The sequence below is a fragment of the Lactuca serriola genome, chromosome 4, assembly GCF_051521515.1.
Source record: "Lactuca serriola cultivar US96UC23 chromosome 4, Lser_US96UC23_V15, whole genome shotgun sequence".
NCBI classification, from domain to species: domain Eukaryota; kingdom Viridiplantae; phylum Streptophyta; class Magnoliopsida; order Asterales; family Asteraceae; genus Lactuca; species Lactuca serriola.
In genome coordinates this window covers 341,126,855-341,198,943 of record NC_136411.1, presented here as the reverse complement: position 1 = coordinate 341,198,943, position 72,089 = coordinate 341,126,855, and the positions used below count along the sequence as shown (strand labels likewise).

Genomic DNA, 72,089 nt, shown 5'->3' with positions numbered 1-72,089 from the left:
CGTTTTCGACGTTCTTTATATCCACACGAATGTGGGAACGTACTCTACAACTTTCATTTAGACTTCATCGGCAAATTTTGACTCGATTTTAAATTTTATATTATTAACAGGCCGGGACAGGATTGGTCCGTTAAATCCTCATAACTTCTTCATCCGACGTCCGTTTTCGCCCATCTTTTTCTCGTTACGCTACTCTTAACGAGATCTTCGATTCTCGTTCAGATCGTGTCGGATAAAACCGCTTGATCTAATATTCGAATTTCGGGTTGTACACTGCTAGTCCGAAACTTCGAAAAATCATAACTTCTTCATACGAAGTCAGATTTGGGCGTTCTTTTATCGATGTTCTTAGTTTAACATATTCTACGACTTTCATTTAGATCGCTAAGGCTAAATCTCGATCTATCGTAAATTCACTATTTACGCTTTCCGGTGCCATGCCGGTTCCGTCGCGAAACTTCGACGGGTCATAACTTCTTCGTTATAATTCGGATTTCGGCGTTCTTTATATGTACGGAAACCTCGTGACATATTCTACAACTTGGTTAAGATTATTTATTCTAAATAATCTTTCGTCGAAAAGTCATTTTCGACCCCTATTGCCTCTAATTTGACTAGCCCGGATTTGCGGGCGTTACATAATTCCCCACTCTCTCACTCTCGATGCCCTTTATAGCTGTCTTGAGGTACCCCCGAAGCCCCTGTATCATCCCGACACCCGAAGCAAGTCCCGAAGCTCCGAAGATCTCGAGAAGAAAAGAGTTTCCGAGTCGAAGCTCTGCCCACGAGAAGCCCGGTATATATATGTATATGATCTGTTTATTTGGAATGAGCATTGAATGTATATCTTATCAAGTTTATAAGTTGAATCTGAATGAATATGCATGTTGCTATCAACAAAAATGTTGGGTAGAACTGGGTAGATAGTTGACGTGTGATAAACTGATGAGAGGCCTCGATGTTATTGTGATCCAGTCATCTAGCGGAGTTTAGATGATGACCATAGACTTTTCTAGACAGTCTAATGGAACGCTGGCAGGCTCGCCACCTGTAGGTGTTAATGAACTTGGGTGTTCATTTGTTGTACTCCAACCCCCACATGGTTTCCTTATTTGACATATATTGCTAAAAAAACCCCGAAGCATGTGATGTCGCCCCGATGAAAATCCTTAGACTAGGTCCCTTGTGATAGTTGTTTTAGGGACGTAAAGTGAGGATAACGGGAATGGGTAATTGGGTTATTGTTGGTTGATGAAATTAATATAAACATTTATTGTGGGTAGACCTGGCAATGGAGCGGGTTTTGACCCTGATCCGATCCAAACCCGTAAGAATTATATGGGTTTGGAGCGTAGTTTTTGATTCGTTTACCCGTTAATGATCCATACCCGTTAACCCTTTTATTAAATGGGTCGGGTATGGATCATCACCGATCTGCTCCATTTATAACCCACCCCATATAAATTTTAGAATTATACATTTATATTTTGTATTTCTTAAAGTTTAATTTTAATTCCAATCAAAAGTTCAAAGGGCAAAGGCCAAAGAAAAAATTGCTTTTACATAGGAATCGATAAGTCGGTTTCTAAACTTATAGACTTCTATCAAGAATCATAATTTCATTCAATTTATAATCATCAAAAAATCGTCATATCCATTTCTAATTCAATTAATCATTTTTTTAACATGAAAAAAGTTGGCAATTGCTATTCGCTATCACTACAACTGACAATCATAAATCAATTCAAAGTTGTTGCAATAGTGATTTTTAATTCTGGTTGAAATTCCTCGAGTATGTCATGTCCTTTTCTAAATCAAATTTTTTTAAAAAATGTTATTTTAAGTATTAAGATATAGTATACATTTTTTTATTTAAGACATTTTATTTTAGGAATTAGTTAAAATGTGTTTGATTATTTAAAAAACCTTTGGGTTACGGGACGGGTTTGGATATTCGTTGATTCGGTGGATAAGGGTATGGGTCTGATTATTTAAAACCCTGCGGGTTACGGAGCGGGTTTGGATCGGATTTTAAATTTGTTAAAAGGGTTTGGATCTAGGCCGATTCGCTCCAAACTCGCTCCATTGCCAGGCCTAATTGTGGGTTGAAAACCATATATGCTCATCAGGCTCCCAAGCCTGACCCACTCAGTTTTCTTTGTATTACATGTAGTGGCGCAAGAGCATAATTGGATGACTTATCAAGATATTTTGATTATAGGCCTGTAGTGTATACAACTGTTGTGAGGCTTATAATGTGTCGTTTATGCTTTTGGTCTGTATCAAAACATGCATCCCGAGTTTTGTTATATAATGAAAATACATTTCTTTAAGAAATGCTTTGGTAAATCTTATTTTATCATATTTCGTTTTGGGAACAAATTCTGCAACTCTTTTAATCAAAGGATTACTTTGAAATTATTTTAAAAACATAAATTTAACCGGTCTTTTCTGGCCGTGAATTTGGGGATGTCACAAATAGCCATAAACCCTAATTAGTCAAGTTCAACCAATTGCATCATATTCAATAGCAAACAATCCTAGGGTCTGATATCACTGATGGGTTTAGAGCATAACAAACAATCCATATGTGTGCATGCAACCCTAAATTTTAGGATCTATGTTTTCACTATTGGACATACAAGTATTGAACACAAAATAACCCTAGGAGGTACCTACTATAATTGAAATTCATAATAAGAGATAGTAGACTAACCTTTGATTGTTGTGTTGTAATAACAATGAAAATCTAAGTCTTCTTCAACCTTGAGAGCAAGCGTCACATGTGTCTCGCCTCTAATGGTTCACAAACACACTTAGCAAGAGGATGTATAAGAGAGGGGGAGGAGGAAGCTTCAAGATTTCGGCTCTTCTTAAGGTTAGAATGGTGGTCGAAATCTCAAAGGGGTATACCCTATATATAGTTGTTGGTAGCTTAAGGCTAAAGTTAGGGTTTTAAGGAGGAAACCCTAATTCCTCAGCTTAAGGCCTAAGCAGCCCAAGAACCTCATCCAAGAGGCCCTTAGAAGAAATTTCTAGGGTATTCCTAGATGATTTTGTCTAACCTATCTAGGAGGGTTCTAGAGCCCAAATCCACAACTATTAATATATTGCTAAATAGCCCCTATGCTTTTATCTAATTCTTTTAATCCCAAAATTAATTACAAATGAATTTCTGATTAAATATTAATTAAATAATATGATTCCTAATTAATATATTATTTCCACAATACATTAATAAATCATTTATTTCAATTTATTAATCAAATAATAAATTCTTCCTCTTTCTTAATAAATCATCCTGTCTAGTAGCTAGTATGAAGGCAACCCAAAATGACCGTGCTACTATCAATTCAAGTACATACCAATTATAGTTATGGACTTAGACACCTAATTCAACAATTCTTTGAAAACATTCTTTCCAAAATCATTTAGCTCTTTCATTTCAAAATGTTTCATATATCAAAACATTAGTATTTCATTATCATAAAAATCATTTTCCATGTACCCCAAAGTGGGAAAATAGCAACACATACTCACCTCAATCACAAGAAGGTTAGCTACTCCCTTTCAAGCTTCTTTCCTCCTAGTAAACATTCTCTAAACGCTTCCTACATCACCCTAGTTCATGTTAATATAGTGACCAAAATACCCTCATGAATTCTATTTTTAGAATTTTTGACTCAAATCATCCCTTATTTTAAAATATGAATATAAGTGAAAACTGTGCATGATTTCAAATCCATATGCAAAAGTTATGAAGTTATTGAGAATTTCTTAAAACTGTCAAAATCAACCATGACGATTTTTACCCAGATATAGGATGATTTTTACCCAAACCCTAATTTACTTTAAGAATATAATTACGACATTGGGGTTAAATCCATTGCACAAATTCGAACTACGTGAAAATGAGAAGAAATTGTACCTTGAATCACTTGATTTCTTCATAACTTGCACCAAATGAACCAATAAGGCTTGAGATCAACCCCTAGGGTTTCTATTGAGCTTGAATCGCCATCTAACCTTATCTCTTCTACTTCCATCGTTCTCATTTGGATGAAATGAAGATGATGCATTCTTATTTTCAGATTTGTCGTTTTTGGTCCTTCAAGTTTCCCTGTTTTGGTTAAAACCCACCAAACTTCAATATTTATGATTTTAACTTAAGTTTTGACATAGTAAGTCCTTCCTCGTCCATTTTATAACTTTTTAGTCCCTTCCATTAAATGATTCAACTTTTTGGTCAACTTACTTTGCCAACTTGACACTTTTAGCCCTTTAACTTTTGAAATTTAATTGTTTTCACTTCTAATTTTCTAAACTTCATATCAAATAATGATGTGCTTATTCTTTGAGAATTTGAATATATAAATAGTATTTCATTTATTTACTTTATTAATTTAAGGATCTAGTCTTAAATTTTTAGCATGTTACATTCATTCTTTGGGCTCTCCTATTTATAGGGAAGGGTTTTGAACCATTGTGGGATAATTACTTGGTCACTAAGTAATTGTCCGTAAGTTTGATAATTATCATAAAGATATGACTTTCAAATCTTTACAATTAAACCCCTTAGTCTATAAGTTTCTAATTAATTATTCTAACCCTTTAATTTATTAACAAACTAGACCATAATAAAACTCTCGTATCATTTTTTGCTAATATACATCCTTGTATGTAGCCTAAAATGACATTATTATTAATAATAATATTGTTGTTATGATTGTGGACACTATCTTCCAACAATTATTTCCTACATGAAAATTCTTTAACTTCTCTTATTAAACTTCCTTTTAACCAATTAGCTTTTTTATGATATATGCAATAGCTCTAACCTCACGAGGTTTATTCTTTATATTATTTGGGATAACCTCATGAGGTTTATTCTTTATATGATTTGGGATACTATCACTTAACATATCATCGTAATATCTTTGTTGTTGATGTTGATTAAACTTTGGGGCCCAAGCTTGATGCTCTTTTCCTTTTATGGAAACATAGGATGCACCATGGATTTCTTTATGGACGGATACATATGCTACTTCATAGGTTTCTTGTTCCCTTTGAGCCTCAAAAGATTATTAATCAAAACCATATTGTTGATTTTTGTTCCACATAACTTTTTCTGAATTCCTCCACATTCTTCACCTTAATGTGTCTTACAAAGGCAATATGTGAACCAAATTTGTCTTTTTTCTTTGCCAGATATAAATCCACGATGTGACCACAATCTTCGAATATATTTCCAAAGGTCTTGTTCTCTAATGCCAGTTAGGATGTTCGAGACGAAGAAAGTTGTTGCCACTCTTTTAATCAATACATGATTATCCATTTTCTGTCAATCCATAAATTTTCGCTTTTTTTTTCCGGGGTTTTTAACTTCTTCTATATGTAGTTCGTTCTGTTGTGAAGTTCGATGATGTTTTCTCCCCCCATAATTAACTTTCATACCAATATCGATTATTAAGGTGGGACAACCACATCAACATTTATCTATTCTCTCACTTCCATTTTCTCAACCCTCAACACATAAAATCAATCTTTCCGAATCCTCTTAAAGCATACATTTTTTTAAATATTAATTTTTTTAATAAAATGATAATTAAAATGGTAAAACAATAATTTAAAAAGTAATCGAGCCAAGTCGATTCGAACACTGTCAAACTCAAAACTCGACTTGACTAAAAAACTCAACTCAAGCTCGAGCTCGAGCTCGATAATGTAACTAAGACTTTCGATCTCGACTTGATTGTCTATTAGGAATATTAAATTACATTAAATTACAATAGAAATATGATTAAACTTGTGCGCTTTACTCGGTTCAGCTCTATAATATGTAAATATGAATAAAACAAAGGGTATATATATATATATATATATATATATATATATATATATATATATATATATAATCGATTAAGCTCAATATTTTCACGAGCTTAGTCTTCTAATACTCAAGTTCGGCTCGATAACGTACTCGAGTATATTGAGCTCGAGCTTGACTCAAACTAAACTAAGTTAATTTCAAATATTTTTTGAGTCGACCTCAAGCATTTTACAAGTTGTTTCGACTTAGTTACACCCCTAATTGAAATATTAAAACAATAATTAATATAATAAAATAATAAGTAAAATCATAATATATAAGGTAGTCTTTGTTTTTTGTCTGCAGATCTGCGTGGCCTCTTCTGTCTGCGCCGCGCAGACATTAGCCTTTGCAGACTATTTTTTTTTGAAGACCGCAGACCTAAAAATGTCTGCGCCCTCTTCTTGGCGCAGATGTGGACCAGAGTCTTCTAACATCTTCAGACATCTTCTAGCCTAAAAAACATATATATCTTTATTTTTTTAAGTTTTTTTTTTAATTTATATTTTTTCCAACTTTATTATTGATAAACAATTAAAAAAAATACAAAACTTTAAAAAAAAACGTTCGACGATACACACATGGTATTTTTGACAAATTTATAAATAAAGATTTATAACAATAATAGTCGTTGAAGTTGTTTATATAAATATGAAAAAAAAAATCATAATATATTCTTATATTTTTTTGCCAAAATTTGTAAAATATTATTTAATACAATATCGTCAATTTATCGAGAAAATATTTATGGTACGTTTTTAATAGATTTAATTAAAAAAAATCGAAGTTTATTTTCATCCATTTATGTATCAAATTTTTTGATCACTAATTATGATGTTTAGTTATAACTTTGCAACTAAAGTTGTTGGTTTTTATCAAATATATACGTTAATTTATATTATTTTTATTTTTATTTTTTATATAATAATACATAAAAGTTGATCTAGATTTGTTAATTATTTATAAAATGTCATAAAAATATTAAAAAATCACTTTGAAGTTTAAAAAGATCAGTTTATTTAGATTTCAAATTATTTTAGTAGTCCGTAGATGTTAAAAAACAAACAGTCTTTTTTTTTCAGACTGCAGATGTTTGGTCCATCTCTTCTACTGCAGAGGTCTACAGATGTGGTCCGCAGACCGCAGACATTTTGTCTCAGAAAAAACAAACAACACCTAAGTAACCAAACATACTGTAAATAAAAGTAGACACGATTTGAAAATGATCGACATACTAGAATGGCGGTGCCTACTACCATACCATGTGAATCGATAGAAACATGTGAAATGTATGTCGAACTCAATAACAAAACTTACGTAAGGGACTGCCAACCAACGAGCTATCATTCGTGTACTCCGTGCACCCTCAAGTAAAAGCTACATTAATGATTGACTTTCTTTTATGATTTTAAACTTAAGCTATAAGTATTGAATATAGCTTTTAAAATTATGATCTAAGAAAAAAAAAGTAGGTTCCAAACTTCAAATTATTTTATTCGCCTTAAAAATGTCAGAATAAATTAATGAAGAATATACTGTTCATAGATCTAAAAAAAGAGAATGTTCGAAATTTGGTGAATCTTCCCATACTCATATGCACATATCATGTCCCCAATGAATTTAAAAATGTAAAATAGATAAAATATAGTGATAGTAAATCTTGTACAAAATCTAACATTCTAACATACCGAACAGAGATTTATTATTGCAAGAAGAAATCTTATGTAGGTAGTGACGTGGATGCTTTAAATCCTACTTGTATTGTATATAAATATGCTTAATTATACAATAAAAATGTAACGAAAAACATTGATCAGGATAAAGATTTAAATGTACCTCAGCAAAGTGATTTTGACTTCGTGTTGGTGGTGTTTTGTTTCAAACGAACATATCAAATCAATATGCACATGTTAAACTTTGTTATTTTTATTTGGAAAAAACATCATAAATGGTCTATGTGGTTTTCCAAAATCTGAAGTTTAGTCCATGTGGTTTAAAAACGTCATAGATGGTCCCTGTGCTTTCAAAACTTTTGACAATTGGTCCTTATTGCTAACTCTGTTAAATTTATTCGTTAACTAAAGGACATTTTCGTCTTTTCACGATCACAGGGACCATTTATGAAGTTTTTCTCTTATTTACAAAAGGGTCTCTCTCTCTCTCTCTCTCTCTCTCTCTCTCTCTCTCTCTCTCTTTGACGCCTGCTTCCCCCTCCTTTGTTTCCCTTTTCTCACACAGTGTACAAAAAGTTGAAGCTTTCATGGTGCCATGATTCATCGGCTACCGACTGCACCCATCGTGGTAAATCAAACGCCCCACCGTACCCAGCCCACCATGCTCAACAACTGCTAGATCGATGTTGATTTCTCCTTCTCCGGCAAATCTGAGTCGTCAACCCTTTTCCATTCAGTTGACTTCCAATCGTCAGCCCCTTTCAAATCTGTTCATCGTCGGTGTGGGTCCGACGGTGCTTGGGCTTTCTTTAATAGGCAACTCCGATAAGGGTTAGATCGACAAAATCGGACCTTGAAACCCCGACAAGGGTTAGATCGATGAGGTTTCACATCAACGGTGAGATGGATAATTGGAAAAGGACGACTGGCGGTGGTTGATTCCATTAAACATACCAGAGAGAGACAACCAAGGAACTAAAAATAATATCAAACAAGAAATCGGACCCCCCCCTTCGATTCATAGAATCCGATCGACAAACACAGTCACCCAACGTCGCATCCTCTTTCTCCTTCTAATCTCGATCACAGTTCTCTTTTTTCTCCTTTCTGAATAGACTAGCCTATTCTTTTATCTTTTATTTTTTACATTTGCAGTTATTAGGGATGATGATAATGGAGGAATGTGGGCGGTCTTTGGTGATTGAAGGTGACGTTGGGTAGTGATGTTTGTGTGGGTGGTGTAGGGGGATGAAGAGGAGAGAAGAACTTGATGAAGGTAAGTAAATGGAGACTGGAATTAGAAAGTTGTGAAGGTTTGTTTGAAGGTCAATTGCTATGGGTTTATGGAGTAGGATTATAGGGTAAGGTGGCTGGAAGTTTTGAGGAAATAAGGGTGGTGGTTTTGGTGGTCATGGTGGTGAAATGGTGAAGGTGGGTGTTGGTGAAGTGGTGGCTGGAATAGAGATTGTGGATCTGGGATCGGTGTTCGGTGATGGTGAATGGAGGAATAAGGTGATTCATGATGGTAGAAGGTGACGATGGTTGTATGGATCTTGGGAGGTTGATGGTGGTCATGGAGCGAGAGAGAGAGAGAGAGAGAGGCCTTTAATATTAGATGATGATAATAATAATAATAATAATAATAATAATAATAATAATAACAATAATAATAATAATATTAAATAAGAGAAAAATTTCATAAATGGTCCCTATGATCGTGAAAAGACGAAAATGCCCTTTAGTTAACGGACAAATTTAACGGAGTTACCAATAAGGACCAATCGTCAAAAGTTTTGAAAGTACATGGATCATCTATGACGTTTTTAAACCACAGAGACTAAACTTCAGATTTTGGGAAACCACATGGACCATTTATGATGTTTTTTCTTTTATTTGTTTTAATTTATACTTGCTGTGAGACTCATATATTACATAGATTAATTAGAAAAAGAGTTACATATAAATATCTAAAAAATTTAGAGCTTTAGATTTATAAGAAAATAAAAAAAATTAATGAATTATTAAAATTGAAATGTTTTTTATCTTTTAAATATAAATAAATAATTTAAATAAATAAACAAAATAAACTAATGAACTTTAATTTGGGTATTTTGAAATTAGAAAATAAGTTCATTAATAAAATTGATATCCATTTATTACCATATTTATTGTAATTATTATCTTAATTATTATGTGGAATTTAATAAAATAGAAAAACTCATAAAATGACAAATGAAAAAAAATTAATTTAAAATAACCATAAAATGACATTTGATAAATTGAATAAGAGTGTGACATGTGGTAAAAAAATCTTTATTTATGAGATTACAATAGGTGTGAGACCGTGTACTGCACACGTTGATTAAAAAAAATTATATATAATATATAGACATTAAATATTTTTTAAAGAAAACATTAAATATCAAAATGTAAACATTAAATATTTTTTAAAATAAAATTTCAAAATATATACAAACAAAATGATGAATAAATAAATAACTCAATTTATACTAATAAAACAAACTATAGAAAAATAATTATATTTTAGCCATATAACCCCCTTTTTTAGTTTGTCAATAAAATGCAACAAAATTTGATTATTTTTCCTATATAGGTCATTTTGTCTTAAAATGACAATGAACTTTGAAAGAAACATACCAATTTTAAATTATATATATTGAAGGAAACATATTAAAATTTAAAAATATAAGAAAATAAATTAATGACACATTAATTACTTTCTAAAACGTAAAAGTTAGAATAATTAATTAAGAAAACCAAAATTATCATAAAATGACAAGTAAAAATTAATTTATAAGAATTAACCACAAAATTACATGTGTCAAAATGAATAAGAATATGACATGTTATTATTAGAAAAAACAATCTATGATTCGTTCTTAATATTTAGAACTATACACAAATTACATATTTCGTGTATAATTCAATGTTCTTTTAAAGATAAATATATAAAAACATAACCATTTATCTACGAACATTCATAAAATTTGTTACATTTTATTTATATATTAAAAATTTTTATATTTTCAGTTATTTTTCAGATATACCAAAATAACCGTTCTTTCCTAAGAAGTTATCGAATGTTTATGACATGATGAAATTTATTTTGTTCGTTTTTAGTTTGATAATAAAAAAAATAATCAAAATCACTTACTTTTGCTTGAACGGGATCGTTGAGTAAATAATCTATTTATCATATTTTACCTTAAGCAAAAGGAATGATACTTATTTTCTTTTCCCATTTTAACCTATAAACAAAAATAATAAATCTCATGTCATAAAACAACCAATAATATCTTTAGAAAACTAAATAATTAAGTTAATATGAAAGATAACTTTAAGATAAAAGTGTAAAGATTTATCCATATATAAACAAAATATAAAGATTTTTGTGAAAGATGGTAGATAAAGTTATGTTTTTATACGGTTTACCTTAAAAGTGTAAGCATTTATCTATATATAAACAAAATATAATTTTTTTTATTAAAATAAATAGTTATGTTTTACCTTTCAATAAAATAAATAGTTATGTTTTTATACGGTTTACCTTTGTTACTTTTAAGCAATTAAACTTTTTTATTTCTATACCCAATAGGAGCATTGATCAAAACAAATTCAGAACTCATACCATTAAATTCACTGAAAATGTACAAAAATTAATAATACAAACACAACTCCTATATATATTTATTTATATATAAAGAAATATATATAGAAATGCATAAATAACATTAGCACTACTTATAAACCGAATATCCTCTCCTTTTACTTTTCTTCACTGGATTAAAGCTTCCACTCATCAATCTGCACAGTGTAAAGCAATATTCACATCATTATTATTCAATTATATATATAAAAAAATATATATATCAAACTACTTAAAGGTACACATCAATACCAATATCTACTCACAAAGTTACAATGCTTTGATAATCATGCAGGGTAATCGAACGGTAGAGATGACACAGAGTTAGAATCCAGTAAATCGCGATGTACAAAACCATAATTACGCAAAACCTGATTATTAGCAAAATTCAAAACCTTCTGCATAGCATCCCAACAACTCTGCCCGGAATACATTTGATTATGCTGCCCGCTACACGGCTGACAGCCCGTAAAATGAGTAATAAACGGCCGCCGCCAACTGAACTTCCCATATCCGGCGTCTTTCAGATACTTCTCCCACAGCGCAGAATAGCCCTCACTCACCTTTTCAGCGTGTCGTCTTCTTAACCTACGCGCCCCTCTCTCAACGCCGTTATATTTCGCCGTTATGTTCTCTAAAGTTTCAACTATTTCCAACCAATACCCCTCGAAGTAGTATTCCCCTTCAACGTATATTTTATCCCCCCATTTTTCTTTTTCTTTTAATAATAAATAAACCAAACCCGTTTGATCGTCGGATTCTGGAAAGGATTTGTCTTTACAAGTTTCTCTCAAGATTTCGCCCCATTTTTCGTAATCCGGAGTCTGAGGACCCATACCCGACCACACATCCATGAAATCAAGAGCCCATTGACTGTTTCGGATCAGGAAAACTCCGGCGTTTAAGCTCGTCCAGCTTTTCTTCCGGTAGATCAGCTCCGGCCAGCCGTGGACGACAAAGTTGTGGTCTTTGTAGCGGTGTAAGGGTAACTTAAAGTCCATGTCGGTGAACGCCGCGTCGGAGTCGACCCACCATATCCACTCGGATTCCGGGTGGGCTAACATGGCGGCGCGAACCGCCGGAATTTTGGCCCAGAATGTGTGCATTTGGGGGTGGAGGAGGACGTTGTTGTAGAAGATGTCGTAGCCGTGGATCCGACAGTAGTCTACTTTGTTCTTGAAGAATCTTAATAGTAAATGATCGCCGATCGGGTTGCTACACGGCCGGGATTGTGAGCCGGAGACGACGAGGACACGTTCGTCGGAGTTTGGTCCGAACGACGGGTGTAGTTTCAACCATTCTCGTCTCTTTTCGTCCCAATTTTTTATGGGTTTGTCGATGGTGTAACTTAGAGATGGGTCGTCGTAAAAATTCTGCTCAGGTGGGTCGTAATGGAGGTTTAATCCATTACTGGTTCTTTCGCAATCGACATTATCGACGACGGAGACGGAAGATTTGGGTTCGAGAGTTTGTGTTTCGAAATTTGTAGTGGGTTGATGATTTGAGAAAGTAGAGAATGTCCAGACGAGTAACAGAGCGGCGACAGCGCCGGAGAAGAAGAGAAAAGCGTCGGAAGCGATTGACAACGATGTCCGTCGTCCACCACCGTAGTTTCTCGTCATCGGAGATGGAAATTGTGACTGATAAATCTCCGGGGACTTCATTTTGAATACGAAATCAGTCGACTTTTGCTTTTTTTAACTCAATTCTGAAAAAGGTAAACTGTAATCTGAAACAAATTCGTTGAAGTTATCAACAAGTTTGAGAAGACCGGTGAGGAAAAAAGGGTTTTTTTCGTCGGTGTAGGGAGGGTACTAGTCAGTTAATTAGAGGGGAAGGGTGAAGGTGGTGTAAAGTTTCTGAAGGTGGCTTTAATGGCGGTGGAATGTGGGTCCCATTGTTTTCACCTATGAAGGGTTACTCAAATCGACACGTTTATACTTGTCATGTGACATTGCTTGTTTGGCTGTTTGGTATTTTACCTTTAATCTAAAATTTAACTTTTCCAATCGTACTCATGTTTTTCTTGCAAAGGAAAGTACTTGATACATTTTCGAAAGATTATCCTATATAGATTTTTTCTTTTAACGTCGAGCCAATATATTAGCACAAAAAATAAGAGTGCACAAAAAAATGAAGAGAAGTTAAGCGAAAAACACAAGTTACAAGAAAAGTATGAAATAGAAGACATATACCTAGCATACCAGTCAAGATTACAAAAAGTGGACCTTATTAAAATCTTTTAGTTTAATGGTTGAGTTATGGAATCTGGTTTTATTTTTAATTTCATTATAGTAACGCGAGACTAAGGCCTAAACCCTAGGAGATTGGGAATTCCAATAAAAGTGGAGTGGACAGTGGAGTAGTGGAATAAAAACAGAAGTATAACATTTAATTAATAGCATTACAAGAATCTTAATTCAAAACTTCTGAGAATCGTTAAACAACTTATGCGGTGGTAGTGATTATGAACAAAGAAATTGTAGATGAATCAGGTTGATCTTGGAGGATAATCTCACTTTGGGGTTTGCTTTGCTTTCAAAAAATCAATGTTGACAAAGACAGGAATTTTCAAGCGGTTATAGGTAAACGAGTAAACGTGGGTACGACTGAATGTTTGGTAAATGTATATGGTCCTCAAGCCATTTCTTCGAAACTGAAACTTTGGAAGATCTATTAGACCAGAGAGAATGGGTACGGTCTAGGCCGCACTCTACCCGTCACATCATCACGCACACCGCCCCTCGGTGCGGTTAGGTTACGGTCTAGGCCGCAGTCGCACTGCGGCCTTCCACGGGTGCACTCTTTTTCTCTATCTTCTCTTTTACTTGCTCTCTCTCCTCTCTCAACCAACCAACCATCTTTCTTTCTTTTTCCTTTCTTTTCTCTCTCCTAATCGTTTTCTCACTCCCACCTTGTGGTTTCAAATTGATAAAATGGGAAAAAATATGAGTTGGTATCAACGTGGCATAGGAGAGAGTGCAGTTTCAGTGACACTATTCCCTCCAGCCTTAGAACTCAACAACTCGACACACGTTGTGTGGATGTTCCTTATGTGCTTCAGTGAGATTAGATGTCTTGAAGAGAGGATGGATTCACAATTGTGTGAAAGAGGTTATGTGAAGTTCAACGATTTTATTAGATTTGTTTGTTGAGAGAATAAGTTGGTGGTTGTCATACCACACATCATATTTTTGTATTGTCATTTCATTTTTTTCCTTCACCTATAAAACTGGTGGGTGTTATATCACACCTTACCACATCAACTACAATACATATTTTTATGCACAAAGTACCGCCTTTGAGGGTTATACTGCACAGTGAAACCATAATGCGCGACAAGCTTACTACAGAGGAACAAAGGGGTCGGTGCCGTGTTTACCGCACACCGCAGTACCATGTCACATACCGCGGTGTGCGGTATCATGTGCACCGAGGGGCATAATTTAGATGGTAGGAAATCACTTGTATTTATAGGGATTGTGCAAAACTTGGTAAATTATATAGGATTCTTGTGTGTAATAATTTATTGACCTATGGCCTCTTGCTTTAGGTATTGCTCTCCATAGAGAATATTTTGATCATTTCCTGAGCATCTTTCAAAGTTTTGTTGCTGACTTCGATCCTCCACCGTTTAGATTGTATAATTCCTAGCTTTCCAATGATACTTTTGTTACGGTGGTCAAAAACTCATGGTTATTATTAACACCTTGTTCTCGAGTTTTTTTAAAAAATGAAATGGGAGAAAATGAAAAGAAATGTGTGTTCTCGAGTTTTTTTTAAGGAGAGGAAGGGAGGCAAATGAGAGGAAAGAAGTGTTATTGAGTTTTTTTTTAAGAAGTGAAAGGAAGGAATGGAAAGGATTAGTGTTCTCGAGTTTCATTTAAGAATGGAAAAGGAAGAAAATGGAGGGATTAGGAGGGGAAGAAATGACTTATTTTTTAAGATTTATTTCCTCACACTTTTGGGATGATTAGGAGGAAAATGAAGAAAAAGGAAAGAGACAGGGAAGGGAAGGGAAAGGAAGGGAAGTGGCGGGAAAAGAAAGGAAAGGTTACTAACCTTTCTTTTCCTTCCCCTTCTTCTCCTTTCCGTTCCTTCCTAAAAAAACTTGATAATAGGGTGTCTCCTAGGGAAAGTCGATTTCATTCTCGTTGCAAAAACTCAGGGAAGTTAAAAGGCACTTGATAAAGTAAAACCCTCATATCCTAAGAATTAGCCTATTGCCGTGTATGAAAACAAATACCTATTGAGATAGAAACAACTAGATGAATTGATCTGGGACAAAAGGCTAGGATCAAATGGGCAATAGAAGGAAATAAAAATACGAGTTTTTTTTCATGAAATCATCAATGGTAACAAAAAGAGATCCATAATTAACTGTTTGACAATTTAAAGGAAAATGGGTTCGAGATCCCACCATTATCAAACATGGGGTGAAATATTTAGTTTCTTCTAAGTTTTATGAACCAAAACGTCCAAATTTCCATAACAGGTTTTTATTTTTGAGTATAGTATACTGATAATACTCGTTCCCAGTAGTATATAAAAACTCATTTGCCTAACATTGTAAAGTATAAGAATCTCTTTTATTCAATCATTGTCAAGACATACTACTAACTATTCAAATCAGTATATAATTATATTATACGAAAAACTAGAACGCGACGTTTGATGTGCGTGTATAGTCAAGTCTTGCACTGCTCGTGATTTGAAAAAGTATCTAAAATCATTTGTAATCAACTGATTAAACACGAAGCTGTCACAACCAGCCTTTTTGGCTAGGGAATTTCACCCTCAAGTAAGCAATGACTATTGTGAGACTTATGCTAACACACCTAAGTGTTCAATATGAGTTCCTAAGGGGCCATATAGTGTTGGAATGCAAATCTCACCAAGTGTAGTGAATCTCTCCCAAATCTCTCCAAGTATAGTGAATCTCTCCCAAATCTCTCCAAGTATGTGAAATCTCTCCCAAATCTCTCTAAGTATGTGAAATCTCTCCAAGAATAGTGAATCTTTCCCAAATCTCTCTAAGTATGCAAAATCTCTCCAAAAATAGTGAATCTCTCCCAAATCTCTCTAAGTATGCGAAATCTCTCCAAGTATAGTGAATCTCTCCCAAATCTCTCCAAGAATAGTGAATCTCTCCTAAATCTCTCTAAGTATGCGAAATCTCTCCAAGTATAGTGAATCTCTCCCAAATCTCTCCACGTATCTCAAATCTTTCTCAAATCTCCCTAAGTACCTTCCTTAGTCGAAAACAGCTCAAAACCTGAAGAGAAAACCCCAAAAGGACCCTCTTGGTTCGGACTCCTCTTGGTCCCGAACCTCTTAGTCCGGAACGTTTCCTAAGGAAGCCAAGAGGAAGCTCATCTCAGAAGCCTCTCATCCGGACCCTTAGTTGCTTCAGAACTAGCTTCTGACTCCGGAGATGTGGGTGGTTCGGACCTCCAAGTTGATCTGGACGGTTTCGCTTCTGACTTCGGATCCGAGAATGACTCCGGACCTTGCCTGTTGGCTCCGGAATCTCCTTGCCAACCACTTCGGACCCTCGCAGGATGTACCCTTCCCTCCGGAATTTGATGTAGAGCTTCAGAAATTACACTATGACTCCGGATTTCACCTTATGACTCCGGATTTTCATTATTTTCGGAGTTTTTCCATCATTTTAAGGTATTTTGAGGTCGGGAATCCCACCAAACTCGTGTTTTTCTTAACTAAGACCCCTAAAACCACTATTTTTATGCTAAAATGAATTATTTTTTTATGAGAATTAATCTCAGATCGTTTAGATCTTTCACAGGTATAATAATGAAGAACAAACAATTCAAACACAATATGATTATGAGCACATAATAGAATCAATGTAAGGCTTATGATTCAAATATAGTCACGCCTCAGCAGAGCTCGATGAAGAACTTCCACTGTAGAGGCGAGCTAGGGTTTACAATACTTATGAGATAAAACAATAAAAGCGTTAATGACTAAGGATGCATGCACGCACCTTAAATACTAAAACCCTAGATTAAAATAATGCACGGTTGGACAGGCCCAAACCGGCAACCAAAACTGGGCTAAGGACCGAGCCCATGACGCAACACAATAAGCCCAACAATCTCGCCCTTTGCGTCAAATGAGGCGAGAGATCATTTCTTTTGAGTAGGCTTTACTGTCTTCACAACCTTGAACAACCGAGGGATGATTGCAAGAAGAGTCTGCCGAAATTGAATGTACCATCTCAGTATGTCAGTAAACATCTTCTTGTCAGCCACTGAGTTCTGATTACAACTCGAAATGATCTCTAAAATATGCTCCAAGCAAGCAGTTGAGAACATGTGCTTATCAACAAGAGCGAACAGACATTTTTGACCTTTTCCCCTGAGAAACATCACAGTGTGATATTTTGTATCAATTTTGCCCTTGACCATCGAGTTTATATCGCCAGCTCTTCCCATTGGTTAGATCGTGGTTCACTTGTGAATAGCTGAGGCGATTTCTTGATCCATCTTTGCTACTTCGTGAACGTAGCAAACAAGCATTCGCTTGATATGGTCAATGATCGGCTGATACTCCTGAGGATTCGACAGTAAGATGTTGTTGAGGAGTATCCAGTCGTGAGGGTTGAGGTTCGGCAGATCAGCTAGGGAGAAATTGTGAACCAAGCCTTCAGAACCTCGAGTCACTTTAAATTTAACGTTGATGAACTTCCCTGCTGTATAAGGCTTCAGTACCTTGACAGTTGTAATCTTCTGTGAACTCCAAGTCAAGTACTGTGGCTGAGCGAACTCCAAATAGAACTCTAATAGAACCCGATCCACCTTCGGGTCCGGAGAAGGGATGGAGACAGTTGAATTGAAGCAATGAAAGATGAATGCCTTTCGAGTGATTGGCATGTCAAACTGCGCACCCTTCGAGTTTTCAAGACCGAGCGACAAGACAGGTTCAAGCCAATGAGTACCCGGTTCGTCTATAGCGCTTCTTTGAAGCGAATCAATAGTCCACTCTGGAAAATAGACTTCTTCTTCTCCAAGAGCTCCTTTTCTTTTCTTTTCTTCTCCATCTCAGCCGTTTCCTTCTTGAACTTTTCTTCAAGCTTTTTATCAGAAAGTTTTGTTTTTTGCAAAGGCTTAGAGGGATTTTCTTCAAAAACATCATCTTCATCATCAATATCATCTTCACCAATCTTCTTTTTCTTCTTGTCATTTTTGCTGACCGAAGCTTCATTAACCTTCGGTTCAGCTGTTGACTTAGGTTCAGGAGGAGGTTGAGTTTTTGCCTTTTCTACCCCTTGTTTCGGCTGGACATCAGTCACCGAAACACCCTCAATCCGACTAAGGATATCTAAAGCTGGTCTAAGTTTGTTAGCTAAATGGCGTCTGATGGAGATAGTCAGAATGGGATCATGTGTGTCAAGAAGGTGAAGTAGAATGGAATGAACATCACCTACAAAGCTTCGAATGACCTCCCTTTCAGACTTGAAGTCGTTATGCTCATTTGTTGCAGTGCGAAGCTTGAGGTTTTGCATTTTCAGTTGAGATGTACGCTTGTCTAACTCATCCATTATGCGATTTTCTACAACCAACTCTGCTTCCAGTTGAGTCAGAAGATCATTAACATTGGCGTGAAGGGTGACATTGGCAGCTTCAATGGCCTGACGAGCGGCTTCAAGATTAGACCTCTCAGCTTGAAGAGAACGCTGAAGGTTATCAACCGAAGCATTCACTGTCTGAGAGTTCTTTTGAGCTGCAGCCTACAAAGAATCAATGAAAAGTTGAGCCTCAGAAATTAGTTTATCGACTTTTGCGGTCGCTTCTTTGCATTCCTTTGTTGAAGCCTCAACAGCAAGCGAGGCCTTCTGACATTGAGAAGTAGATGCTTTGATAGCCTTGGCAGCAACAGAAAGAGAAGCATCATGCTCTTTAACGACCGAAGAGAACAGAGCTTTAAGAGCGACTTCAGAATAAGCACTGGTGGAGGAAGAAGAAAGCAGCTGATCAAGCTTGTCAGTAACAGCCTTGAGATGGCGCTTGGTTACTGGAGCATCTTCGTCGTCATCACTCTGAACACGGTAAGGACTGAAATAAGTAGAGTCAAACTCCAAGTCCTCACCGCCTAGAACTGTGTTGGTTTTAGTGGATTAGGTAGGAGATAGTGGTTTGGTGGTAACTGGAGGTTCGGTAGTGACTGGGGGTTCGGTTGTGACAGGAGGTTCGGTTGAGAATGGAGGTTTGGTTGCTGAAGAACGAGCCCCCGTATCAGATACGTTGGTTCGTACTCCAGTAGTGGTTGTAGAAGTGGCTTCAGTAAAGATTGGAGAAGAAATGAGAATAATAGTGGATGGTTGAGATGAAGTGATGGGAAAAATAGGAGGTAGAGAAACAGGAACATAAACTGGTGTAGGAGAAGGGGCTTTGGACCAAAAATGTACCTCAGGTGTAGGGGAGCGAGGCGGTGTATCACCACGAGCCGAAGCCTCCTCGTCAGAGCTTTCGCTCTCTGAGTCCATGTGAGTAGAAGGTTTGGTACTAAGAGGAACATACTCAGAATCTGAATCACTGGAAGATTGAAGAATGAGTCTCCGGGCTGGGTTCTTCAACTTCTTTAGCTTGGGTTGGGAAGGAGCAGCTTTGTCTGACTTTCGCTTCTTGGGAGTTTGTCCCTTGGTTGGTTTAGTGACTCGCACCTCCTTTTGAGTTTCTGGTTTCTTGCCCCTCTTTGGAGGCTTGTCTGCTTCTTCGATTGAGTGAATCATAGCAGGATTGAGTTCCCTCGGGCCCGAAGAAGGAAGCTTCTTGTATTCTTGAATAACGTTGCTTGCGTCAGACACACATGCATACATAGCTGCTGGGATAGAGCCAATGAAGGAATACTTGGTAGGACCTGTGACGATGATCTTTATGGTGTGAAAGGTTGCGATAGATGAAAGAAGAGAGTCCGCCATGATTGGAACATGGAGACGATCCATCGCCCACTTGGTAATAATGGACCAGTACCTGCCACATGAAATCTCTGAATGTCAGGATGAAGAATACAAACTTTGAACCAGTTGTTGCCAAATGACTGCCCCATTGTCCAAGGTAACCCCATGATACAACCCATAAAGCACAGTCATAAATGACTTGCTTGCTCCATCTAAGTCGGCGCTACGCTCAGAGAGACCTTTCAACAAAAGAGTGAAGAGGCTGTTCCATTGTGGAGGAAGGCAAGACTTCTTGAATTTGGTAATGGTGGCTAGGGTTTCAGTGTACGCCATTTGATAGATCATGGAGAACAGTTGACCAGTAGTAATCGAATCAGGGTTTACCAGAGTGGGTTCATGAGCAAGACCAATTAGGGCACATAAGCGATTCTTGGAGATAGAGGTCTTCTTGTTGTGGATTTCAAATTGAATCCTCTCAGCAACCTTGTCATAGTAAGCGGTTGAATAGATGTGTGAGAGGCAGGACATGGGAACAACTTCGACCTTTGTAAGAGCGTCGACAAGAGGTGAGTACTTGAGACACTCGACGACATACAACATGTAGGATTCATAGATGAAGGGGGTAAGATCAATGATGAGGTTTTGTTGAGGCTTGATAGTGAGGAGGTTGGAGTGAACAGATGTATCTTGAACTGAAGAGGATTCTGCCATTGATGAAGCTTTGAGAAGAAGAAGATGAACAGTGAGAGAAACCACCCTTTTTCTTTGAGAGAATCTGTGAGTGATAAAAGAGTAAAGTGGAGCGTGCCAAATCCTTTTATACGTACAAGTAGGAGAGAGAAATATTCGGCTGAAATCTTGGATTTGTTAGAAACCATGCCCGATGTGACGGAGTGAACAGTTGGCAACCCCGATGATGACGCAGGAGAGAGAAACGACGTTTCACTATTACGCGCCTTTCCATAAAAAGTGCCTTTTTCAAATCGTCAAAATGATTGGATAACTGCTGACTCAGCCAAGAACTTTATCCCAAACGTCACCCACATTTTACATGAATCGTCATCGCCTTTATCTTTATCGATCATTAGAGTACTTTAAGAAACGAAACTGTAACAATTATGTCATCGTTAATAGAACCAGATTTTGGAAAATCAAAGATTTTCGTGCATAGAGTGTGAATGATAAAGAAATAAAGCAAACTTTTTCTGGTAATTTGTGATGTCTTGTTAAGACATGAAGCAACTGATTCTGGGCACGAATCTCTTCCTTCAAAGTCAAGAGAGACTTCAAAGTGCTTGTGTGGCTTCCCATTAAATAACGATTAAGTACTTTTTAAGAAGCATTGAAAGGCATCTTTTTAAGTAAAGCTATAAAGGTTGGCTTTCGCTTCAATTCATGATTTCGATACTTGACATAAGACCGAAACTGAACGAAGTACTTGTGAGACCAATGTGGCCTGTTAAAGAAGTAGGTAAGTAAGATATTCAGTGACTTGATGAAAAATGAGAAATCTCAAAAAAAAAAAAAAACTTAACTGAATCCTTGGGGAAGAAAAGTCTTGGTAATAGACATTTTCAGAAGGATCACTCAAAATAAGAAGAGATTTCATTTAAGACCCGTATCATAGTAATGATGCACCGTCAATTCATTAAAGGTGTTGAATTGTGGGTTTCACTTAGTACATAGTGACATGAAACTAAGATCATTAACACAGATTTTTGTATAACCATAAACCTCAGTGGTAAATGCTGAGAGTCTCAAGGGTTACATTAGTGAGATGAAGTGTAATGAAAAAAAATGATATAGGTGGTATAAGAAGTGAATGTACCTCTGCTAGAAAAGAAGGACCAAGCAGAAAACTTTAAGCTCAATCTGAGAAGGGTAAGGTAGCTCATGATTAGAGTGAATGTAACAACCTAATTTGGGAAAACATGATTTGTATGTATCATGTTATTAAGGCTTCACTCAAAATCTGTAGAGGCTTTAGTCAACATGCAGCAGCATGCTTCTAGGGACACTTAACTAATTTATAGAAAAGAGATTATACCTGCTCGAGCTTCACCATCGAGAGTAACATTTATGCAAAGGAAAGCATTAGATAAATAAAATAAAATAAAATAAAGTAAAAAATATATTTTTGTATTTTGGGAAAATTTTTAATAAAACGTAAAAGAAAAATATTTTTGGATTTTATGAAAATAAAATAAAAAAATTAAAAGAAACATAAAAAAAAAGAGTATTTAAAAGAGTGTACAAAAAAATACAATAAAAATGCCTTGCGATGAAAAAGAAGCGAACGAGTTCAGAACGACCGAACCCAAAATAGACCGAGCGTTCGGTTCATTTTGGTTGTTGGTTGAACCGAACCCGAAATAGACTGAACCCGAAATAGACCGAGCGTACGGTTCATTTCGGTTCGCTTTATTTCGCTTCTTACCGTTATTGAAGTGAAGACGATTTTGGTACTGATTCTGCTTACATCATTCCTAGGCCTTGTAAGATTTTGTTGAAACTTGCTTCAGGTAAAGCCTTAGTGAATATATCTGCCAGTTGATCAGGTTTCCTCACGAAGTGAATCTCCACGTTGCCATCTTCCACATGATCTTTGATGAAGTGATACCTCAGTGCTATGTGCTTTGTCTTTGAGTGTTGCACTGGGTTATGACAAATCCTAATTGCACTTTCAGAGTCGCAATATAGTGGGAATTTCTTCATGTTCAGCCCATAATCTCTAAGTTGATTCTGTATCCATACAACCTGAGATGTGCATGAGGCGACATCAATGTATTCAGCTTCTGCCGTGGAGAGAGAAACACATGTTTGTTTCTTTGATTTACCATCGCTGGATACCATAGACCGAGAGAGGAGGTTCGCTTCATATAGCGAAAGATATTTTTCACGGCTAGCATATGAGGTTCGCGTGGGTTAGCATGGAATCGAGCACAGTAGCAGACTGAGAACATGATGTCGGGTTTGCTTGCTGTTAGATACATTAACGACCCAATCATTTTTCGATAAAGCGTCATGTCAGCGGCTGGCTTCTCCAAAGAAGGTGTAAGCTTTGTCCCAAAAGCCATTGGAACTTTCACTTTGGAGTCTCCCATCATGCCAAACTTAGTGAGCAATGTCTTTGTATATGCCTCCTGATTGATGAAAATGCATTCGGGTCCCTGTCTAATATTTAAGCCAAGGAAAAAGTTAATTGGACCCATTGAACTCATCTCAAATTTAGTTTCCATCAACTTCCTAAATTAAGCTGTTAAGCTGGGATTCGTGGAGCTGAAGATGATGTCATCAACGTAAATTTGGACTATCATAAGGTGGTTACCCTCTCTCTTACGAAAGAAGGCTGGGTTAACCGAACCTTGTTTAAATTTAGACATTTTTAAGAATCGAGTGAGAGTTTCATACCATGCTCTGGGAGCCTGTTTTAGACCATATACCGCTTTGTCTAGTATGTAGCAGTGATCTGGGTGCTTCTCGTTCACGAAGCCTGGCGGTTGCTCAACGTACACAATTTCTTCGAGTTCTCCGTTGAGAAAGGCACACTTTACGTCCATCTGATAGACTTCAAAGTTTTTGTGTGCAGCATAAGCAAGAAAGATACGTACCGACTCTAATCTTGCAACTGAAGCGAAGGTCTCTTCATAATCGATACCTTCCTCTTGGTAGTATCATTTTACAACCAACCGAGCCTTGTTACGAATCACATTCCCCTCCTTATCCATCTTATTTCTGAATACCCACTTGAGACCAACAACTGAAGCTTCCTTTGGTGTTGGAATTAGACGCCATACTTTGTTTCTTTCAAACTCGTTCAACTCGTCTTGCATGGCTTGAACCCAATCAGAATGATCAAGAGCCGAATTCACAGTATTCGGTTCAACTTTGGAGACAAAAGAGTTGAACATGCAAAATTCTACTCGAGAGAAGAGTGCAGCTTGTTTCGCTTTGATCTGTGATCGAGTTAACACCTTTTCTGAAGATTCCGCAATGATTTGACTTTGAGGATGATATTTGGTCCATTTAATGAGAGGTGGGTAATTGGGATCACAAGAGGGATGCAGTTCTGCATTGATTTCTTCTTCCAATTCTGATAATGTATCATCATCATTGACATGTGTATTCTCCCCCTCGAATGATGACACTTGTTCAATATCTAGATCAGAATGTTCCCCTTCATTTGGACTTTCGGTTGAGCTAGATGATTGTGACGTTGAATTCTCCCCTGGAATGAAGGACCTTGATCCTTTGATAGAGACGAACCCTCCCCTGGACAGAAGGATGGTCATCAGAAGGTTCACTTAAGAATGACCTTTCGGTTGCCTTTGGTTGATCAGCAACTATCTTCTGTGCAGCATCGTCAATGATTTGCTTTAGACTGTCAACTTTATTATCTTTCGCCTTTGATTCAGAGTCAATAGCCTTTTCAGGCTCATCAAAAAGAAGCATATATTGCTCGAAAAGGTTTGAGATAGGAGCTGTAACTTGATTGGTCTTTGGAAAGATTTCCTGTATTGCACCTTCAGTTGTCTTCATCTTCTTAACATAGCTATCGTCAAAAGTGACGTAGTATGTTTCTTCAATCTTCTTAGAGCGCTTGTTCAAAACTCTATATGCTTTTGAGTGCAAGGAGTAGCCTAAAAATATTCCTTCATCAACCTTAGCATCAAACTTGTTTCAATTCTCTTTTGAGTTGAAGACGAAGCAACTTGAGCCGAACACATGAAAGAATTTCACATTTGGCTTGCGGTTGTTCAAGATCTCGTAAGGAGTGATAGAGAATCGCTTGTTTAGATATGATCTGTTCTTAGTATAACAAGCAGCGGCAATAGCATCAGCCTGGAAATACAAAGGCAAGGAAGCGAAGCATAACATCGTTCGAGCGGCTTCACACAAAGATCGGTAGTGCCTTTCGATGATTCCATTCTGCTGTGGAGTATATGGAGCCAAGAAATTATGAGTCGTTCCCTTCCCAGCTAGAAAATCTTCAAACTCATTGTTCTTGAATTCCAAGCCATTGTCACTTCTTACATGACGAACCACTTTCCTCAGTTGAACCTCAACTTGCTTTATGAAGAGCTTGAGCTTAGGAGTAGCCTCTGATTTTTGCTTCAAGAAAAACACCCATGTGAAGCGAGAGAAGTCGTCAACGATGACCAAAATGTACTTTTTCCCACCAATGCTTTCAATAGAGAAGGGCCACATAGATCGATATGCAACAACTCCAATGGTTCTATCACCTTTGTATTGATAATAGAAGGATGACTTTGTCTACTCTGCTTTCCCATTTCACAAGCTGCGCATAGATGTTCTTTGTCGAATTTGAGAACTGGAAGACCTCGAACATGATCTCCCAAAACAAGCTTGTTGATATCCTTGAAATTAAGATGAGACAGCCTTCGATGCCATAACCAACTTTCGTTTGAGTGAGTCTTCGTTAGCAACCAGACTGCTCATTTCCCTCGAATTGGATTGAGGTTTAAAGGGTACATTTCCCCCTTTAGCTTTGATTTCAACAGAATGTTGTTTGACTTCTTTTTGACTATCTCTGAGCCTTCATTATCAAACAAGACCTTCAATCTGGTTCCAACTACCAGCTGTGATACACTGATAAGGTTGTGCTGCAGTCCTTCAACATATGCGACCTTTCTTATTGAGAAATCACCATTCGTAATCATTCCCTAGCCTTTGATAGTCCCAAACAAATTGTTGCCGTACTTCACAATTCCATCATCCTTGAGAGACTGAAACTCCCTCAGTTCTTCCTTTCGTCCTGTCATGTGACGCGAGCAGCCACTATCAATATACCATTCTTCGTCAAACTGCTCGTCACGTATAACCTGCAAAATATTAAGCAGATTTAGGAACCCAAAGTTTCTTGGGTCCTTGTGGGCCTTTTACAGGACAGGGAATAGCAAGAGAAATATCAACCATATAAGTTCTTATAATTAACGTTGTTTCATCTTTTCTCTTTATTGTGAAAACTTTAATTTTGTTTGGCTTAGATTCATTAGACGTAGGGTTTGAGATTTTGACATCTGCATTCTTTTGGATCTCTTTCGAGCATTTGTTGTTTTCTGGAAAGAGCTTTCCTTTCCCCTTTAAATCTTTTGAAGGATAAGAATTAGAATGAGAATGAGAAGAATTGGGTTTAGAAGTGATATTGGATCGTCAATTATTATTCTTCCTTGGTTGAGAATGAGAACAATCTTCCCTTCTGTTCGTCTGATTGAACTTGGAACCAAACCCATCCTTTTGGTTGCTTTTATGTTGAGGACTGAAGCTATTCTTTCGGTTGCTTACCCTCTAAGGACCGAAGCTCTCCTTTCGGTTGTTTGCTTGCGTTGGACCGACACCTTCCTTTCGGTTGTTTACTTGCATTGGACCAAAATCCTCCTTTCGGTTCCTTACCTGCTGTGGACCGAAGCTTTCCTTTCGGTTCCTTTCATTCCAAGGACCGAAACCTTCCTTTCGGTTTCTTCTTGGTTCTCCTCGTGACTTATGCGTCTTTTCATACCTTACATAATGAGGATTTTGAGATCTCCAAAACTGTTTTCTTTCTGAGAGATTATTCTTGTATCTCAGATTTCTTTGGTGTTTTCGTTCTGCCACCTGTTTTGGATTTTTATGAATGTTGGCCTTTTTCTTTGGAACTTGAGCATGGCCTTCACTTTTTGACGAAGATGTCTCACTGGAAGTTATCACTGGTTCTCCCAAAGATGTTTTGGTTCCACTTGTGCTTGGCACATCATATCTTGCAGGCTCATTGAGTGGTTCCGGCACGTACCTACCTTTCACTCTCCATGAGGTTTTCTAAGATAGTCCTTGGTTTCATCAACGTTATCTATTGGTGCTGACTAGAAGAACTCTTCACACCCAGCTGCATTATCTTCTTCTACCATAGCTGTCAGTTCTGCTGTTTGTTGAGGAGTGACTCCCTGAACTGTGTAGATTTGATTTGGAGTGGTTTGAACCTTTTGATACACAACAACTTTTTCCTTGAGAACTTTAGTCTTGTCTGTCGGCGAGCGAGCGAACTCAACAGAGTTTTCAAAATAAGATTTTTGTGAGTTTCAAGTTCGCTTTTGACAAATTCAGAGTACTCCACCACATCCTCTATAGAGATTTCACTCATGTCATCATCCTCATTAAGTTCAGATGCATTTTGAACATCAATTTTATTTTCTGAACTTAGTTTGGCATTCAATGAGTCAAACTTCTGTACAGTTTCGGTTCTTAAATTCAATCTATCATTTTTGTCTAATAGATTTTTAAGCATGTCCTTATGGTCTTTAGACTTTATGTAGGACTCTATTTTGTCAAGACCAATTTTGTAGGCAGGAGAGACTTCATTAGAAGATACAACATTTTCACAGTTGTAAGCTTCGGCATCGACTTCATCCTCCTTTAACTCAAGGAAGGGTAAAATCATGAGATGTATCTTCTTTCCTATTTCACAATCGAGATGCAATTGAGTGATATTAAAATAAAGTCTTTTAGCAATTAAACAAAAAACATTTCGCTGTTTTAAAAGCTTAAGATTGTCTCATTGCAAATAGATTAACTCATCCTTAGACCTAATTAACTCTTTCTCCTTCTGCTCAATCCACATCCTTCTCTCCTCACTCTTCGATGATATCCTGCTAATTTGAACAGTTAGGTTAGAGTTTTTGACACGAGTTTGGGTGAGACTACTAATTATAATAGAAAATTTTGATTTTAAGCTATTCAGTTCCTTTTCATAGTTAGTAATAGGTATTTTCATAGAAGTGAGAATATTTTGTACCTTCTTGATCAACTCATCACATTCTTTGATCTGTTCACTGACAGGTTTCGCAGCAAAACACCTGTCCTCTCGCTCCTTCTCTTCTTCCAGCCCACCATCTGTTGCATATCCCCTCATCCTAGATACTCCTTCTGTCACCATCAAACATCTTCCTGCAGCATATTCTTCTTTTACCAGCATTTCCTTGCCATGAGTTGGTTTTCTTACTTCTTCGTCCTCTAAATCTATGGACCACACTTTCACTCCATTGAATCCATCATTGTTACCTGTATCCTGTACAATCAAAGCATTAATGGTTTTATTATTAGTTGATGATTTTCTTTTCTTGATCTCCTCCAATCGTCTCAAGAGGTTCGCTTCCTCATCATCCTCATTAGTCTTTTCTTCCTTTTTCTTCAGCATGCAGTCCTTTGCAAAGTGATTATTGCCTCCACAATAATGGCAATCAAATCCTGAGTCACTACCACTCTTCACCTCTTTCTTGGATTCTTCTGACTTCGAACCTATCTTCGGTTCCTCCTTCAATTTTTCAGAACTATAACTTCCCTGCCATTTTCGGTTTTTGTTGGCTGGGAACTTTCTTTTGATGAACTTTCTAGGATTGGAAACCATCAGGGCATATTCTTCACTGGTTAGATCATAGTCAGCAAGATCCAACTCTTCTTCTTCCTCAATAGCACTTTTCCCTTTTGAAACAAGAGCTAACGAACCCAGACTGGAAACCACGTTCATTTCCTTTGACACTGCACTTTCATGGGACTTCAAAATTCCTACTGGTTTCGCTAGAGAGTATGATTTAAATTGTTCGTGTGCCTTTACTGTGGACACGACTGCCATCCATTCGGGTCTGAGACCGTTCATGAAGGTAACTTTCTGTTCAATAACCTTCCTTTCGATCTCGTGTTTTATCATCTTACTTAAAAGATGATTAAACCGATCAAAAGCCTAAACAAGTTTCTCTTCGGGCTTCTGTTTGAAATCAACAAATTCAGAAAGCAGTAAGGTCTGAATTGAATGTTCTAGATCTTCATCAGTGGAATACAATTCTTTCAACCTGTCCCATATCTCTTCAGCTATAGCGTAAGAACTCACCAATCGAAACGTATCCGACTGCAAAGCAAACCTAATCATTCTTAAGGCCTTGATGTTGCATTGAAACTTCTCTTTCTCGTCTTGAGGAATGTCTTTCACATCATTCACAAGCTGATTGTACTCCTTTTGAGTTTTGACAATCTTTGAGGTGCTTGAGTGAGCGAATGGGCCAACTGTGATTGCTTCCCAGATCAAGTACCCATTATCTTCTGAGCCGATCACATAATCTTCGAAGTGGTATGTCCAAACTTCATAATCCTGAGTGTACAAGATTGGAATCCTTGTCGTTGAACCAATACTGTTGGAGATGTTGATTGGATTGGTTTGTGAATCATCCATGGACATTGTGATGATGTTTGATCGATAACTTGTTTAAGATCAGACTTGTAATTTATCGTTAGAGTAAGATCGACAATTAATGAGATCGCCAATATGGAATGACGGCTCAATTAATATCAATCACTGCAGAAAAACTCTAATAACTTCTTCAACAGAAGAGATGTGTATGAATTACACAGCCTCCTACTCTGATACCAATTGATGAGAATTAATATCAGATCGTTTAGATCTTTCACATGTATAATAATGAAGAACAAACAATTCAAACACAATATGATTATGAGCACATAATAGAATCAATGTAAGGCTTATGATTCAAATATAGTCACGCCTCAGTAGAGCTCGATGAAGAACTTCCACTGTAGAGGCGAGCTAGGGTTTACAATACTTATGAGAGAAAACAATAAAAGCGTTACTGACTAAGGATGCATGCATGCACCTTAAATACTAAAACCCTATATTAAAATAATGCACGGTTGGACAGGTCCAAACCGGCAACCAAAACTGGGCTAAGGACCGAGCCCATGATGCAACACAATAAGCCCAACAATTTTAAGCATATTTGAATAAAAATAAAAGGGTTAGAAGTTAGGAAAACCTTATCCTAAACAAAGAAAAGGACAAGGAAGTTGACTTGGTGATTTGATAAAACTCCTATTCCCCATGCAAATCACAATATCCCATACTTTACCGGTTTACCCACCAAATATCCATGCATGGACCAGCAGATCCCCATGCACCAAAAATTCCCTCCCTTTTCTTACTCTTAAGCACGTCAGTAGAAGGAAATGTGGACTTTTCACACATCCCTCTCACTATTACTCTCTTTCTCTTTCAAAGATTCATTTCCAGAGCAAGAGCAAGATCTTGCTGGAAACAAAATTCTCAACTTCTTCTTGGGAAATTTAAAGTAAGTTCTCAAATTCATCTAATATTTTATAATATTTCAAGATGAATCCATATTATTTTATGCATAATAATATGTGATGATCATCCTTAGGAAAACATCCCTCCCAGGGAAGCTCCTCATCTCAGCCAAGAGTTAAAGGTTGAGATCTTCACTCCATAACTCCAGACAACTCCTTAACTAACTCAAGTTGAGCTTCATACCCCACCTTTTTCAATGTTTTAATGTTTTTAGGGGAGAGTACAAGTCAAATCTTGCCTAAATTCTTAAATGATTACATATATACGTATGTTCGTATATGTATGAAATATTATTAAATTATTATTTAGTAATATACTCATGAACAAAGGATTTCTAAATTTCACAAAGAACAGAGGATACTTTGTACAAAAGAGCCTCCCAACTATTGGGTGTGTCCAACTTAACCCCTTTATCTATGATTTCATGTCTAGAGCTAAAAGTATAACATGGATCTTGATAAGTGGACACCACTTCTAGTAATTTTCGAAAATGGAAACTTTGTGAACTAATTGCAAACTATCAGGGGGTATTTTATAAATATTCGATATAAAAGTTTGCGACAAGAAAATATACAAGTAGGACCTTTATGACAGAAATATTTGCATGTCATAAGCTGCTGTCATAAAACCTCCAAGAACATAAGTAACGTTCTATATGTCATAAAGCATAAAATGCGTGTCATAACCGGCAGTTATAAATTTATATAAATTATAACTTGACACTTTTTCTCTTGACTAAAATGACTTATTTTTCAATAAACGAAAAGGAATGAACACGAGCACCTAGTTAACGAGCACAATCAACGATATGGAACGAGAACGATATTTCTATTAAATAAGTACGAGTTTCATTATTTATCTAACAAATAATGAATCTCTAACGATTGCTCAAAAGGTTTTTAATATTCTAGTCAGACAAATCTCAAAAGTACCTAAATATAAAAATATTAGTGTATGTTTAAGTCCTGTAAGGAGTTATAGCCAGAGTCTCCTGGAGGGAGAGCGGGAATTTGGTGTATAGATCTATACGGGGTTTACACCCCGCACCTTCGTTGTTTGCTATAGCTAGACAGACTCGTCTAGGGTGACAAATGTCTTGTCCAAACCGAGGGCGCCTGAGAAACGCCAAAACAGGCACTCCGTCATGATTAGTATGGTTATAACGACTCACTAGAATATGTTATATTAACTAGAAATTTATGTAAGGAAAACCTCATAAATAAATTTTGGCACGTTGTGTTGAGTGTCCTACACGTGATAGGTGATGGTCCGCATTTGTTGTGTTGGCTGTCCTTCTTCATCGCGTAGAATGTCCACAATAGCCATGTTGATTCTTTCTCCTAACAAGTATAGAGTCGTAATACTGCTATTTTACAAATTAAAAAGCGTAGGACTCTATAGAAAATGATTTTCTACGATTTCGATAACGATAAACTAGAACTTACAACTATTTTATAGTAGAAAATATAGGATTTTCTGGGGAAAATGATTTTTCTACAATTTTGATCACGATAAACTAGAACTTACGACTATTTTAGAGCAGATAATATAGGATTTTCCGGGGAAAACGATTTTTCTACGATTTCGATAACGATAAACTAGAACGCACACACTCAATTTTACTCGATAAGAGGAACAAGATTTTCAACCATATTTCCTATTTGAAAATAAGGGATTTTTCTTGAGACTATTGATTGTTACTATTCAAAAAAACTATTCTCAGACACAGCTCGCTTTTACAAATCACACTACTTTTCAAAATCACTCCTTATAAGGATGAACAAAAGTAATGTCATGCAGACATACATCCATGATTTTCAAGGCAAGACTTCAAACAATTTTATAGAAAATATATGATTTTGTGAAAGTACAACAAGAACGATTCTAAACAAGTTTAAACGATTTTATACAAAAATGCTTATGAACTCACCAACTTTTTAGTTGACGCTTTTCAAAACGACTTGTATTCTCAGGGATCTAGTAAGCAGGAAACAAGGGACACTGATGCAAGATCATTTAGCTGTAGTTTGGATTCTTTTCTACTTATGTATTTTTTGTGTATTCGAAGAACAAATATAATATGTAAACAATGTAAGTTTGTTATCTCAATGTATGATGTTTGGATTGCTCTGTTTCATTTATATTCAATTGTTATGATACTGCACAATGAAGTCACCCGCCTCCAGATATTTCCGCCGTCTGGTCCGGGGGTGTTACAGAAGCTAAATGAGTTCCCTAAAATAACATATATCACAATACAAATACATGCATACAAACAATGGTTATGACCTTTCACTGTTCTACCAATGATGTGTGTATATGGACTCATGGCATGTCGTTGTTTCGTCATCAACACGAGTTTATAGGTTCATGACCTGTCATCGCTTCACTGTCAACTCCTCATACATGCATATGAACGAATCATATAACCAAACAACCAATCATACAAAGACTATACTAGTTTATACATACAATTTACACTTGTCATGTGACATTGCTTGTTTGGCCGTTTGGTATTTGTGCTTTCATCTAAATTTTAACTTTTCCATCATACTCATGTTTTTCTTGCAAGGTAAAGTACTTGATACATTTTCGAAAGATTAACCTAGATAGTTTTTTTTAACATATACCAGTATTTTAACACAAAAAAGACGAGAATTAAATGAGAAACTTAAGTCAGTTACAATGAAAATATGCAATAGAAGACATATACCAAGCATACCGGTCAAGATTACAAAAAATTGACATTATTAAAATGTTTACTGGTTGAATTGTGGAATATGATTCTATTTTTAATTTCATTATAGTAATGCGAGACTAAGACCCATTAAAGGATATAAGTTGAATTTCATTTCCGGTCCTCATAGGAGAGAATATTTTCTTCTTGAAAATAAGGGCATTCTGTGTCTTTCAAATTATCCAAATTGTAGGATATATCAGCCCCAATTTTAGCTTTTTGTGATTCTTGTTAAGCCCATTAAAGGATAACTTCAATAACATATTAGATGTAGTTATAGGTGGAGATGGTTAGAAATCCAACCAGTTGTAGAACCAATTCCAGACTTCTAGGGAGAAATAACTATTGAAAAAAAATATGGTATGTGTCTTCATTTATATTCAAACAGAAAGGGAAAGAAGAAGATGACAAATTTACCCCTCTTAGTGTGAGGTTCATGGCAACTGGAAATTTGTTTAGTAACATGTGCCACTTGTAGCAATTGGGCTGGATGGGGGACCCATGAAATCTAATAAAATCTCAACCGATCATCACCTGTTATCTTGCTATCCATTAAGCCACACATCGATCTCACACTGAAATCACTGTTTTTGTCTGCCTTCCATATCCATGAGTCAAAAACTTCTGAAAGTTGTACACTAGCCACCAAACTATTTAGGACAGTTAACTGTCTTAATTCCTCACCATTTTGTGGTCCCCTCTTCCAACACCAAGTTTCAGTAGAGCAGGAGGCATTAATTCTATCATTAATTTTGCAATTTTTATGAGACTCAATCAAATACAGCTTTGGGAAAACGTCTTTGAGCACCATATTATTGGACCACACATCCTTCCAAAAGTGATTTTTAACTTCATCCCCAAGTTTTCTTTCAAAAAGTTATTTATGGAAATGCTCCAATCATCTAACTCCAAACTGGTTTTAACAATTGATAACCAAATACTCGAAAGCCCCTATTTTGCCATTGGTTTTCCATCAATTCCAGATAAGCGACACATAGAGGTAATACACAAAGTCCAAAGACTATTAGATTCACATTTCAGACGCCATAACCATTTAGTAAGAAGAGCAAAATTCATCATTTTAAGGCAACCAGAGCTCTAGATAGCGAGAAGTAAAAAAGAGGGAGACTACTAAGTACAAACTTGACAAGAGTGAGTTTTCCACCAAAGGACAAGTTGTTTTCCTTCCAACTCGATAACTTTGAATTGAATTTATCAACAACTCGTTTCCAATTTGCAGCAAGCTTCATATTGGCGCCAATGGGGAGCTCCATTTGAAACCGCAAACTTTTCATATTTCATTATAATATATCTATTTTATTAATTTTAATATGTTTTTAAATGTAAAATGTTACCATATTAATAGTATATTTTTTGAATTATAAATATAATATACTTAAAATGTTAATTTAAATATCATGTTAAATCCAAAATATAAATCAAACTATCAAATAAAGTAAAAAATTCCAAAGACTATTTTTTTTTAAAATAGTTTAAAACATTTAAATGTTCTAAATCTAAAACTAAATCGTCATGTCAAATTAACTAAAAAAAATATAAAATCCATTTTTTATAATAAATGAATTTTTTCCAAATATTTGTTTTAAAATTAATTACAATAAAATAGTTAAAAATAACATAACCTTATAAATTACATCATGTTACCTTATAAAAATGTAAAATAAGCAATTTCTATATTAATTAATCATAATGTTAAAAGTAACATAAAGTTGAGAATTATATTTAGTTTTGTTCATACGTCAACTACGACTAGCGATCATTAAATCATATAAGTTTAATTAATGTTATAATATGGTTCAAAATCATTACAATTTTATATAATAATTTAGTGTAAGAAACTATTATCTCATAGTTAATATCAATACAAAACTATTTTCAATATGTATATACCAAATTTATCTATATAATTTTATTTTTCACAATGCGCGGATATTCACCTAGTTCATATAAAATCTTGACATAGAGTACATTAATTCTCTTATTTAATTTCTTCTCTTAATTTTGACATTTGTTTTGATCCAGTAAGTAGGAAGATGAAAGAAAGAAAACAAATAAGATGATATTTGGTTACTCAAAATTTAATTCATGGCATTATAAGAATCACAATTAAAAAATTCAGGAAATTTACCATTAAACAACTTATGAGATGGTAATTATTTTGACCATGAAATAATAAATGCTTCTGATAGATCTTGGAAGATAATCTCACTTTTGGATTCAATTTTCTTTTAAAAAAATAAGTGTTGTCAAAGTCAAGAATTTTCTAGCAGTATAGGTAAACGGGTAAACGTTGGTACAAATGTATGTTTGGTAATTATATATGTTCCCCAACCATTTTATTCAAAACTGAAACTCTATGGAGATCTATTAGAACTTAAAAAATCGATACATGAAGTGTGAATATTCCTTGGACACTTCAATACAGTTAGATGCCTCGAGCAGAAAATGGATTCACAATTATGTGAAAAAGGTGATGTGACATTCAACAATATTATACTCTCTTGATATAATATGATTTATGTTGCAGAAAATTTACTTATATTTATGGGACGGTGCAAAACTCAGTAAAATAGATGTGATTCTTGTGTGTAATAATTTTATTGACCTTTGACCTCTTGTTTTAGTTATTGTTCTATGAAGCGAATATTTTGATCATTTCAAGATCATCTTTCAAAGTTATATTGTTGACTTCGGTCCTCCTCCCTTTACATCCTATAATTCTTGGATTTCCAATGATACTCTTTTTGAAGTTTTCAAAAACATGTTTATCATGTTGTCTGTGGGGAAATCTGATTTCATTCTTTTTGCAAAACTCAAGGTAGTTAAAGAGGCAATTAATATTTGGAAAGCAAAATCTGTTGCTGATTAATTTCGGGAATCTTACTCCTTGAAACACAAAATCGATGCCTTTAAGTGTTTAGCAAAAAGCAAAACCTCACATCCTAAGAATTAGACGATTGACGTGTATGGAAATAAAGATGTTTTGAGATAGAAACAACTTGATAAATTGATCTAAAACAAAATATCTAGGATTAAACGAGCTGTAGAAGGTGATGTGAATACAAGTTCTTTATCCATGAAATCATCAGTGGTAACAACAAGAGATCTAAAATTAATGATTTGAAAATTAAAAGAGAATGGACTCGCGATCCCAACATTATCAAACATGGGGTGCAAAATTTATTTTCTTCTAAGTTTTATGAACCAATGGAGAATCAACCAAAATTTCTCTTGGACATATTCATAAAAACACTCTTCGGTGGAAAAAGATTTCTATAAGCTCTCATTCCTTTGCAGGAATCAACGAGGGGTATGGGAGTGTATCGTTAAAAAAGTTCCAGGTCCTGATGGGTTCGCACTAAAAATTCATAAAAAATATGGGATATTGCTAGTATCAACTTTGTCATTTTTATTTAAGAATTTGAATAGACAGGTTGCATTTATAAGGGAGGCAATGCATCTTTCATTGCTCTCTTCCCCAAAGAATGTGACATATCATCCCTTAGTTACTACAAACTTACCAATCTACTTGAGAGCATTTATAAGGTCCTAGAAAAATACTTGCGTATAGTCATAAAATGTAATTGTCTTTATGGTCAACATCAAGCAATCCACATAGATTGAAGGTCGTAACATTATTTTCGGACAATTGATTTGAATGGAGTTTGCACTTGGGGAAAAATGCAAGAAGAAACGAATACAATTTAAAGCGTATTTTGAAAAGGAATTTGACTCCTTTAATTGGAAATTTGTCGATTCTATTGAGAAGAAAATAGACATTCGATTGAAATGGAGAATATGGGTCAATCGTTGGTTGTGGTCAGTGATATCGTCTGTACTTGTTAACGGAGTGACCTACATTAGAGTTGGTCTTTCGTAGGGGAGTAATTTAGGGGGACATACTCTCACAATTTCTTTTTATCCTCCCCATGGAAGGTCTACAGATTATGATGATGACAGTGATATTAAATCATTCATTTATTGATATTAGTCTTCCCCATATCGACATGATCCTCTATCACTTCCTATTTGTCGATGATGTGATGTCTGTGTTGGATGTATAATCCTAAGAATCATTATTGAGTGATACTGCTAATGACATATGATCATATAGGGTCACACCTTAATCAAGTTGGTACTTATTCAATATTTATTAAGAATTCAATTATTAATAAATAAATTCAACTCTTGTATTTAATTAGAGAATAATTATTATTTTATGAAAATAATAATAACAAAAACAACAAACTGGTCATTATATGATATAGTATGATATAATAAGTCATGTACAAAGTTTTGGACACTTTGGTTAACCATGATTGAAGTAGTTAGTTACTCTAGCATGGTTTAAAAGCTAGTAAACATTTTTTTATCCTCATTAAGGCCATATGGACGAAGATAAGATGAGGACTACAGGTTGCTTGTGATACTTCACTCTCTTGTTTCCCATGTTCCTCTTACTAGCCAATACTTTATAGTATTATATTCAAAAGGCTTTACCTTGCATGAGATATATAAATAGACTCTTATGCAGGAAAAAGTTGCTAGTTTTTTGGTCTCCATCTTCTACTCTTTCTCTCCCAAAACCGCAAGCAACACAGAGCCTGGAGCTCTCTTCCTTTTAAAGTTTGGTGCTTTTGTGTCTTCTTTTTTAGTGCTTATTTGTTAATCACTTAAAGGCTTAAAGAACAAAACAATACAAGATGAAAACTAGCATTTTGGGTACCTTATCTTGTTGGTGGATCACTTGTAGAGAAGATCAAGTTTCTTGTTCTTTCCATCTACTTCAACACCCCAAATCCAAGAGGGTCCAAAGGCTTGTCATTCTAAAACACCATATGGTTGTTTTTTATATCATTTAAACCTATTTAAAAGGATCCTTGATGGTTTGGTTATGTTATAAACTCAAAATTCACTAGAAGTTTTTTAAGCTTCTGTTACGGTTTTTGTGAAAAATTATCTTATTTTTGTATCAAAACTCATCAATGGTATCAGATCCATCTTTTAAATGTTAGAATGATTTTTTTGTTATGATTATCTTTGTTTTCTTGAAAACAAAGATGGATTTCTGTTTGGCTAAAGAAATGTTCATATTTGTTTTCTTTGGCGATTTGTTGTTAAAATTGTTTATTTTTTATATAACCATTTTTCCATACATTTTGGTTATATAAAAGTTGCCTTAGAAAAAACAAAGTTGTTTTTGATATGTTTGTTGTGTACAAACAAGCCATTAGGACATTTGTGGTTGTTATTTATTTATTCATATGATGATGTAATAGATAAATATGTATTATTTCATTTGTTCATTTTTATATGTAATAGATTAGTTTTAGACTAGTTGTACTTTATTTTATAAAAATGTAACAAGATGGATCATGAAGATCTTATAAAGATATGAATACATGAAGCCTTTTTGAAGACCTTGAAGTGTCCTATTAAGTCCTTTAAAAAATAATTTAATATTTGTTGTGATGATTCACAATAATTATTACTAGAAAATGGTTTTGTTTATACACTATATAATGCATATTTGTGATGTTTATTTTTTTTATTATGAAATGTTGTATGTGTGTAAATGTGTTTGCAATGCTAAAAATATTTTCAAAAAAATAATATCAAACTTAAGATTTAGAGTTTTAAATAAAAGTTTCCAAGATAAGATGTCAAAAATTGAGTTTTTGGTAAGAAGAGTTTTAATTTTTTAGAACCCTTAAATAGCCAAACTTTTAAAGAAATAAAAAGGTTAATTTTTTTTAAAACTTAATCTAAACTCCATAACTTTATAAGAAAATGTTATTTAATTAAAAAGTTAAAATCAGGTTCCAATCACTATAACGTCAAATTAAAATTCAATATAAATTTTAACCGGTAAAACTAAATGTGAAATAAATTCAAATTTATAAATTTTGAAAACTTTAAATGTCCAATGGAATATTTTATACAAGAAATATTCATGATAAAAATATTTTAAAATTCTAGATTAATAAAACATTGATAAAAACCCTTATTTAAAAACTTGAAATCAATGCAATCAACTTAAAAACCACTTAGCATTTTTGTGCAATTCTTGTGGGTTTTAGGGCTACCTTATTCATTTGGGTTGTCAAAAATGGTCAAGGTGTTTTATATTTACTTATAGGATAAAATTCACCTAACCATTTGTGAAATATAATTCCCAAGTTTTTTAAATAGATGATTTGATCAATTTCTTATGTGATAAAGGTCACCTAAACATAAGAGTTTTGAGGCATAGATGAGATGAACATGCCATTAAAAATAAAGTAATGTTTTTTTGGATCCCATTAATCTAAGACTTAGATAAGAGTTGTAATTGGTTATCAAAACCTACCGATCAACAAAATTACTTGTGGTGTGGGTCATCGCCTCAAGGTATTTTGGAGTTTTTGACCATATATGTGTTTTTGAAAAAAACTTATTTACCTAATAGGTATAATTTTAAATATATTTACCATACATGGTTATTTAGTATTTTATTTTATTTTATTTAATATAATCTTTTTGTTTTTTTCTTTTCTTTGCTTTTAATGTTTATTAATTGTTTTTCACAAACATCATTATAACTAACACATCATCTTACAACAACCAAGAAACAACTTTAAAATTTAAACCAACAAACAACTTTTTAAATCTAAACCAACAGATATCACTTCAAACTAAAAAAATTCATAAATTACATATTTGAAGTACAAAACTAATAATCATTTGTTACAAAAGACAAAAGAAAATAAAAAAAACATTCCAAATACTATCAGTACTCATATTTGTTTCCTCTATAGTAGTAAAAGTTAAAGGAACTTCAAAAGATTCTTCATCATCTTCTTCTCTAATTTCTTATTCTAACACATCATTTGCAATAACATCATTATCGGTTGTTATTGCATTGCTTGCAACAACAACTTGAGAGATTGAGTGGGAATCCTCATTCTGAACAATGTCTAATATGACATTAGCATCCAACTACAATCAAATACATAAAATAAAAAAATAAAATAAAAAAGAAACCAGAAATCAATAGATAAATCAACACATATTACAATCAAATGGATAAATTCGAACATAAACTGAATTTCAAGTACATTAGTTGTTACAATTAGCACATCTTTGCATATTCAAGCAAATAGAAACCAAAAATCAAACTTACAAATGTGATTGAAGCAAATACAAAATTAGAAATCTAGATTAACAATCTAACATCAGAATGTGATTTCACAAACCTATGACTGAAGCAAATACAAAATCAGAACAATATCAACTATCAAATAAGCAAACCTCTGATTAAAGCAAATACAAAATCAGAAATCGATTTCACAAATGTAGATACCAAAAATTGAACTTCAAATGGACCTAAACTAAAGATTACAGCCGAAAAATTGAAGTTATTATAAAAAAATGAAATTGTATATGAAGCAGAAAAACGTATCTGGATCGTAGTAGCTACCGAATTCGCCACTGGATTCGGAAGGCGTCGTCGATGGAGTCGACGACAGAGGTGTGTTGGTGATGATGGTCTTGACGGAAGGTGTGCAGTTGTGTTTTACCTAGGGAAGAAGACGTAGCGGTACAAAATCGATTTTAGTAAGTGTTTTGGTCAAAAAACAATTGAACTAAAATGGACCAAAGTATATGAGAGGTTGTGATGTTCAATATAGAGCAAATAAGTAATGTGAATCAAAGCAAAAGAAATCGTTTACAAGGAAAGCCCTTGATCCTTGTTAGGATCTTCGGTATAAAACCTTTAGAGGTGATAACAATCATCTGCCTTGATGTTTTTATTGATTAAAATGAAAGTTACAAAGAAAAATGGAATGAGTATGAGTACAAGCGATAATATTCTGCTAAGTGTCATCTGTAGTGTGATGATTACAAGTGTTTTATATAGTCAAACCCTAACAACTAAAACTCCAAGAATTCTGGGATCCTCCGAGATTAGTTATAGCCGTTTGCTTGACTTAATCCTCTGGGTCTTTTGCATAGTTGTGGTGACTATCCGTTGAGTATATGAATTTGACTAGTTATTTCTGCATATGTGAGAAAGACAAAAGAATATCCGTCCCTTATAAATAATAATAAAAATATTAGTCAGGATCCTGAAGTATATTCAGGATCCTGAGGTTTGAGGATCCTAAGCTTTTGAGGATCCTATGATAGTTTCGAGATCTTATCCCTAACAATTTCCCCCAATGATTCTTGCAAGATATTTTGGAGTTAGTTTACCAAAATTCAAGAGGATAATTTCTAAAAATATAAAGAAATAAATACGATAAGATTTTTTTTAATTTTAAACTCCAATGGATAGGATTTATCCGTTCAAGAGTCATCATAGCCTGTCTAATCAATCTTCCTCTCTCATTTACCATTAGCATAAATAGAGGCAATTAATTAGGGCTACTCCTCCATGTGTCTTTAAGCTTTCATTCAGTCGCCTTTGAAGGTACATTTGTCTCATATTCTTCTTAATTTTCTCTTTCACTAACAATGGGCAACAAAATGTCTGTATCTCGTAAGGACATCCTCAAGTCCTCTGGGGATGATTTCATCGATCAAAGGATCTTATCCTACGATGAGATCTGTTCTTTCAACGATGATGATATCGAATCGTTGAAAGGATCTTCAAACCCTTCGATCCAAAACACCAACCTGATTTTGCTTCTCCGTCTTGGGTCAGCTTTCCTTGATATCCGTTTGGTTTGGGTCTGGAATACCCTTTTCCTGGGAATATTTTCAAGTTCTTCGATGTTACCTAAATTTTTTACGTCCAATCCATGCCCATCGTCTGGAGAGTCTTGTTTTGGGTTGAGAAATTGAACAAGTACATAGGCCTAGATATAGGTTTAGTTGAGTTGGCTCACTTGTATGATCTTGCTACCTTTGGGAATTCCCATTTTCTTCTTAGGATTAAACCCCACCAATCCACTTTTTTTTTCCTGAAAACAAAACATAACGACAGTGCTTGGAAGGAAAAATATTTCATTGTGAGACGTGACTCACTCCATGGTGGGGGTTCCTTACCGAAGTCCTGGGTTAAAAAGGTTAGGACTGGCATTCCTTTATACCGAGGATCCTGGGATATAACTTTCATCATCTTGTCTGCTGTTTTGCAGCTTTCAGGTTCAAATAACTTATTCCTGTCATCGAGGATACTAAAGAAAAGACAAAGAAGCTCTTTGTTGTTCTTGCGGCTGATAGATCCTTCAAGCTCGATTTTCCCAGTATTCAAGAAGGCTCATCTACCACTACATCAATGGAAACCAGTAAGATCCTTAAATTTAGAATCGATGAAGATCCTGAATGAGAATTCCGTATTGATAATGATATTGTATGGCATATAGGATCCAAGGATTCTCGTCCTAATGCTCGATTCGCTTTATCTGACCTTGAAGATAATGTGTCTAGCGCTCTGATTGCAGTCAAAAGGGAGAAATCTATCTTGTCTCTTCCTCCTAAGAAACCTCTCATTGATATCACCATGAAGGCCCCAAGTTCCTGTAAGAGGAAGACCTCCGAAGCCACGAATCACAACTTGGAGAACCTAGGAGCCGAAGAGTTACTTCAGAAGTTGCTTTGCTTTTCCCAAGCAGTAAGTGTTTGTGTGAAATTAGTTTCCAATTTCCATTTGTTTCTACTAACGCCATATTTATTTTAGGTTTTTGCTAATGTTTCTCAATCTATGATTGATCTAAGGATCCGTGCCAAGGAAGTTGAGCGAGTTCTAAATGAACGAAAGAGGGAGTGGAAGGTGAAGATCACCTTAGGAGGATTGAGTTATTGATCAAGGAAAAGGCCGAGAAGGAGGAGGAGCACATCCTGTAAATTAAGGAGGTGATTTCTGATGCAAAGGCAAGTGCGGAGGTGGCTATCTGGGAGGCCAAGATCAGGTTGGATGAGGATCTTGATAATTCAGGATCCTGGAACGTAGCTGGTTGGCTACTGAGGATCCTGGTTCTAAGCCCGTGGAAGAGGAGAAGCAGAAGGGTGTGGCCGATGATGACCATGCTAAGGTCTAGGTCTATAAGAAGTTAGTTTGAATAGCTTTTTTTAGTTATTGATGTAGAACAATTAACTTTTGGTGGGTTGGTGTACAACCCCTTTTTTGAATACAATGGTTGTATTTTCTTTTCATTTATTTCCTTTGATCATCCTGCATAATTGTTTTGTGATACTGGGATCCTTAGATCACTAGGATCCTAAAGAACTTAGTTCTTGCAAACAATCCTAAAAAATCTCTTAGTAGATTATAAGTAATCATTCTGAACTCAAAGAATTAAGTTCTGGTAGTCAAATAATATTCGTTTAGGATCCTAAATGTTTTGGATCCTCAAACTTTACTTAGAGTTTTTAAAAAATAAGGATATATGAAACCTGGAGATCTTAGGAAGAGTTTGAAGTTATGAACTCCTTGTCTTCGTATAACCTTGCTTCTTGAAGGGATCTTTATTTTAGAAGCTTGTTAGGAAGGATATTCAAATTTTAGGAAGGATCCTTAACTTTAGCTTGAGGAAAGTCTTTGCTATGAATCTCATTTGCTTAATGAATTACTGGGAAAAAAAATTCCAAACTGTATGATTGTTGGATAAGGTGTCTAAGTCCATAACTATATTTGGTATGTACTTGACCTGACCCGGCATGATCCATTTGGGTTGCATGGCATCATGCATTTGGATAAACTAAAATGAGAGAAATAACACTTATGGTTTATTAATATATTATAAGGTCTAATATATTAATAATATTATTTAATTAGTATTGATCAAGAATTAATCTAGAATTAATTAAATGATCAAAAGGAAACTAATTAAATATATGGGTTGATTGTGTAAATCATCCATACTTGTATAGTGGACTAGATGCTCCATGGATTATCAAGTTGGGCTAAGGTCCATAGGATGCTACATGGAGTTACAAACCCATGGGTCATGAAAATGAAGTGTCATGTCACATTAGGGTTTACATGGTGTAACCGTAGATGTAAAACACTATATAAAGGATATGAAGCTCACCAAAATCGGTTACTAGAAGTAACATAGAGGGCAAGCCGATTTATACGTGTGATATTCTCTCTCAAACTTTATTCCAAGAGCATTTGGTGTTGTGTGAAACATTTGAGGCATCACACTTGGGGTACTAGGCTCTCAAGGTTTTCAAGGAATCAAATCAACTATAAGGTATGTAATTCTAGCCATCTTTTATGTTAAAAGTTCCCCATGTATGCTAGATAGGTTTATGAACCTTAGAAATCATATTTTGCATGTATTTTAGAGAAACATAGATTCAAGGTTTTCTAGGGTTGCATGTACACTTAGGGGTGTTAGAGTGCTCATAACCCATCAGTGGTATCAGAGCCTAGGCTCGTTTGTTAATACTTGATGCAAAATAGTGTAAAAAACAAATTTTTGAGCTATCTACACAGGGGACTCGACGAGTCCATGGGGGGACTCGACGAGTCCAAGTGAATCTTCAACCAACTCAGCGATTCAGTTTGTGCACTCGACGAGTTGGCCAGGCAGAGTGCAGAATTTCAATTTTTGCTACTGGAAATGGACTAGAAACAGTACCCTAAACTGTTTTGGTGTTTTAAAACTTGTTTTTTATGGGGTAATGGTTGTTCTAATCCATTTACAATGGCTAGTATCAAAATTACATGATTATATGTGTTCATATGTTCTTGAAATTTTGATATGAATATTCATGTTCTTATGAGTTCTTGCTAGATCATAGGAATTACTTGTTTAATGCTTAATTCATGATCTTTATGTGTTTTAATGGAGTCCATAACTTGGCCTCAAGTTATGGATAACCAAAAGTCTCTTTGTTTTAAACCCATTAAAAGAACACATAAGTTACAAAATGAAGAGTCTTCATTTTAGTAACTCATAAGTTATGAATTGAAGAGTTTTGTTAAGTTACAAAACTCGCCCTCAAGTTTTGGAAATTTAAAGTCATCTAATAAACTTTAGTTCCAATCCCTAGATTTTTAAAAGTTAAAAATAAGTTAATAATATATATATATATATATATATATATATATATATGTGTGTGTGTGTGTGTGTGTGTGTGTGTATGTATGTATAAGATCAAGTCGTCTTACCGTTAGTAAGCCTCATTCACGAAGCCGATCTATAAGGGGGGTATAAGGTTGTTGCCTATAAAATGACAACTTAATGGGTGTCCACTCTCACCCACCGCTTCCTTGATCGATGGAGGATCGATAGCCGAACGGGTAGGACAAGGACTTATAAATTTCTCATTAAAAGTATGATAAATATTATAAAGTAACTAAATGTTTTATTAAATTCTCAATCTTAGTTACTTTAGGAAAATGTGAATAAGGTGCTAATCCATGAAATTACACTTTACACTTTGTTTAATTCGTTAGTGGAGCGTATGTGGTTAACCGGCACACTAAGTTGGACTTAACAAGGTATGTAAATGGTGATTTAAGGTTTATTATAGGTCGGTGGAGCGCGTGTGGTTAACCGACACATCGATTGAGCGATAAACTTTAAGAGTACCAAGTGATTTGCATGGTTACTTCACACCTCGTTTTGTGATCCTCGGTATCTTAGTCACAAAACTTATAGGGCACACTCGAGATTGAAACATGCCTTTTAAAAGTTCATTGAATCACAAAAGAATCTAGGAATTTCTAAGAACCAATTAAAACCTAATAATTTATATTTCGGTTTTTGGTGGAAATTGGTGAATTGTCATTCACCTACCTTTCAAATATGTTATAGCTTAGATTACGACATCCCTCTTCTAAGTTATGATATATTGTGATTGGATCCTAGCCTTAATATTACATTTGGGTGTTTTATTAAGGACTATCTTTATATCTAAACTAAACTTGTTTTCTTCTTTTCAGATGTCTTCTAACAACACTGCTTCTGGATCAAACCCTACTGGCTCCTTTTCCATCATGAACCTATATAGGAGGGTCATCTTCGACGGTTGAAACTTTATGGATTGGATCCAGAACGTCAAGATGGTGACTCGCTACGAGGACAAGGAATATATCCTGGATAAGGAGCTAAAGGAAATCAATGAGTCTACTGCTACTCCCCAGGAGATCGCTGACTTCCGGACTCATGAAAGAGATGCCACCAAAGTGGCATGCATCATGATGGCCACCATGACAGATGAACTCCAGAAGTCCTATGAGGACTACTACCCTTTTGAGATGCACCAAGATATGATGGAAAGATACCATCAGAGTGCTCGTCCAGAGCGGTATGAAATAATCTCCTCCATAATAACAACCATGATGAAGGATGGGGAATCCGTCACGAGCCACATGCATAAAATGAAAAGGTATGTGGATCGTTTGCTGAAGCTTAATATGAACTTCCCCGAGGAGCTAGCAATAGATATCATTTTGCACTCCTTACCCTCGTCTTATGATCAATTTCGCATGACATACCACATGAATAAGGAAGAAGTCACACTCACCAAACTTCAAGGACTTCTAAAGACCGCAGAAACAAGTCTTAAAGGTAAGTCGATTGTTAACACTCCTACTCCTACTCCAAACTCCGTCCCTGTCCTGGAAATCGGGAAGGGGAGAGGGAAGAAGAGGAAGAGCCCTTCGAAGGGTACCAAGGGTAAGACCCTTGATGGCTCTTCTTCAAGTGGAACCAAGAAAGGTTTTGTCACTCCTTCTGACACAAAAGAGGCTTAATTCTTCTATTGTCATGAAACGTCGCATTGGAAGTGGAACTGCCCAAAGTACCAACAAGATGTGAAAGATGGGAAATTCAAACCCAACCATGCAGGTATTTACATTATTCTATCTAAAAACTCACCCTATTCTAACTCTTGGGTGCTTGATACCGGTTGTGGTATTCATATTTGTTCTGATTTGCAGGGACTAAGAAGAAGTGAGAATGTGGAGCATGGAAAGATAAACTTGATCATGGGGAATAGGAAAGCTTCACTTGTCACCAAGATTGGAGTTTATTCTTTTTTGCTAAGTAGTGGGTTTACTTTAGATTTGAATTAATGTTGTTATTCGCCAGAAATGGCAAGAAATTTTATTTCCTTTCATGCTTTGTACAAACACGAATTTACCTTTTCTTTTGATAATGAAATTGGTGGAATAAATGCTTTCTTTAATAATGTTCTTTATTTTAAAGCATTACCTTGTGATGGTGTGTATGAAGCTGTGTCTGTTGTAGATAACCTAGGAAATAATGTGTTGTGTATTGATTCTTCTAATAATAACATGGATAAAGTATCATTATGGCATTGTCATCTTGGACATGTGAGCAAGAAACGTATAGGCCAACTCCAAAAGGATGGAGTCTTGGAGTCATTTGACGTAAAGTCAGATGATAGTTGTGAATCATGCTTACTTGGAAAAATAACAAAGTCACCCTTTACTGGTTCTTTTGCAAGGGGTGAAGGTTTGTTGGATCTAGTGCACACAGATGTGTGTGGACCCTTCAAAACTGTCACGAGGGATGCTAATCGTTATTATGTGACTTTTATAGATGGTTATAGTAGATATAGATATGTCTACTTAATCAAGCATAAGTCAAAGATTTTTGAAAGGATTAGAGAGTTTAAACAAGATGTTGAGAATCAATTGGGCAGGAATATTAAGATGCATCGATCCGATCGTGGTGGTGAGTATCTTAGTACAAATTTGCTCGACTATCTTAAGGAATGTGGGATTATCTCACAATTGACAGCTCCCAGGACACCATAGTTGAATGGTGTGGCTGAGAGGCGTAATCAAACCTTGTTGGATATGGTTCGTTCCATGATGAGTCGAGCTTCGCTACCAATCTCATCTTGGGGGTATGCCTTAGAGACTGCCGCCCATATCCTTAATCTGGTCCCTACAAAGAAAGTTGCCAAAACTCCTCATGAGATGTGGACTGGTAAAGTTCCCAAACTAGACCACATCAAGATTTGGGATTGAGAGGCTTTCGTGAGACGCGAGACTCATGATAAGCCCGAACCTCGAAGTGAGAGGTATATTTTCATCGGCTACCCACAGAAATCCTTTGGTTACCTCTTCTACAGACCTAGTGACAATGTGGTCTTTGTAGCAAGGAGGGGTGTCTTTCGAGAGAGAGCTCATAAACCAAGGAAACAGTGGGAGGCAAATTGACCTTGAAGAAATTCAAGAGTCAAGTGGTGAAGGAACTTCAAACCCTAGCACTCAACATGAGGAGGAAACTCCTGTTGAGCCAATTGACAAGTCTGTACCTCCGAGGCGTTCCACAAGGGTTAGGAATGCACCTGAGCACTACTATAGTTTCCATATTACTGCGAAAGGTGAGACACTTATCAGTGATGAGACATTGGTAAGTCTGGATGAACCTAACAGCTACGCGGAAGCCATGGCAGGCCTCGAGTCTATTAAATGGAAAGAGGCAATGGACAGCGAGATACAGTCCATGTATGACAATCAAGTTTGGAACTTGGTTGACAATGTACCAGGTCATAAGACAGTTGGGTGCAAATGGATCTTTAAGAAGAAGACCGACATGGATGGTAATGTACACACTTATAAGGCACGAATGGTTGCAAAGGGCTTTTCTCACACTCCGGGAGTTGATTATGATGAGACCGTTTCACCAGTAGAAAAGATTAAGTCTATCAGGATCCTGTTATCCATTGTTGCATTTCATGATTATGAAATATGCCAAATGGATGTCAAAACCACCTTCCTTAATGGAAGTTTGGCTGAAGATGTTTACATGAGTCAGACAGAGGCTTTTGTCAGTACCGAATACCCTAATAGAGTGTGTACGCTCGAAAAATCCATTTATGGATTGAAACAGGCACCTCACAGATGGAATCTTTGCTTCGATGAGAAAGCCAAAGAGTTTGGCTTTTCGAGGAGTGAAGATGAATCTTGTGTCTATGTCAAGGCTAGTGGGAGTATTGTTAGCTTTTTGGTACTGTATGTGGATGACATACTACTCATAGGAAATGACATCCCAACCTTGCAGGAAGTGAAGTCCTGGCTTGAGAAGTGTTTCTCTATGAAAGACATAAGAGAAGCTGCTTATATTCTAGGGATAAGGGTTTTGAGAGACTGAAGTAAAAGATTAATTGGACTTAGTCAGAGTACCTACTTGGATAAGGTGCTGAAGAGGTTCAGCATGCAGGATTCCAAGAAAGGAGAGTTACCCATCCAGAGTAGCGACAGACTAAGTAAAACTCAGAGCCCGAGTACTGAGGCTGAGATAGCAGAAATGAGTCAAGTACCTTATGCTTCTGCAGTAGGCTCGATCATGTATGCTATGACCTGCACTCGTCCTGATGTGGCCTTTGCCTTGAGCATGGTCAACACATATCAAGGGAACCCTGGCAAGGCTCACTGGACTACGGTAAAGAGTATCGTCAAGTACCTGTGTAGGACTAAGGAATGGGTCCTTACCCTCGGTGGGAGTGATTACTTGAGAGTTGTAGGGTATAGTGATGCTAGCTTTCAGACTAATAGGGATAATTTCCGCTCTTAGTTGGGCTGGGTCTTTACCTTAAACGGAGGAGCAATCACTTGGAAGAGTTCCAAGCAGGAGACAGTGGCTGATTGAACTTGCGAATCTGAGTATATAGCAGGAGGCAAGACAGCAAAGGAGGCGATATGGATGAAGAACATCATTGGAGACCTTGGAGTTGTACCAACTATAAAGGAGCCAATGGAAATTTTCTATGATAGTGAAAGTGCAGTTGCCTTAGCCAAGGAACCAAGGCATCACGGGAGATCCAGACACATCGACAGAAAATACCATTTCATCAGACATCGAATAGAAGAAGGACTCCTCGTGGCAAAGAGGGTATCATCAGATGAGAACCCAACAGATCCCCTCACGAAGGGACTGAGTCGGTTTAAGCATCTCTAGCATGCTCAGAGCATAGGGCTGAAGGATGATATTAGTTTAGTAGTGAGATAATTTTGAAATTTGTAAAGTGTAATTGACATTTGATGATGAATAAAAGTTGTGTTTATTTATGAGTAAAGTGTTGCTATCTTTTGTCAATAGTTTACTATATTTCTTTTGCATGTTTTGACTTCTAGAATAATTATGTTTGGTATATCATATTATTCGAATTCTCCACAGTCAGTCATATGTTGGAAGTTGGTATGAATCAAGACTTTCATGAGTTGCTTGTAGAGGTCTAAGTTGTTGGACATGGCTACAACACTCATGAGTGCTCATAAGTTCTGAGCATTGGATTCAACCCACGCTTACTGGTATCACTTCATGGAATTTATCTCGAGTGATCGTGAGATGGTAATCTCTAAATATTATTAAAAGAGAACCTTTAATTCACCAATGAAGCAATCAGAGCCTTGATTGTGTTTTAATCCTATGTTTTCCACCCTTAAATCAAATTGATGACATCATCTTCTACAAATAAAATTCAAATACAATTACATTTAATTATAAAATCTATAGTAATTATAGAATCTTTAAATTCAATATTTTTTTTTTAATTGAAACATATCATTCTATTTATATACATGATATCAGTTTCTCTTATTAATATTATTCCTAATTTAACTCCCTTATTTATAGCTTTTGATTTCCAAATTCAAACCCGTTTACATTTTATTTATTATTTATTTTTTTTAAAATCATTAAACAAGCATATCAATAATTAAGTTATTAACCTATAAAATCTAATCTGATCCCAATAAATCAACAAAATATTTAAGAGTCAAAACTAAAGTCAATATTATTCATAATTTATCTCCCAGTATATCTCACATAAAATGAATCAATTTAAGATAATTGTTTAAATTTTAAAACTAATTAAATAAGAAAGTCAATTAATTTGAAGTTTTAAATTAATATAGTTGATATCTTTTTTTTCCGGATGAATAGCCGAAAATCTCCAATATGATATCTTAGGATCCCAAATTTTTTAGAAGATAATGATTTCCTTATTAAAAAACACCACATATATACTATTACACGGAAATGGTTATTCTTATGATTTTGGATTGAGTCCTATGATTTATAATGTTCTTTTTGAGCAATCTTCTTCTCCAATTCTTTTTTCCAAGCTCTTACTTTACTCTGTTCTCCTTATTCTTCTTCACTTTCTTGCATTTACTATGTTCTTATTATTTGTTATTACTGTGTTCTTGTTGAGAAATCATGAAAAAAATTAATCAATCTACTTAATCATATTATTTTCATTCATTTAGTTACAGAAACAAAATTATTCCCTTTTATATCGATTTTTTAATGTGTTGACCCATGTTTGTCAAGAAAACCATAAAAGTCATTTTAATGCATGATGACAAAGCTAGTGGCACAGACCAAAATAAGGATAAAGAAATTTTTTATTGTTACACTTCAACTTGCATGAACAAAGGCGTATCTATTGTTCTAAGTCTTAGGTCCAGAAGGTGTTCCGTCTTGGGCTCGATATTTAGTCCATTTAATCTCCGGTATGGGCCTGTCCATCCGTGAGTTATTTTGTAGGGTTTTATATTTATAGATGCTTGCATGCATCCTAGAACGTAAGATTTTGAGAGATAATTTAATAGCGTTGATTGTTCTTATCTTTTGTAACCCTAATATCCTCTACAGCGGAAGTTCTTCATCGAGCTCTGCTGAGGATTGATTTATTTTGAATCATTCTACACATTCAGATTCATTCTTGAGTTTTACATTACTGTTTTTGCTTTCGTGATTTACCTGTTATAAGATCTAAACGATCTAAGAGTTTGATAAACTTATCAATTGGTATCAGAGCAGGAGGCTGTGTAATTCATACACATCTCTTTTGTGAAAGAAGCGATTAGGGTTTATTCCGCATTAACTGATTTTATTGAGCCGTCACTCCATAATTGACGTATCTCATTATTTATTTGTTTTGCCCTAATATTACATATTACAAGTCTGATCTTGCAACAGGTTAAACCATCAAGCATGGACGATTCTCAATCCAATCCTATCAACACTCAAACAGTATTGGATCTACAACGAAGATTCCAATTCTTTACACTCAAGATTACGAGGTTTGGGCACATCATTTTGAAGACTACGTCATTGGATCTGAAGATAATGGGTATCAAAAGGAGTATAATGATTTGTTAAAAGATGTAAAAGACGTCGCTCAGGACGAAAATGAGAAATTTCAGTGCAACATCAAAGCATTGAGGCTGATTCGATTCGCTCTTCAATCTGACACGTTTAGATTGGTGAGCTCATGCAGTATTGCTAAAGAAATCTGGGATCAGCTGCGAGAGCTGTATTCCACAGATGAAGATTTGGAGCACTCAATTCAGACCTTGCTTTTGTCTGAGTTTGGAGAGTTCAAGCAAAATCCTGATGAGTCCGTTACACAGACGTTTGATCGCTTCAATCATCTTCTCAGCAAGATGATCAAACATGATATCGAAAGGAAGCTTATTGAATAGAAGGTTACTTTTCTGAATGGCTTAAGATCCGAATGGAGAGCTGTTGTGTCTACAATTAAATCACACGAGAAATTCAAATCATATTCACTGGCGAAACTGGTGGGAATTCTGAATTCCCAAGAAAAGATAGTGATGCAAGAGAAGAGTGTGGTCTCAAACTTGGGGTCCTTGGCCCTCCTGTCTAAAAGTAAGAATGCAGTAGAAGACGAAGATCTGAACCTGGAGGACTATGATCTAACTTCAGAAGATTATGCTATGATGGTGTCCAATCCCAAAAGGTTCATCAAGAAGAAGTTTCCTACCAATAAGAACCGAAATTGGCAGGGAAGCTACAGTTCTAAAAAAGTAAGGGAGGAGCCAAAGACTGAAGAACCAAAGAAAGAGGTGAAGGTTGAAGCGGATTCTGGTGTCAGCTGTTATTACTATAGAGGAAAGAATCAATATGCCAAAGATTGTGTTTTGAAGAAAATGACAGAGAAAGATGAAGAGGCAATCCTGATGAAAAAGCTAGAAGAGATTAAAAGGAAGAAAGCTGCTACTAATCCTTCTATGAATGCTCTTATTGTACAGGGTTCGGCAGAGGATGATGAGTTCGGTGGCGTACAGGTTTGGTCGACCGACTCAGAAGATGATGAGGTGAGAAAGCCTTCTCATGGAAAGGGTTATGTCGCAAGAGGTGGTGAAAGCAGTGGAAAGTGTCTGATGGTGACTGACGTATCTCACATGAGGGGATATAATACTGATGGTGGAAATGAAGACGCCAAGGAGCGAGAGGACTTATGCTTCACAGCAAAACCTCTCAGTGTGCAGATCAGTGAACTTGATGAACTGATCAAGAAGGTACAATCTCTTTTTATTTCATTCAAAATTCCACAGAAATCATATGAAAAGGAATTAAATAACTTGAATTCAAGAATCTCAAATCTAGATTGTTGTTTAACTCAAACACGGGTCACAAATTCTAACCTGACTGACCGAATAAGCAGGGTGTCATCCAAGAGTGAGGAGCGAAGGATGTGGATTGAGCAGAAGGAGTTGGAGATCATTAAGACTAGAGATGAAAACATTTATTTGCAAAGAGACAATTTAAAATTGTTAAAACAAAGGAATGTTTTTTGTTTAATCGCTAAAAGGCTTTATGCTAACATTACTTAACTGCATCTGAATTGTGAAATAGGACAGAAGATACATCGCATGATTTTACCCTTCCTTGAGTTTAAGGAAGATGAAATCGATGCTGAAGCATACAACTGTGAAAGTGTTGTATCTTCCGATGATGTGAATCGTACTTATATGTATGGTCTAGACAAAATAGAATCTTTTATAAAGTCCAAAGACCATAAGGACATGCTTAAAGATCTTCTGGATGAAAATGGTAAGCTGAAAGTCAAGACCGAAACTATACAAAAATTCGACTCATTGAGTGCCAACTTAAGTTCAGAAAACAAAATTGATGTTGAAAACGCATCTGAAATTAATGAGGACGATGATATGAGTGAAATTTCTGTAGAGGATGAAGTCGACTGTTCAGAATTTGTCAAGAGCGAATCTGAAAACCACAAAAACCTGATTTCTGAAAATTCTGTAGAATTCGCTCGCTTGTCCAAATCTAAGTCCCCAGTCCTTAGAGAAAAAGCTGTTGTGTTTCAGAAGGTTAGAACTACTCCAAATCATGTATATAAAGTCACAGGAGTAACCAAACATCAAACAGTTGAACTCACCGCCATGGTGAATGAAGACAATGCTGATGGCTGTGATGAGTTTTTCTGGTTAGCTCCTATAGACAATGCAGACGAAATAGTTGGTCTGTCAGAGCGAACATCATGGAAAACCAAAGGAAGATATGTGCCAGAGTCGCTGAATAAGCCTGCTAACTTTGACGTACCAAGTACAAGTGGCACTAAATAAATTCCTGTAGAAAAAGTTACCTCCACAAACGAAACCTCATCTATGAAGGGCGAATCGGCTGCCAAGAAGCTGAAACAAAAAGCTAATAACCACAGGCAACCGAAATAGGTGAAAAATCAAAAGCAGCAGAGAAACCTGAGATACAAAAAGAATCTCTCAGAGCGAAAGCAGTTTTGGCGCTCTCAAAATACTCATTTCTCTTATCCTGATAAAAATTCAAAGTCAGGGAAAAAGACTTTCGGGCCACATGAGGAACACAAACGAAAGGATAGGTTCGGTCCCGAAAGCACCAACAACCGAAAGGATAGGTTCGGTCCCGAAAGCATCAGCAACTGAAAGGATAGGTTCGGTCCCGAAAGCACCAACAACCAAAAGGATAGGTTCGGTCCGACCAACAACAATCAAAAATCCAACTTCGGCTCATCAGCTAACGGCTACCAAAGTTCCAGGTTCGGTCCCTCTAATGACCATAAACAAAAGGGTCATTTCGAACCTCAAGTTAGGAAAAACTCCCATTCTAAATAATCCCTTTCTGATTCTTCTCATTCTCAATTCTCTTCTAAAACCAATTCTGTTCCTGCACAAAATTCAAAATCATCAACGAACTTGAAAGGAAAATTGAAGATTTCCTCAGTCAAGGATGACCGAAAGCAGACTAATGCCCATACACCATAACCAGAAACCAAAACGACTGTAGCTAACCCTAACAAAATCAAAGTGTTTACTATTAAAAGAAAAGATGAAACAACATTAATAAAAAGAACATATCTTGTTGATGTTTCTCTTACTATTCCTGTTCCTGTGAAAGGATCACGTGAACCCAAGAAACTTTGGGTTCCTAAATCTGCTTAATTTTTGCAGGTTATAAGTGACGAGCAGTTCGACGAAGAATGGTACATTGACAGTGGCTGCTCACGTCACATGACAGGAAGGAAGGAAGAGCTAAGGGAGTTTCGATCTCTTCAAAATGGTGGCAATGTCAAGTTCGGTAACAACTCCTATGGAACTATAAAGGGTTATGGAATGATAACTAATGGAGATTTCACAATAAGAAAGGTGGCGTACGTTGAAGGGTTGCAGCATAATCTCATCAGTGTATCTCAACTGGTGGGAGGTACCGGTCTCAAAGTTTCATTCGACGACGAAGGTTCAGAGATTATAGAGAAGAAATCCAACAAGGTCATCCTCAAATCAGACCGAAAAGGCGAAATGTTTCCTCTAAATCTCAATCCAATTAAAGGAAATCCAGCTATATGTCTTTTGTCCAAAGCTCATTCTGACGAAAGCTGGTTGTGGCACCGAAGGCTCTCACATCTCAACTTCAAAGACATCAACAAGATTGTCACCGGAGGTCATGTTCGGGGTCTTCCCTTGCTCAAGTTTGATCGAGAACACTTGTGCGCTGCATGCGAAATAGGGAAACAAAGTCGTCAAAGTCACCCATCTATTATAAACGCAAAAGTTGTTGAACCACTTGAGTTTCTTCACATCGACGTGTGTGGTCCATCATCAATTGAAAGCATTGGCGGTAGCAAGTATATTCTTGTTATTGTTGATGATTTCTCACGTTTTTCATGGGTGTTCTTTCTGAAGCACAAATCAGAAGCCACTCCTAAGCTAAAGATGTTCATCATGCAGGTTAAAGTGCAACTGAGAAAAGTCGTTCGAAACATTAGGAGCGACAATGGACTGGAATTCAAGAACAAAGAATTTGAAGACTTTTTGGCAGAAAAAGGAACCAGTCACAACTTCTCAGCCGCCTACACGCCTCAACAGAACGGTATTGTCGAAAGGCGAAACCGATCCTTGTGTGAGGCGGCCCGAACCATGCTAAGTTTCGCTTCTGTTCCCTTATATTTCTGGGCTAATGTTATTGCTGCAGCATGCTTTACGCATAATAGGTCTTATCTCAACAAGCGTTTCTCTCTTACTCCTTATGAGATCATCAATAACAGGAAGCCGAACGTAAAATTCTTCCATTTGTTCGGTTCACGATGTTTCATCTTCAACTCCAAAGAACATCGTAACAAGTTTGACGTTAAAGCAAATGAAGGAATTTTTCTGGCATACTCTCTTACTTCAAAAGCATACCGGGTTTTAAATAAGCGTTCTAGAAAGATTGAAGAAACATATTATGTGACTTTCGATGATAGCTATGTCAAGAAGCTAAAGACTACTTAATGCGCAATTGGAGAGATTTTCTCTCAAACAGGTCAAGTCACAGCCACGATTGCTAATTTGTTCGATCAGTTTGTGGACTTAGTCGATGAACCTGAGAAAGCCACTCTCTCGGAAGCCAAGGCAACAGACAACAAAATCGATCATCTGAAGCAAATTGTCGAAGATGCAGCCAAACAAATGGGTGAAGGAGAACAAGTTCCAAGCGAACCTCCTCAACACGACACTTCAGCTGAGGGGGAGAATCTATTTTCTTCAAATCAACCGAGCTCACACTTTCAGGGGGAGAATTCTATTCCTGTAGCACCCGAAAGCTCAGCTACACCTGAAAGTCTTGTAGCACCCGAAAGCTCAGCTACACCCGAAAGTCCTGTAGCACCCGAAAGATCAGCTACACCCGAAAGTCCTGTAGCACCTAAAAAACCAAATGATTCATCGTCTGTCGAGGGGGAGAATTCTGATATATTCTATGATGACGATAGTCAATCTGAATTGGAAGAAATGGTGAACGCCGAATTGGATCCATCCTATGATCCAAACTATCCTCCCCTCATTAAATGGACCAGAGATCATCCTGTATCTCAGATAGTGGGTAATGTATCTGAAAAGGTCCTGACCCGATCTCAAGTGAAAGCAAAGCAATCCTCCCTATTTTCCAAAGTAGAGTTTTGCAAGTATAATTCTTTCGTATCCAAAGTTGAACCGAAAACAGTCAATACTGCTCTTGATCATTCTGACTGGGTTCAGGCTATGCAAGATGAACTCAATGAGTTTGAAAGAAACAAGGTATGGCGCCTCATTCCAACACCTAAAGATGCCTCTGTCGTTGGTCTCAAATGGGTATTCAGAAACAAAATGGACAAGGAGGGAAATGTGATTCGATATAAAGCTCGTCTAGTGGTGAAAGGATACTGCCAAGAAGAAGGAATTGATTACGAAGAAACTTTTGCTTCGGTAGCAAGGCTGGAATCTGTTCAAATATTTCTTGTCTACGCTGCACACAAGAACTTCGAGGTTTACTAAATGGATGTAAAATGCGCTTTTCTGAATGGAGAGCTTGAAGAAACGGTTTACGTGGAGCAACCTCCTGGTTTTGTGAATGAAAAGCACCCAAATCACTGTTATATTCTAGACAAGGCAGTTTATGGTCTGAAACAAGCGCCTAGGGCATGGTATGAAACGCTAACTAAGTTCTTAAAGATGTCTAAATTCAAACTAGGTTCGGTTGACCCAACCTTCTTTCGAAAGAAGGAAGGTAACCACCTTATGATAGTTCAAATCTATGTCGATGATATCATCTTTGGCTCAACAAATCCTAGCTTAACAGCTGAATTCAGAAAGCTGATGGAGACTAAATTTGAAATGAGCTCAATGGGTCCGATTAACTTTTTCCTTGGTTTAAACATTAGACAGGGACTCGAAGGCATCTTTATCAACCAGGAAGCATACACCGAGACTCTTCTTGCTAAATTCGGCATGATGGGAGACTCAAAGGTCAAAGTTCCAATGGCGTTCGACACCAAGCTCACTCCATCCTTGGAAAAACCGGCAGTCGATATAATGTTATACCGCCAGATGATTGGTTCCTTGATGTACCTCACAGCTAGCAGGCCTGATATAATGTTTTCTGTGTGTTATTGTGCTAGGTTTCAGGCGAATCCTCGTGAACCACATATGCTAGCAGTGAAAAACATACTCCGGTATCTGAAACGAACCACCTCCCTTGGTCTATGGTATCCTTCAAACTCAGGTTTCTTTGTTCAAGCCTACTCAGATGCAGACTTTGGAGGATGTGGTTTAGACAGGAAAAGCACTATAGGAGGTTGTCAATTCCTCGACAGGAAGTTGGTGAGCTGGCAATCTAAGAAACAAACATGTGTTTCATTGTCTACAGCCGAAGCAGAATACATTGCAACCGCTTCTTGCACATCTCAAGTGATTTGGATCCAAAGTCAACTCTGTGATTATGGACTCAATATGAAAAAGATCCCACTATATTGCGATTCCGAAAGTGCAATTAGGATCTGTTATAACCCAGTGCGACACTCCAAGACCAAGCATATAGCACTGAGGTGTCACTTTATTAAGGATCATGTGGAAGATGGAAACGTCGAAATTCACTTTGTTCGAACCACTGATCAACTGGCCGATATCTTCACCAAAGCTCTTCCTGAAGCGAGTTTGAATAAAATTCTACAAGGGCTAGGTATGATGGAATCAGAGTCAGTACCAAAAATTACTTCTCCAATCTAAAAGTTAGAAACGAAATGAACCGAACGATCGGGTTCGTTTCACGTGTATGCCGAAATGAACCGAGCGCTCGGGTTCGGTCATATTCTCTTGTCTTCGCTTATCACTTAAAGGTAGTCTCTTTGGTTGTAAACTTTATGTATACTTTTTCTCGATTTCATCTCTCTTATTTTTCAAATTTATTTTTTTTCTCAACCGAAATAGACCGAACGCTCGGGTTCGGTTCCAAATTTAATTTTTCTTTTTGTTTTTGTTTGTTTGTTTCCAAAATATATTATTTTTCTTTCTTTAAATCAAAAACTCCAAAAATATTTTTTTTTGTTTGCGTTCACTAATTTCTATGTGTGGACATTTGTGGGCGAATTCTTTTATTAGGTAAGTGTCCCTAGAAGCATGCTGTTGTATGTGTCCAAAGTCTCACCTGATTCTGAATAATAGCCTTATTGACTTGGTATATACAAACCTTGTCTTCCCAATTAGGCTTTTATATTTATTCTAATTATGAGCTACCTTACTCTCTTCTCACATGAGATAAGAATTTTCTGCTTGGTCCTTATTTTAACAGCAGAGGTACTTTGGTTTCCTTACACCATCTCAGATATTTTTCTCCATCATATTTCGATCTCATACACATAACCCTTGAGACTCTCAGAAATTACCACTGAGGTTTATGGTTACACAATTTCTATGTTCATGATCTTAGCTTCGTGCCACTACGTGCTAAGTGAAACCCAAAATTCACTACCTTCTATGCATTGACGGTGAACAATTAAATTTGCTCTAGTTTTCACTACAGAATTGACGAATTCACCCTTGAGGCTGTACCTTGAAATCTCTGAATTTTCTCTTTGTGTGATTCCTATGAAATTGTTAAATCCCACAACATTTCTTCCCTTGGAATCCAGTTTTAATTTTTTTTTGAGATTTCACCTACAAATATTTTCACCATGCCACTTAAATTCTCTTCACACCTACTTGTTCAACAGACTGCATTGGTCTCACAAGTACTTCATTCGATTTCTGTCTTATGCCAAGATCAGGAATTCTGAACTGAAGCAAAAGCCACCCAAATTAGCCTGATTAAAAGATGCCTTTCAACACTTCTCAATAAGTGTCTGATCGTAATTCAACGGGAAACCAAACAAACACTTTAAGGTCTCTCTTGACCTTGAAGGAAGAGATTCGTGCCCGGGATCCATTGTTTCGTGTCTTTACTGACATCACAATTTCCCACACATGTGTTGCTTTATTTCTTTTTCTTTTACACACTAAGCACGAAAATCTTTTTTGATTTTCCACAATTCTGGTTTCATTCCTTCCAAGGCATTTTTTTTTCACAATGGAATTTGAAGTAATAAAAGTGTTATGGCTCACAATGTTACACGTGGTTATTCTACTTTATGATGACAGCTCACACTAAAGGGATAAGTTGCTGACTCAGCCGAAAATCCAATCGGTTTGATTTTTCAAATGGCGCTTGAAAGACAGGCGTGTGAAGTGGAACCGTTTTTTTACATTTCAAACGGCGCCCGATGGGAAGGCGTGTGAAACGGGACAGTTCTTCTCTCTCCTACGTAATCATTGGGGCTCCCAAATGTCACGCGTCGATCACCTAAGGAAACTCTTCGTATTTCCCTTGAAGATTTGGGAACAGATTTGTCTCTCTCTTCTCACCACGGTATAAACGGTAACTTCGACCATAATTTACCTCTTTACTGCACCCAATTCTCAGAGAGCAAGAAAAGCATTATTCCTTCTACTGTTCATCATCTCTCCCAAATTCTCTTCAATGGCGGACTCATCCTCAGTTCATGCAACTTCTCACATTCTGTCGATTCCTCCTCAACAAAGCCTGATCATCGATCTCACTCCACACGTTTATGATGCCTTTATGTTTCCGATCATCGAATGTCTCAAATATTCGCCGCTAGCTCCCGCTCTCACCAAAGTTGAAGCTGTTCCAATGGAGTGTTTGTCACAAATCTTCTCCACAACCCACTATGTTAAGTTTGTCGATCGAATCTTCTTCGACATTCTTGATCACAAGGCCTCCATCTCCAAGCAGTGATTCTGTTCGCTTTTAGGGTTTCAACCTGATGAATCTAGGGTTAATCCTGAATCCATCCTGGTAGGACAATTATTTTCCATGTTTTATAACATGGGATACACTGAGGTTCTGACGACGGTCACCAAATTCAAGAAATCGTGCTTGCCTCCTCAGTGGAACGGGTTCTTCACAGTGTTGTTCAAGGGATTATCGGAATGCAGTGCCGGTTCAGATGGAGCGAGTCGTCTGTTTATAACGATTCTTTATGGGGTATACCACGGCATCAACCTTGACTATGGGTTGGTTTTATGGCAGTAGCTGATTCAGAGTCTTGCATCTACATCTCGCCATTCAGAGATCTCCTACGCTCGCTTCTGGATGCTTATCACAAAATGGGTGATGGACAAGTATCACGTTCCAATTGTTGCTGATTCTCCACTCTCTTCGATAGGTACTTTCCACACTACGAAGATCATTGTCTCTGATTCTTCTAAGTTTCAGTTCATTGGCTCAATCCCTGAGTCGATGTTTGGAGACGTTCCAAGCGACAGCCGCATCATCAGAACCTTCAAGGAGTTTCGTCGCTCTGGTCCTAGAGAGCTCACTCCTGATATGATTAAATCAATCCATGATGCTGATAGGCCCGCTACGAGGGGAAAGAAAAATGAAAAGGGAAAAGACAAGAAGGTTGTCAAGGGAGCGAAAGGCCCTTCTCCGAAGAAACGCAAACCTACCAAGGCGACTCAATCTCCTCCACTGAAGAAGAGGAAAACCCAACCTAGGCGAAAGCTGATACTTGCCTCCTCCTCCAGCGATTCTGAGGGAGAACGTTCTGACTCCGAAGAGTCCCCCCGTGGTAACACTCCTCCTCGATCGCCTACCCCAGAGGTACACATTTCCACTTCACCTGTCTCTTCTCCACCAATCTACATTTCTATTTGCATTCCCCCCATAACCTCCACTACTAAAATACCACTACCTCTATCCCAGTACCCCCTCCCATTTTCACCGAAGCTACCACAACCACCGCTGAAGTAAGAACCAACGTATCTGATACGGGGGCTCCTACTAAAGCACCCGAACCCACTCCTACTACCGAACATACATCAACCCCCAAACCTACTTTCACAACCGAGCCTCCACCCTCACCTCCTCCCTCATCTCCTGCTCACTCCGCAGATAATGAAGAACCTTTTCTTGGTGGGGAGAACATGAAATTTGATTCGGTCTACTACAGTCCATATCAGATGCAAAGTGATGATGACGATGATGCTCCTGTAACCAAGAAGCATCTCAAGGAGCTTCACGAGAAGATTGATTCTCTCATTGCTTCCTCCTCTTCTTCCTCAAAGTCTACCATCTCCGAGGCTGCTATTCAGGGGATTATTGATGCTTTTACTAAGGCTCATGAAGCCTCCATCAGCTCAGCCACTGCCGCTATTGACGCCTCAACCAAGGCATGTGTTGCTGCGACCGAAAAAGTTGAAAAACTATTTGTTGACGCTTCTTCCATTTTGCAGTCTTTACAGGGAACTGCTGATTCCAACGCAGCGTGGCTTGACTCTCTTGTCAACCAAATTGCCACCTTAGTTGCCTCTGAACTGCAATCGTTCGCTAGTCTTCGTCAGGCTCTCAGTGATGGCCACTCATCGTTTACGGCGACTATTGAGGAGCGCCTAAGTAAGCTACAAGAAGATCTAGCTGCCGAGAACTCACTCATGGACGCTCTTGCTCGAAAGACCACTGCTCTTAAGGTCATGAATCTTTAGCTCTCCAATTATCAAAAGGAAATTGAATCTCTTCGATCTGAAAGAGAGATTGTTTCTTCATGTGTTTCGGATGTCCCCGCCGCCCTTTCCAACCTCCTTGAAGCACATGATCCAATACTGAATTACTCAGTGAGGCGTACTCTCGCAGAAAAGCTTGCTCCTGCCCTTTCTCTCCTAAGCAAAATTGAAGGGCTCCTTGAGTTCGTGTCCATTCCGAAACAAGGGGGAGAGGATGTATCTCAACCGCCTCCCACTTCTACAGCAACAAAAACAACCGAACCTCCTTCAACAGGTCAAGCCTCAGGTTCGAGTGTCAAAGACAAAGGGAAGAAAATTGCTGAAGATAATGATGATGATAAAGAGACGATTGCAGATCTCTTAAAGAAGCAAGGCCATGATAAAGATGCTGATATGAGCGCTCGCGTTGCCAGAGAGGCTGAGGAAACTGAAAGAAAAATGAAAGAGGCTCATGACCTTCTTGAGAGTAGGAAAACCCTTTTTCCTCCGTGGACTCTTGAGAAGCTGTTGAAAGAAGCGATTGAAGCTCCCAGCATTTTGTGGCTTGAACCGGTGATTTCATTGGATCGCATCAACTCGGTTGATTCACAGTTTGACACGCCACTGACCCGAAAGGCCTTCATCTTCCATGCCTGTGATAACGTTGCTGATATCCCTCATCCTCATCCAAAGGTTGATAGGGATCTCGTCGAATTCTATCTGAAGTCTGCCCAACCACAGTATCAAACTTGGAGCGCTCAGAAGATTGTCAACGTTCGGGTCCTCAAGCCGTTTCGAGAGGGGAACTTCACGAACGTTCGGTTCAAGGTGCTGAGGGGTTCTGCTAAGACCGAACATGCCATATCGCTTGCTGATCTTCCCAACCTGAATCCACATGATTGGATTATTTTGCACAACATCCTCCTTACAAATGAAGCAGAGTATGGTTCGATTATTGATCACTTCAAAAGGATGCTTGTATGCTACATTATGGAAGTTGCCAAGATGGATCAGGAGATCGCTAGCATTTTCAAGAAAAATCCCACTATCTCACCTGTTGGCTCATCTAGTGATTTGAACATGTTGCAAATGGGAAAGATTGACCCGAAACGAAATTATGTCATGTTTACAAGGAACGAAGGCCAAAAATGCCTGTTCGCTTTGGCAGACAAACATCTATACACCACTGCATGCCTGGAACATGTTCTGGGAATCATTCATCGTTGCAAGCAGAATTCAGCAGACGAAAAGAAGTACTTCGATGACATGATCCAGTGGTACATTCGCTTCAGACAGACAATCCTTGCTCTCATCCCACGTCTGTTTGAAACTACTAAGAAAGTTCCAGCAGCTGGACCCAGCAAGAAGAAGTGATAGTCTCGCTCCAATTGACGCAAAGGGGGAGATTGTTAGGTCCAGAAGGTGTTGCGTCTTGGGCTCAATATTTAGTCCATTTAATCTCCGGTATGAGCCTGTCCATCCGTGAGTTATTTTGTAGGGTTTTATATTTATAGATGCTTGCATGCATCCTAGAACGTAAGATTTTGAGAGATAATTTAATAGTGTTCATTGTTCTTATCTTTTGTAACCCTAATATCCTCTACAGTGGAAGTTCTTCATCGAGCTCTGCTGAGGATTGATTTATTTTGAATCATTCGACACATTCAGATTGATTCTTGAGTTTTACATTACTGTTTTTGCTTTCGTGATTTACCTGTTATAAGATCTAAACGATCTAAGAGTTTGATAAACTCATCACTAAGGTTTTCAATAACTCTTTTATACATATTATTATAATCTTCGATTAAATTTTTTCTAATTTTAGATTATTGAATTTGTTTATATCAATGATTTTAGTTTCAAAATCACCATTATAGTACAAGACTTTACTGTCGTGGTGTCACTTACGTTATTTGATCGCGACGCAAAGAAACTTATGGAAAAAAACACACAAAAGTTGCTTCAAAAGTTTAATGAGGTTATCGATATTAACTTCATTTACATAAAACTAATTTTTACTTTTTATTTGTCTATTTTTATAACCGTTAAATTTTTTTCATTTTTAGGAGGGTAATATGAAAATTTATCTGTCTCTTTGAAATTACTTTTGGATAAAAAGTTGGGGTTCAAAATTCAAATTTCTCATTATAATTTGAAGAACAATGTTGATGGTTATGAATCTCAAACTTCAATGTTGATAATAAAATCACTGTTGAATTGGAAAAAAAATTAACATCGAACATGTAACATTCTTTTACAAAACATACTACAAACACTACACTTATTAGATTTGTTTTTTATATTTTAGTTGATCAAATAACATATTTTTATGTACTATACATATAGGCGTCATAATCTGATTCGTTTAACGTTTTATCGGCGAAATTTAGATGTGAAGACACATTAAATTTAAAGGTTTTAAATACAATATAACTAAATCTAATATTTTAAATACCTTAAAATATTATTAACTTTTAGATTGACATATGAATTTATTTTTTATATTTAGGATGTAGTTTCGTTTACTGGTGAAAACATCACACCCGCTTCGAATCTTGATAAAAGTATTGCAACAAGTCGACTAACTAAGTGGACATCCTTTAAAAAAGTGTCTAGACATGAAGAATTAAAACACAACTTGGAAGATGTTTACGATGTTGATAATCTGGAAACAATATCCTCAACCAAACGATCATTAACATCAATGACAGATCGTACTTCTGGAGAAGGTAAGCGAAAACTGTTAATTCCAAAGAAAGAAAAATAATATATGATTTTCATGATTTTATATGAGTAGTTGGATGATTTGAGTATGGTTGATTTCATATTATGTTTACATACGATTTGGTTTTTGGGTTTGGTTTTTGATTACTTTGTTTCATACTATTTTTTTTTTGGATTAGAATTTTGATCATTTAAATACATTTTTGGTTTTATGAAATGTTGAATTATTCATCTATTTGTCTTTTGGGTTTAAACTCATATGTATTTAGAATTTTAATCATTTTTTACTCTATTATTCTGTTTGAATGTGAATTTGTCAGCATTGTTACAATATTATTCATTACAATTTCAATATAAATATTAGCAAACTACAACTTATTATGAAATTATAAACTTTTATTAATCTTTTACCATTCTAAAACAATTATTTATAGTTCCTTGTGAATTTATTGATAAATTTATTAGTAAACATTTACTATTGACTTTGAGCAATCGTTAAATTTGTCCATTTTCTATTGTTAAATCAAGTGTAAATGAATTTGAGCAATCGTTAAATTTCATATTCTATAATGTAATTTATGCACTAATTAATCAAATAATAGTACATATCCAAGTGGTTGGGTACCTCCCAAACAATAAGCAAACATGTAAATTTTATGCAATTTCACAATATTGTAATTTTTTTTACTGGCTTAAAATTAAAAATCACTTCTTTCACTTGATTTAGATTCTTGATTACTCATATAAGGTTGTAATAAAATAAAATTCTGATAAATTGTAAAAATTGTTCAGCTAAACCTTAAAATTTTGAAATTTGTTGGAAATTTTGTTATAGGCCAAGTTAGGCTTCTTTTTGTGTTGTCATGTTTGCTCATTTGAAGTCCTATTTCTCTATTAGAATGTTAATGTTCACATCCAAGTGGAAACAATCACAACTGGTAAATGTTATATATGAATTTTTCACTTACATTAATCAAAACTGTTATTTTAAGTGGTGCGTTCTCATGGATACCACACCGCTTGTCACTATATAGACCTTCTAGCGGTTCTAGCGGTCTATAGAAGAATCCTAGCGGCTTTATGAAGAATTTTGCTGTGTTTTCAATGAAGTGTCACTCTGTCAACATTCTTCTCTATAGTTATTTCTCTTATTTTTTATATAGATGCGTGTCACAACAATAAGGCAGAAAGAGGTGTTAGTGACCATTAAAGATGAAAAAGTAATATATAATTTAAGAATAATATATAAAGTGTAAATTGTAGGTTTATGATATTTATTTCAATGAAAAATATGTTGTTTGATTGTTAGGTTACATATCTGGTTGTTTTTTTTTATTTATTATTTTTCTATAATTTGATTTTGACAAGTTTGATCTAAATTTGATAATTGAAGCAGGTAGGAAAGATATGCGCTAACGATTTTGAATTTGTATTGCCCTATAGAGCCGTAGCCTCACAGACCATTCCCCTCACATCTCAGTAGGTCTTAAAATTTTCCAAAATTCAGCTACAAGAAGTCATTGATGCACTTTTTGAATCAATCCTGTAAACTGAATTTCATTTGTTAGTTGGATGTAGTGACCAAACTGCAAGATTTGTGAAAGTTCATTATTATTTATTAGTGTTAACCTTTAGCAAATTCTGAAACTAATATTATATTTTTGTTCATAACATGTTTTTCTGTAATAATTTATTTGATCGGAAGATATGTATATGTAATTGGGTGTAGCCTGAAAAATCATATTTCAACTTTTATAAGGAAAAAATACTTTGAAATCGACCAAATTACAATGTCTGAATTTGATGTTTATGATTCTGACAATTCACTTTATTTGTAATGTTTATCGAATTTCTTTGCAGAATTTAATGTTGCTGGTACATGTAACAACTTATTGTTGCTTTTGGTTTTACAGAGCTAATATGAAAAGAGCCATATGAGCCTTTATGTGGGTTGGTACACCGAACAAAGTCAATTTATAAAGCTACTGCACAACATGTTTTAATCAAGAAGTCGTGTTATGTTGTAATAAAACAAAGATCACATAAATCATTTATGTTAAAAACTACTGTATTAAAAAAATCAAATTGCTCTAATATAAATATTAAATATTCTTATCTAATAAGTTTGGTTAAAAAACTCTAAAAATGAATCTAACTAACATTTTTTTATTAAAATTCAACCTAAGACAACGCCACCTATGAATGTGGTTTGTATTTAATTTATGTTCCTCGCGTTTAACGCGGGTCATAATCTAGTATCATATAAGTCTTCAAACCTAGAGATATGACTTGTTGCCTATGAGTTGGTTATGCATTGATCGTACGAAACTGCATTGGTAACTGGATGTTATAAAACGTACTTTTTTGTGTGATTCAACAAGTAGTAGAACAAGCATATGAGTCGAAGTTTATCTGTTCCTTCTTGGATTAGAAGCGGATATCTGGGCCCCTCGATGATTTTTTTGACCTATGTACTGGGCCCGGTCAGAACCGAATTGATGTGTTCAATTTAGTTCTATGTCAAACAAATCGGAAATCGGGAAACAAACTGCTGGACAATTAGTAAGACATTGTTCCATGTATTTGTCCGACTGATATCTAAAACAGAGGATTATATGATCACTTACCTTAAATGGCGTATCATCATCTTCTTAGTTTTGTGAGACATTGAAAGAGCTACGATTGTTGATCGGTTCCTGAAGTCATACTTGCAGTTATAGTTATTAGACTTATCCAAGTGGGAGACTGTTGGATAAGGTGTCTAAGTCCATAACTATATTTGGTATGTACTTGACTCGACCCGGCATGGTCCATTTGGGTTGCATGGCATCGTGCATTTGGATAAACTAAAATGAGGGAAATAACACTTGTGGTTTATTAATATATTATAAGTTCTAATATATTAATAATATTATTTAATTAGTATTGATCAAGAATTAATCTAGAATTAATTAAGTGATCAAAAGGAGACTAATTACATATACGGGTTGATTTTGTAAATCATCCATACTTGTATAGTGGACTAGATGCTCCATGGATTATCAAGTTGGGCTAAGGTCCATAGGATGCTCCATGGGAGTTACAAACCCATGGGTCATGGAAATGAAGAGTCATGTCACATTAGGGTTTACATGGTGTAACCCTAGGTGTAACACACAATATAAAGGGCATGAAGCTCACCAAAATCGGTTACTAGAAGTAAGATAGAGGGAAAGCCGATTTCTAAGTGTGACATTCTCTCTCAAATTTTATTCCAAGAGCATTTGGTGTTGTGTGAAACATTTGAGGCATCACACTTGGGGTGCTAGGCTCTCAAGGTTTTCAAGGAATCAAATCAACTACAAGGTATGTAATTCTAGCCATCTTTCATGTTAAAAGTTCCACATGTATGCTAGATAGGTTTAGAAACCTTGGAAATCATATTTTGCATGTATTTTAGACAAACATAGATCCAAGGTGTAACGACCGAAAAATACAACCAATTTTAAATTTTTCAAAACAGCTCGATTCCATTAAATCTTTACAAAAAGGTTTTCAATACAAAACATTTAACATATTCCCAGAATCACATTACTACAAAATCATGAGGAGCGGTACGATCACGCCTTCGCCTTGCCACGGTCTCCTGAAGAACTTGAAAAACATAAAACCATAACATACCAACCACTTTTACCATACACGCATAACATGCCACAACATATATGATCACAGAACAACCATGCACTTCGGGTCTACTGTGTGACTGGTCCGCCACACCGGCCTACAGTCCACCTGGTCCACCCTCTGAGTCTAGCCATAAACCTCGAGTCTACAGTGTGATTGGTCCGCCCGCACCGGGCCTTCATTCCACCTGGTCCACTCTCTGAGTCTATAGTATGACTGGTCCGCCCGCACCGGGCCTTCAGTCGGCCTGGTCCACTCTCCAAGCCTCGGCACGTCTGGTCCGCCCTCTTGGGCCTACAGCTTATCCGGACCGCTCGCTGGGCCTTCGGAACAACCGGTCCGCCCTGGGTATCTTGGCCTACAGCACAAAGCAGGACCCGCCTCAACCCAACTCCAGTCCAAACAACCATGTGCACATATACATACAATCATATAGAAATTCACAGTCAACAAGCAGATCAAACAGATCACATAACATATCATCATCCTAACCAGGATACCGACCTAACAGGTCACTAGCATAGCATCTCCCTATCTCTCAAGATACCGATCTCAATCAGGTCTCTAACATATACCATCCTAGCTCTCAGAAAGCAGATGCTACCCGGCCCTCAACCCAATGCCAGGTTTACACTATTAACCCTCATGAATGATAACCACGAAATTCCCAATACAATAACCCATAACCAACCCAAAACTCTCAAAACGACGAATACCGCATCGAAAACCACATAAAGATACCAGCACATAAACAAAACACCACAATAATCACAAGATAACAAGATATCAAGAAAGGAGCATACCCGTAGCTGCATCTGGCACTGCTCTGACCTCCTTTGCCGCAAGCTGATAAGCACAACCCTGAGCCCTTGGGGCGCCGCTCCACCCTGACCTCCACCCGTAATCCTCAAAGTGGCCGGTGCTGGAGTCTGCACCGGTCCCGTAGCAAGCTGTGGACAGTTGACCCTCAAATGTCCAACCTGATGACAATGATAACAAATCCTCAAATCCCGAACTGGCGCTGACTGCCGACAATCCCTCGCATAGTGCCCCTCCTTTCCGCACTTGCGGCATGCACCACCGAACCTACAAACTCCGGTGTGACCCCTCCCACACTTGGACCGTTTCGGCGCCGACTGCGACTACACCGGAGCCTGCCTCAGCTCACGCAACTGCAACTCAATCTCTAACTCATGCCGCCTAGCAGCCTCCTGCAACTCCAACAAGGTCTCGCACCTCTGAGCAGACACAAACTGTCTGATGTCCCTCTTGAGCATGCTCAGATATTGAGACATCTGAGCCTGCTCCGAGGCGAACTCTAGGCAAAACATCGCCCTCTCAGTGAACATCCTGGTGATCTCAGTCACTGACTCCAAACCCTGCTTCATCTCAAGAAACTCCTGAGCCAATCTCTCCCTCTCAACTTGCAGAACATAACGAGTGCTGAACATTTCTCTAAACTGATCCCATGAAACCGCAGCCCTCTGCGCATCCGAATATGACCCCGTGGTCAATCTCCACCAATCCTTCGCCCCGAGCCTCAACAGGTTCAGAGCACACCTCACCCTCTGATCAGTAGGGCATGAACACGTGAAGAAACACCCCTCCACGTCCGATAACCACCTCATAGAAACAATCGGGTCCTGAACTCCATCAAAGGTGGGAGGCTTCGTATTGTCGAAGTCCCGATACTGAAAACCCCGACGAACTCCTCCCCCTGCCGCTGCTACAGCCGCTGTAGCCGCCGCGGCAGCCGTCTCTGTGAGAGCTGCATAGCGCTCATCAAAATACTCAACCATGGCGGTCTTGATCGACCCGAACAGCTCTGGCAACTCAGCCCGGAACAACTCAGCAATCTCATCACGCAGGATTTCACGAATCCTCGCATCCAACTCGCGCGTGCTCATCTGACCGATAACCTCAGGTGATACCGATCCGCCCGGAACTCTCTCTCCTGCTCCCGATCCTGATCCGGATCCACTCTCATCATGCCTCGGAATCTCCATACTGAAAAACACCATACAAAATCTCAGACTCTTCCCACTAACCTGGGATCCAACTCTCTCAACCCAACCCTAGAGATCATGCTTTCCCTGATACGCGTATGGGTCCTGTGCTTTCAGTAGTACGGGCCCATACTACCTTCGACACCTACCCATATTTGTATGAAGTACTACCACAACACCCTAATGAAAACATGCATAATAACTCTCAACCCTCACCACTAGAGGAACTCTAAAAATCTCCCACAAGGAAATCCTAGGCTAAAGGCATCACAAATCAGGCAACATTATCATGAAATCCTGAAGATCCCTAGCCTAACACTAGCATGCTGTTCTATCAAAGCTCAAAACAAATAACATGCATGGTATTTTGGGGTTACTTACTGGCTCCGGCTGATCGTACCTCCGTGTTCTCCTTTACTCATTTGAAAACCATTTTAAACTCTCTTTTGAAAACTCTCCTTGATTTGAGACTGGAGTCACACAAGTGTTTCTCCAATTCACTCAAACCAAGGCTCTGATACCAACTTGTAACGACCGAAAAATACAACCAATTTTAAATTTTTCAAAAACAGCTCGATTCCATTAAATCTTTACAAAAAGGTTTTCAATACAAAACATTTAAAGTATTCCCAGAATCACATTACTACAAAATCATGAGGAGCGGTACGATTACGCCTTCGCCTTGCCACGGTCTCCTGAAGAACCTGAAAAACATAAAACCACAACTGTAAGCCCGAAAGCTTAGTGAGATATCCCTAAAATACCAACCACTTATACCATACACGCATAACATGCCACAACATATCTGATCACAGAACAACCATGCACTTCGGGTCTACTGTGTGATTGGTCCGCCACACCGGCCTACAGTCCACCTGGTCCACCCTCTGAGTCTAGCCATAAACCTCGAGTCTACAGTGTGATTGGTCCGCCCGCACCGGGCCTTCATTCCACCTGGTCCACTCTCTGAGTCTATAGTATGACTGGTCCGCCCGCACCGGGCCTTCAGTCGGCCTGGTCCACTCTCCGAGCCTCGGCATGTCTGGTCCGCCCTCTTGGGCCTACAGCCTATCCGGACCGCTCGCTGGGCCTTCGGAAC

The 72,089-nt window shown here is 36.8% G+C and overlaps 2 protein-coding genes across 4 annotated transcripts; one reads left to right on the top strand and one right to left on the bottom strand.

The window, feature by feature from the left end:
- Nucleotides 1–11,163: 11,163 nt before the first annotated feature.
- On the bottom strand, nucleotides 11,164–13,082 carry LOC145097495 (putative glycosyltransferase 7). 2 transcript variants are annotated; one of them, XM_079035064.1, is made up of 2 exons: nucleotides 11,462–13,082; nucleotides 11,164–11,367 (listed from the first exon to the last, which is right to left on the bottom strand). In XM_079035064.1, the coding sequence occupies exon 1, from the start codon at nucleotides 12,871–12,873 to the stop codon at nucleotides 11,497–11,499; it is 1,377 nt and encodes a 458-aa protein (XP_078891190.1). In that variant the 5' UTR covers nucleotides 12,874–13,082; the 3' UTR covers nucleotides 11,164–11,367; nucleotides 11,462–11,496. The 2 variants fall into 2 exon arrangements, with proteins under 2 accessions (XP_078891190.1, XP_078891189.1); XM_079035063.1 differs by having other exon boundaries at nucleotides 11,476–13,075.
- Nucleotides 13,083–41,472: 28,390 nt separating this feature from the next.
- Nucleotides 41,473–43,158, top strand: LOC145100726 (uncharacterized). 2 transcript variants are annotated; one of them, XR_013705219.1, is made up of 4 exons: nucleotides 41,473–42,087; nucleotides 42,160–42,309; nucleotides 42,388–42,635; nucleotides 42,702–43,158. XR_013705219.1 is itself a non-coding variant. In XM_079037884.1 (3 exons), exons 1-3 carry the CDS (start codon nucleotides 42,300–42,302, stop codon nucleotides 42,825–42,827), a joined length of 384 nt encoding a protein of 127 aa, XP_078894010.1. In that variant the 5' UTR covers nucleotides 41,473–42,299; the 3' UTR covers nucleotides 42,828–43,158. The 2 variants fall into 2 exon arrangements, 1 of the variants encoding a protein (XP_078894010.1); XM_079037884.1 differs by having other exon boundaries at nucleotides 41,473–42,309.
- The last annotated feature ends 28,931 nt before the right edge of the window (nucleotides 43,159–72,089 follow it).

Excerpts from the sequence above, each read along its gene's own strand:
- LOC145097495 (XM_079035064.1), bottom strand. The coding sequence starts at position 12,873 with ATGAAGTCCCCGGAGATTTATCAGTCACAATTTCCATCTCCGATGACG.
- LOC145100726 (XM_079037884.1), top strand. Across the intron at positions 42,636-42,701 it reads TGCTTTGCTTTTCCCAAGCA|GTTTTTGCTAATGTTTCTCA; the intron begins GTAAGTGTTTGT and ends TATTTATTTTAG.